This window comes from Lissotriton helveticus, chromosome 2_1 (assembly GCF_964261635.1).
Source record: "Lissotriton helveticus chromosome 2_1, aLisHel1.1, whole genome shotgun sequence".
Taxonomy (NCBI): domain Eukaryota; kingdom Metazoa; phylum Chordata; class Amphibia; order Caudata; family Salamandridae; genus Lissotriton; species Lissotriton helveticus.
In genome coordinates this window covers 15,957,027-16,029,115 of record NC_136059.1, presented here as the reverse complement: position 1 = coordinate 16,029,115, position 72,089 = coordinate 15,957,027, and positions in this window count along the sequence as shown.

Genomic DNA, 72,089 nt, shown 5'->3' with positions numbered 1-72,089 from the left:
CCAAGGGAAAAACCTGATATCGTACCCGATTCTGAGCACCTTGGGCTGGGTGGAAGAAGTGACTTTGCCCCCGTAAACCCAAAAACGTCAAAAAGTCACCCCTGGAGTCTAGAAATGGGTCATAGACACTCCTGCAATGTCATCTGAGGTACACTATGGGGTCCTTGGCTCCAGAACTAGAAATGTGATGTGACTCTGGGCTCTATGGCCTATAATGGAAAAAATGAGTTTGACACCAAACACCTCGAAATGTCAGAAATAGGAGTCAAACATGTACCTGGAGGCTGGAAATGAGCCCTAGACACTCTTGCTATATCACCGAGCTATATAATGGGGTCCTGGTGGCTACAGGGACCTGAAAACAGTCATTAGGGTTGATACTGAAAATTAGCAAAAATCGTCAAAAAATATTTTTGTGACAAGATTTACTAATTTTCCAAATAGCTCAGAATGGATATCACAGTCACTTTGTGAGTGCCCAGGACCTAAATATACTTGTTAGAAAGCTCAGATCTGATGTTTTCTTGTGATCTATGTACCTTTGGTATTATCTGAAGTTTTTTTCAAGCTTCCAGCCAAGGGAAAAACCTGATATTGTACCTGATTCTGAGCACCTTGGGCTGAGTGGAAGACGTGACTTTGCCCCCTTAAACCCAAAAACTTCAAAAAGTCCCCCCTGGAGTCTAGAAATGGGTCATAGACACTCCTGCAATGTCATCTGAGGTACACTATGGGGTCCTTGGCTCCAGAACTAGAAATGTGATGTGACTCTGGGCTCTATGGCCTATAATGGAAAAAATGAGTTTGACACCAAACACCTCGAAATGTCAGAAATAGGAGTCAAACATGTACCTGGAGGCTGGAAATGAGCCCTAGACACTCTTGCTATATCACCTGAGCTATATAATGGGGTCCTGGTGGCTACAGGGACCTGAAAACATTCATTAGGGTTGATACTGAAAATTATCAAAAATCGTCAAAAAATATTTTTTTGACAAGATTTGCTACTTTTCCAAATAGCTCAGAATGGATATCACAGTCACTTTGTGAGTGCCCAGGACCTAAATACACGTTTTTTTTTTCCAGCTTTCAACCACGGGAAAAACATGATATCGTATCCGATTTTGATCACCTTGGGCTGGGTGGAAGAAGTGACTTTGCCCCCAAAAACTTCAAAAAGTCTCCCCTAGAGTCTAGACATGGGTCTTAGACACTCCTGCAATATTATCTAATGTATACTATGGGATCCTTGGGTCCAGAACTAGAAATGTGATGTGACTCTGAGCTCTATGGCCCAACTCTGAGCTCTATGGCCCATAATGGAAAAAATGAGTTTGACACCAAATACCTCGAAATGTTAGAAATAGAAGTCAGACATGTACCTGGAGCCTGGAAATGAGCACTAGCCTCTCTTGCTATATCACCTGAGATATATTATGGGGTCCTGGTTCCCACATGGACCTGCAAACAGTCATTAGAGTTGATACCAAAAATTTGCAAAAATTGTCAAAAAAAGTTTTTTTGACAAGATTTGCTAATTTTCCAAATAGCTCAGAATGGATATCAGAGACACTGTTTGAGTGCACAAGATATAAATACACTTATACGAAAGGTCAGATCTGATGCTTTGATGTGATCTATATACCTTTGGTCTCTGATATCCAGTCTGAGCTAATTGACAAATTAGCAAATCTTGTCAAAAAAAGTTTTTTTGACGATTTTTGCTAATTTTCGGTATTGACTCTCATGACAGTTTGTGGGTCCTTGTGGACATTAGGAACCCAAATTATACCTCAGGTGATATATCAGCAATGTATGAGAGCCAATGCAAGCATCCATCTACCTGTTGTAGTGATATTTGTCACATTTTAGCTGTTCAGGGTACAGAGTCACTTCTTCTACAGAAAGCTATGGTGCTTCATGTGCTCCAAGAGGTCAAAAAAATATATAACACAAAATCATTTAAAAAGTGTACAGGTGCAACTGCAGTGTTTGGAATGCTATAAATGTGCAATTGTAGTGTCCTGTGCACCTCCAAAATGAATTTCTATCACCTTTGAAGTGTACCTGAAGCAAAAAATGGCTTTGTCTCAAGATGTATCAAAGTGTGAAAAAATGCAAAAAAATTGATTAAAATAAAAACAATTTTGGCTTACTTGCATTATAAACACATAATGAATGAAACAGAGTCAAAAAATAAAAATAAAGTTGAACATTTGCATTTTCAGTTTCAGGGGGACATGGTCACTTCTGTGTCCGAGGTCGTGGAACTCTGAGCTGTGTAAAAGTTTAGCTTGAGTGCCCTCCCCATGGAGGTCAAAAATGTTAATACATCAAAATCATTTAAAAACTATATAGGTGTAATTGCAGTGTCCTGAATGCTATATGACTGCATTTGAAGTGTTCTGTGTCCCTCCAAAATGAATTTATAACACTTTTGAAGTCTGCTGAAGCAAAAAATGACTAAGTCCAAAAACATCATAAAGTGTTAAAAAACGGTCAAAATTGGGTTAAAATGAAAAAAAACAAAGTGCTACAGTGGCCCAATAGCATGCTGAACATATAATGAATGATATAGAATGACTAGTTTTACAAAAACATTACAAATTGTTATTTTAAATTTCAGGGGACAAGGTCACGGAAGTCATGGAACTCCGAGCGCGGTAAAATTTCAGCTTTCCCCCTTATGGAGGTCAAAAATTTTAGTGCATCAAAATCATTAATAAACTATATAGGTGTAATTGCAGTGTCCTGAATGCTATATAACTGCATTTGCACTGTTCTGTGTACCTCAAAAATGAATTTCAAACACTTTTGAAGTCCCCTGAAGCAAAAAATGACTAAGTCCAAAAACATCAATGGTGCCTCAAAGTGTTCAAAAATGGATTGAAATGAAAACAAATGAGTGTTAAAGTGGCCTTAGAGCATTATAAACACACAATGAATGAAACAGAATGAATAGCTTTACAAATAAACATGAAAATTAGCATTTTAAATTTCAGGGGGACAAGGTCACTTATGTGTCCGAGGTCATGGAACTCAGAGTGGGGTAAAATTTCAGCTTGCCTCCCTTATGATGTTTAAAATTTTGAATACTTCAACATCATTTAAAAACTATATAGGTGTGATTGCAATGTCCTGAATAGTTCCCAAATGTATTTTCAGCACTTTTGAATCATCCCTCATCACAATTTTCATCAATTTCCCAATCATCACCAGCGCTTCAAAGTGACATAAAACGGTCAAAAATGGTGGAAAATGAAAAAAATAGCAAGGAACATGTGCCTAATAACATGCTAAACATAATGTATATTTCCATTAATTTTTAAATCAATTTAACCTTTTCATGCATCACTAGTGATGCACACTAAACCTGATATGCAGCACTGGTGATGCATGTGCATCACTAGTGATGCAAATAGATCACTGGTGAGACTAGAGTCAAGCTGGTAGCCTGACCTTTGACCAAGCCGGAAAAAAAAGGTGCTCAATCATAATATTTTGACGCCCTCTTTCATATGCACCCCCCTTTTTTCAGAAAAAAATATTGGGGTACCCTTTTTTCTAGAGAGCAGCACCAGTGATGCATTCACCCCAAAGGTATTTTTTCCCCTGGGCCCCTCCCCCAAACGAAAACACATTGACCTGAAGCCTAAGTGTATTCTGAGTCATAAAAAGTTTATTAGATGAAAAAATATTGTACGGGCACCTTTTTGCACAAAAAGTCACTTTTTGGCACTTTTTTGAGAGAAATAAAATAGTTCGCAGATTTTTTTTTAAATCGACCGAATAAATAAAATAAAATAAAATGGATAGGATATAATACATAGCAGAATGTGCCCTATAATTCTTGAAGCATATAAGTTAAAGACTTAATTGCAATTGCAGATTCTAGCTAGGATTCGTATGCATTATTGTACCAATTCTTATGCATGTGGCCCACATAGAAAGTGCACGTAATGGAAGTTGAATCCATACGAGGCGATTTTCGATTTCCGGCCATCTGGTCACCCAAATCTCAAAGATTATTGTTAATAATTCAGTGTGTTTTTATGCTATTTAGCTAATAATGCATGAACCTGTTTATTAACATGTGCATAATGAGATACCAAAGAGAAAATAATGAAAATGTATTGGTAAACCGTATTTTGGTAGACTTTAAAAAACCCCATTGAAAAACACATGCATCACCAATGCTGCTTTTTGCTTGTGCCTAAACGAAAATGTGTTATTAAAAAGTGAATATAACACATAGAGATGTTTTTTCTTTTGTTTATGAAGCCTAATGTGAAGGCAGGTCACACCTATGTTTTACTTTGAAAAAATCTCTTTTCTAAAATTTACGGCGTTACCTTGTTTTTTAATATAGCTAAAAAAAACATTGTTAAAGTCGCTTATAAAAAAGTGATCGTAAATGCAATTTTTTTTTTTTTCAGCTTGAGGTTCAGTTTAATATGAGTCTTAATTTGATGTATCACTTGCCCTAGTAAACAATCCCCAAAGTCTATTTTTTTTCATTTTTCCCAAGCTCAATGTTAAACACATGCATCACCAATGATGCAAAAAGTCAAGTCAGAAATTTCAAACAGCAATAAAAAAGTGAGAAAAACAGATATTTGAAAAATTCCTTTTGTTTATGCGGCCTTATGCCCAAAGCCATCCAACAAGAGCATTTTTTTTAAATTCGGTTGTTGGACTTGGGCCTTCTGGCAGGGTCACCCCTGAACTTTTTGCCTTGAAATTATAGTGATTTCTGGTCTTTGCGCACTTTGACACTGTGGCGCAGTGTAAAGTGTGTGCTCTCCCTGAGTGCGTGTGTGAGATTGGCCTGCCCTCCCATAGGAATGCATGGGGAATGTCTGTGTCCCTGGTAGTTCCTGCTGCGTGAGGTGTGCATGGTCAAGTTTGGTATGTGTGAACTCGGGGGAGTGAATGCTGCGAGATGGTGTATGCAGCATGTATGTGTCTAGAAGGGAAGCGCCATTTCTAGACATGGCTGTACGTGTGCTGTGAGGGTGCTGGCGTGTGATTGGCTGGAGCTGGCTGGGATGCCAGGCTCCAGGAAGTCTGTGTGGGTCTGCCCCGGTGGTGAGTGGGAGATTAGCATGAGTGATGTGTGGGAGGAGTGTACCTGTGTCCTGGATGGGCTGGGTTTTCCCCACACAATGCTGGCTCCGCCCCCCTGTGGTGTGACTGATGACCCAAGCCCTGCCAGTGAATAGAATGGGTGGTTGGGCCATCAAGAGTGCTCCAGAACCAGCTGCGACTGGTTCTGCCCCCACCCTGCACCTAAAGACAAAGGAAAAAGGTGTATAAAAGAGGGGCTGTGACCCCATGAAAATGTTCTTGTTTGCCAACTTGAAACTACCAGGGGCGTGTTGCTGCTTGGGCCCAGGGGAAGGCTTGCCTCCCTGGGCCCTGCCCAGCCCCTGGATGCCTTCTCCCTCTGGGGTCTCTCTGCCTTGCCTTGATGCCCTGGAGGACTTTTCTCTGCTGTGCTTGTCCCTGGACTCGTGGGGCCTCTTTGCCCTGCCCAGCTCCTGGATGCCAGAGGGACTGTTGCCTAGCGCAAGGAGCGCTTTATTTGCTTTATAGCGCATGGGAGCGCTTTTATTCTGCCCCTAGCGCTTGAAAGCGCTGTGTTGTTCCCTAGCGCTCGGAGCGCTTTATTTTTACTTTTGCCCCTGTTATTTACTTAAAGCGAGCGAGTGCCCACCTCGCTGTTTATTTTTAATCTCGAGGGTGCCACCCCTCTGAAATGCCCCCGAGATTCACCGCCGCAGCCCGAGCGCCGCAAAACAGGAAGTCAGGCACTACAGTGCCTGATGCGGGGCGGGACTTCCGGTTTGCCGGAGGAAGTCCCGCCCGCCACCGCGCTGGGATTGGCCAGCGCCGCCAGGGAGACTGAGCCTGGGGCTGAGTCCCGGTCCCGAGATGGGGGACCGGGTGAAGACCCCTGTGTCAAGAAAGCGGGGCTCTCATGAGGTGAGAGAGCCCCGCCCGCTGCCCTGCTGACACCCGCCGAGGCCCCCGTGAGCGAGGGAGGGCCCCGGCAGACTGCTGCAAGAAGATGGTGTCCCCCGCCGCCTCCGGAGAGCAGCCGGTGAGTAGAGCTGCCCGGGGGGAGGGCGGGGGGTGGTGAGTGTGCGCGAGGGATCTCCCTCGCAACGCTGAGCGGCCCCGCTTGGCAGAGGGCCGCTCCAACGGCCCCCAGTAGTTCTTTGAGCCTAGAGGGCTCGGTGGGGGCATAACGTTTTCTTCTGTCCGTGGCCCCACAAGGTGAGAGGTGCCTTCAGGGCGGCCCCGAATGGTAGAGGGCCGCCCCAACGTTTCCCCAGGGCACAGTATCAAGTTAAAGGGCCCGAGGAGCCCGTGCTGAGCCCCGTGGCTCCAACGTGTGGGACATTGTAATTACGGCAGAGCCAGTGGGCTCAGTTGGGCACAGTCCTCGTCCTGAGGGGCCAGTGAGGGCCCCTGTCGCAATTCTGTTTTCAGTTGCCCAGCAAGTAGTGGGCAGCTGCACCGTGTAGGTCTTTTCTTTCCCTAGGGACATGTTCTGGACTTTAGGAGTGAGGCGCACTCCTTCATCCCTGGCCTTTCCCCAGCTGCGCAGCACTTAGTGCCAGCTGCAGCGTTTAGGCCCCATGTCCTGTCCCTCAGCTGCCCAGCAAGTAGTGGGCAGCTGCTACGTTTAGGTCTTGGCGCAGTGGCGCAACCTGGACTTTGTGAGTTCTACGCTAAAGGTTTAGATGCTGTTATGATTTATGTCCTATTGCTTTTGGGTGTTAGGAAATGTACAATGTGTAGTATGTTTTGCGCACCCTGTGTTCTGCACCTCTGAATGTGTTGTTGATACATTATGTGCCCTGTTCCTTACACCGCTGAACGTGTGTTAATGCGTCATGTGTTCCTTACACCGCTGAATGTAGGTTCTGCATCATGTGTTTTGTCCCCAGGTCTATGCCCCTACTTGTATTGTGATACTGAGGTGGTTGTTCTTGCTAGTGCAGGTGGTGCTAGTAAGGTCCTGGTTCCCTACGTGACCTGTTCCTAGGGTGGTTAGGATTGCGTAGGGGGGACTTACCAGTTACCAGTGGGTACTGGTTGTGTGCTTTATGTCTTATTTTGTATTACAGTGATCTTATGTTATAAGTGATCCCAAGGGCTTGATACTAAGCTTGCCCCCTGACCAGAGTCCCAGGACCAGTGGACTCTATGGTGCCTTCCCTGCCAAATTGATGGGACTTGCCTGATCTCCCTGGGCCCCTGGGGCCTCGCTGAAGTGTGCCTCGCTCGTTCCCCTCGGCAGCTCGTGCCAGCAGCCCGTCCAAGCCTCGAGCAGCGCCGCTCTCCCCTGAGCCGCGCCGCTTCGCTGGGTCGCCCGCATCCTGCCCCCCCCCTCCTCTTCTGAGCCGCACACATTGGTCGCCCCAGAGAAACGCTTGTACCGTGCCGGCAGCCCGTCCAAGCCTCGAGCAGCGCCGCTCTCCCCTGAGCCGCGCCGCTTCGCTGGGTCGCCCGCTCAAGCTTACTAAGGAGGTCACTCGCATTATCCCGTGCAACCAGGACGGAAGGTACTGTCTGATAGGCTATGTTCTAAGTTCTAGGCCTACAAGTATTGTATTGTTACTTCTAAAAGTGCTGATTCCTGACAGTGGTCCAGGTGGCCCTGTCTTGTAAATAATCCCTTGTAAATTCTGCCCGTGCCTCTGGCACATTGTAAAGTGTGTGTTTTATCTAATGTGTTTTGGTGTAATACAAAGGCTATTTTTATATAACCTTGTGTGGAGTTTCCTTTGTGGTGGGCCTTTGGTTGTTGTTGCTGGGGTGCGTGCGCAAATACTTAGCCTACATCGCCTCCAAGTTTAGCCTTGCTGCTCGCGCCACGTTACCTAGAGGGTGAGTAGGGGTTATCTTGGCGTGTAACTCCCTTGCCCTGCCTTGGGAGTGGTGGTCTCTGACTGACTTTGGCGAAAGCCCTGGCCAGCCAGGGATCCCATTTCCAACATTGGCGGCAAGCGGTGAGGATAAGGATTTGTGTTTGCGTTGTACCTTAGTAGCAGCTGGCTGCACCACAAAACTCTGCATTTTAGATAAAAACATTGTGGGGATTATTGTTTTAAGTTTGCTGAAAATGTCATTTCTGTGGAAATGTGTTTCTTGTGCACTTTGAGTTAGGTGTCCCTAGCTCGGGAGGGTAGATCATCCCCCTAAGTGCAGTGTGTTTTCTGGATTCACCAGAAGGGTGGGATCCAGTGGTGGCAGCATAAGTGTGTCCAGTGCATGTGTCCCCCGTCCCTGCCCTGGAGTAATGGTACCTGTGTCAAGTGTGGTCAGGTTGAGAAGTCAGGGGTGGTAGAAACTGCCTTACCAGTCTGGGGAGGGGTGGGTGTGGATGAATGGTGTGTGGCACTGGATGTGTTTGTGAGTTCTCTGGATGGGGAGCTTGCTGAATGCTTGTGTACTGTTGTTTTGCTCAGATACCTAAGTCCTGTGTGTTGAACTTTTCCCAAGAACGTCTGCAGATAGTGGAGCCTGCTTTTTGATTTCTGTGGTCTGTTGAGAGACAGAATTTTGGAGTTGGTAATGTTCTGGGAGTAGGGAGACATAGGGGATGGAGTGATTCCAAAAGGAGTGTCTGAGGTGTCTTCCAGCCCAGCGTGGTGGAAGAGGTTCAGTGTAGCCCAGCTAGGTCTCGGTGTAGGGGCTCACGTCCTGTCTCAAGAGGAGAAGGAGTGGGTGGGACTGCATGTCTCCAGGTGCCCGAAACCCAGTCTCAGGGCCTGGATTGTTCTTGAAGGGAACATCAGGTCGGGGGCCTAGGCTGTACCAATAGGTCATTTGAGGAGGATCTTCCAGAGTGTCTGGAGAACGTGGAACCTCTGTGACCAGGGTTCCAGTAGTTCTGGTGTCTGGCAGTACCGCTCCAGTTGGGAGGGTGCAGAAGTCCAGATGGAGGGGTGCGAGGGGGATAGGTTCCCCAGTGGAAGAGCCAGAGGGTCAGGGGCCAGCCAGAAGGGTTGTGTCGCCAGTGAGTGACCATGGTGGTGCCACTTCTGTCCTGAGTGTCAGGCAGACTTGTACACGACACATTAGTTGTGTCACCCTCAAGGAAGTCCTGGTGCGCCAGGCATCTGACCAAAGAGGTACGTCCCTTGGTTGGGGAGCCAGTAGCCGGTGTTTCCGGATCTGGACGTCAGGGCAACTGTATGTAGTGTCCTGAAGTTACAAGAGGGAACTCCTGCCTGAAGAGAAGGAACCGGGTAAGCTGTATGGGGTATTGACCTGCAGTGGTTGCCTTGCTGCTGAAGGAGGAGAGAAAGTCTTAGATTTTTGTTTCCAACTTGTGGAAGTCCTGGTGCGCCAGGCATCTAACCAAAGGGTAGCGTCCCTAGGTTGGGGAGCCAGGGTCAGGTGTTGCCTGTCCTGGACGGCAGGGCGACTGTAGCCAGTGTCCTGGCCGGTTTGTCTTCTAGGGGTACCCCTGTGAACACAGGTGGGGCTCATCTTAAGTGAAGAGACCCTGTGTTTCCCAGAAGGGGTGGTACAGGCCTAGCAGGGATCTTTAGGGTTCTTGGCTGAGTGTTGTGGTACTACCCTGAGAGCAGGTGGGGCCTACCTTAAGTGGAGGGACCCTGTTCTACAGTGGGAGGGTGCAGAACTCTGGAAGGGGGTCAGAGGAAGTCTGACCCCTGTGCATCCGGTGAATGTGGACTCCCGGTGGGAGAGGTGTGTTCTGGAAGGTGCTTCAGAAGTAGAGGTAGGGTGGGGCATTCTTGCCCGTGACCTCTGGTCAGCCTGAGGGTGCGGACCCTAGGTTGAAGGATCAGTGGTAGTTGGGAACTACACTGAGAAAGGGAGTGGAGAATGGCTATTGTAGGCCAGGGGTTACTACCCCCCACTCTGTGGATTTGCAAGGACCAGTGGTATCTGGGTGGCCTAGGGCCTGGTCCTAGCCGTGGACAACTAAGGAGTACCAGTGGGGTAGCCTAGTTGGGCCTGTTTTTTTTAAGTATGTGCTTGTCTTATGGATCAACATGGCGTAGAACCGGAGGGTGTCCCTGCAGTGCGGGCCTGCGTCCGTGTTCTATCGCCCCAAGCAGGGAAGTCCATCACGGTGGTGATTGGCCTACCCTGCGTTTTGGCTGGAAGGGGGTCGTGTTGGACTTGGGCCTTCTGGCAGGGTCACCCCTGAACTTTTTGCCTTGAAATTATAGTGATTTCTGGTCTTTGCGCACTTTGACACTGTGGCGCAGTGTAAAGTGTGTGCTCTCCCTGAGTGCGTGTGTGAGATTGGCCTGCCCTCCCATAGGAATGCATGGGGAATGTCTGTGTCCCTGGTAGTTCCTGGTGCGTGAGGTGTGCATGGTCAAGTTTGGTATGTGTGAACTCGGGGGAGTGAATGCTGCGAGATGGTGTATGCAGCATGTATGTGTCTAGAAGGGAAGCGCCATTTCTAGACATGGCTGTACGTGTGCTGTGAGGGTGCTGGCGTGTGATTGGCTGGAGCTGGCTGGGATGCCAGGCTCCAGGAAGTCTGTGTGGGTCTGCCCCGGTGGTGAGTGGGAGATTAGCATGAGTGATGTGTGGGAGGAGTGTACCTGTGTCCTGGATGGGCTGGGTTTTCCCCACACAATGCTGGCTCCGCACCCCTGTGGTGTGACTGATGACCCAAGCCCTGCCAGTGAATAGAATGGGTGGTTGGGCCATCAAGAGTGCTCCAGAACCAGCTGCGACTGGTTCTGCCCCCACCCTGCACCTAAAGACAAAGGAAAAAGGTGTATAAAAGAGGGGCTGTGACCCCATGAAAATGTTCTTGTTTGCCAACTTGAAACTACCAGGGGCGTGTTGCTGCTTGGGCCCAGGGGAAGGCTTGCCTCCCTGGGCCCTGCCCAGCCCCTGGATGCCTTCTCCCTCTGGGGTCTCTCTGCCTTGCCTTGATGCCCTGGAGGACTTTTCTCTGCTGTGCTTGTCAGTGGACTCGTGGGGCCTCTTTGCCCTGCCCAGCTCCTGGATGCCAGAGGGACTGTTGCCTAGCGCAAGGAGCGCTTTATTTGCTTTATAGCGCATGGGAGCGCTTTTATTCTGCCCCTAGTGCTTGAAAGCGCTGTGTTGTTCCCTAGCGCTCGGAGCGCTTTATTTTTACTTTTGCCCCTGTTATTTACTTAAAGCGAGCGAGTGCCCACCTCGCTGTTTATTTTTAATCTCGAGGGTGCCACCCCTCTGAAATGCCCCCGAGATTCACCGCCGCGGCCCGAGCGCCGCAAAACAGGAAGTCAGGCACTACAGTGCCTGATGCGGGGCGGGACTTCCGGTTTGCCGGAGGAAGTCCCGCCCGCCGCCGCGCTGGGATTGGCCAGCGCCGCCAGGGAGACTGAGCCTGGGGCTGAGTCCCGGTCCCGAGATGGGGGACCGGGTGAAGACCCCTGTGTCAAGAAAGCGGGGCTCTCATGAGGTGAGAGAGCCCCGCCCGCTGCCCTGCTGACACCCGCCGAGGCCCCCGTGAGCGAGGGAGGGCCCCGGCAGACTGCTGCAAGAAGATGGTGTCCCCCGCCGCCTCCGGAGAGCAGCCGGTGAGTAGAGCTGCCCGGGGGGAGGGCGGGGGGTGGTGAGTGTGCGCGAGGGATCTCCCTTGCAACGCTGAGCGGCCCCGCTTGGCAGAGGGCCGCTCCAACGGCCCCCAGTAGTTCTTTGAGCCTAGAGGGCTCGGTGGGGGCATAACGTTTTCTTCTGTCCGTGGCCCCACAAGGTGAGAGGTGCCTTCAGGGCGGCCCCGAATGGTAGAGGGCCGCCCCAACGTTTCCCCAGGGCACAGTATCAAGTTAAAGGGCCCGAGGAGCCCGTGCTGAGCCCCGTGGCTCCAACGTGTGGGACATTGTAATTACGGCAGAGCCAGAGGGCTCAGTTGGGCACAGTCCTCGTCCTGAGGGGCCAGTGAGGGCCCCTGTCGCAATTCTGTTTTCAGTTGCCCAGCAAGTAGTGGGCAGCTGCACCGTGTAGGTCTTTTCTTTCCCTAGGGACATGTTCTGGACTTTAGGAGTGAGGCGCACTCCTTCATCCCTGGCCTTTCCCCAGCTGTGCAGCACTTAGTGCCAGCTGCAGCGTTTAGGCCCCATGTCCTGTCCCTCAGCTGCCCAGCAAGTAGTGGGCAGCTGCTACGTTTAGGTCTTGGCGCAGTGGCGCAACCTGGACTTTGTGAGTTCTACGCTAAAGGTTTAGATGCTGTTATGATTTATGTCCTATTGCTTTTGGGTGTTAGGAAATGTACAATGTGTAGTATGTTTTGCGCACCCTGTGTTCTGCACCACTGAATGTGTTGTTGATACATTATGTGCCCTGTTCCTAACACCGCTGAACGTGTGTTAATGCGTCATGTGTTCCTTACACCGCTGAATGTAGGTTCTGCATCATGTGTTTTGTCCCCAGGTCTATGCCCCTACTTGTATTGTGATACTGAGGTGGTTGTTCTTGCTAGTGCAGGTGGTGCTAGTAAGGTCCTGGTTCCCTGCGTGACCTGTTCCTAGGGTGGTTAGGATTGCGTAGGGGGGACTTACCAGTTACCAGTGGGTACTGGTTGTGTGCTTTATGTCTTATTTTGTATTACAGTGATCTTATGTTATAAGTGATCCCAAGGGCTTGATACTAAGCTTGCCCCCTGACCAGAGTCCCAGGACCAGTGGACTCTATGGTGCCTTCCCTGCCAAATTGATGGGACTTGCCTGATCTCCCTGGGCCCCTGGGGCCTCGCTGAAGTGTGCCTCGCTCGTTCCCCTCGGCAGCTCGTGCCGGCAGCCCGTCCAAGCCTCGAGCAGCGCCGCTCTCCCCTGAGCCGCGCCGCTTCGCTGGGTCGCCCGCATCCTGCCCCCCCCCTCCTCTTCTGAGCCGCACACATTGGTCGCCCCAGAGAAACGCTTGTACCGTGCCGGCAGCCCGTCCAAGCCTCGAGCAGCGCCGCTCTCCCCTGAGCCGCGCCGCTTCGCTGGGTCGCCCGCTCAAGCTTACTAAGGAGGTCACTCGCATTATCCCGTGCAACCAGGACGGAAGGTACTGTCTGATAGGCTATGTTCTAAGTTCTAGGCCTACAAGTATTGTATTGTTACTTCTAAAAGTGCTGATTCCTGACAGTGGTCCAGGTGGCCCTGTCTTGTAAATAATCCCTTGTAAATTCTGCCCGTGCCTCTGGCACATTGTAAAGTGTGTGTTTTATCTAATGTGTTTTGGTGTAATACAAAGGCTATTTTTATATAACCTTGTGTGGAGTTTCCTTTGTGGTGGGCCTTTGGTTGTTGTTGCTGGGGTGCGTGCGCAAATACTTAGCCTACATCGCCTCCAAGTTTAGCCTTGCTGCTCGCGCCACGTTACCTAGAGGGTGAGTAGGGGTTATCTTGGCGTGTAACTCCCTTGCCCTGACTTGGGAGTGGTGGTCTCTGACTGACTTTGGCGAAAGCCCTGGCCAGCCAGGGATCCCATTTCCAACATCGGTCGATTTAAAAAAAAATCTGCGAACTATTTTATTTCTCTCAAAAAAGTGCCAAAAAGTGACTTTTTGTGCAAAAAAGTGGCCGTACAATATTTTTTCATCTAATAAACTTTTTATGACTCAGAATACACTTAGGCTTCAGGTCAATGTGTTTTCGTTTGGGGGAGGGGCCCAGGGGAAAAAACACCTTTGGGGTGAATGCATCACTGGTGCTGCTCTCTAGAAAAAAGGGTACCCAAATATTTTTTCTGAAAAAAGGGGGGTGCATATGAAAGAGTGCATCAAAATATTATGATTGAGCACCTTTTTTTTCCGGCTTGGTCAAAGGTCAGGCTACCAGCTTGACTCTAGTCTCACCAGTGATGCATTTGCATCACTAGTGATGCACATGCATCACCAGTGCTGCATATCAGGTTTAGTGTGCATCACTAGTGATGCATGAAAAGGTTAAATTGATTTAAAAATTAATGGAGATATACATTATGTTTAGCATGTTATTAGGCACATGTTCCTTGCTGTTTTTTTCATTTTCCACCATTTTTGACCGTTTTATGTCACTTTGAAGCGCTGGTGATGATTGGGAAATTGATGAAAATTGTGATGAGGGATGATTCAAAAGTGCTGAAAATACATTTGGGAACTATTCAGGACATTGCAATCACACCTATATAGTTTTTAAATGATTTTGAAGTATTAAAAATTGTAAACATCATAAGGGAGGCAAGCTGAAATTTTACCCCACTCGGAGTTCCATGACCTCGGACACAAAAGTGACCTTGTCCCCCTGAAATTTAAAATGCTAATTTTCATGTTTATTTGTAAAGCTATTCATTCTGTTTCATTAATTGTGTGTTTATAATGCTCTAAGGCCACTTTAACACTCATTTGTTTTCATTTCAATCCATTTTTGAACACTTTGAGGCACCATTGATGTTTTTGGACTTAGTCATTTTTTGCTTCAGGGGACTTCAAAAGTGTTTGAAATTCATTTTGGAGGTACACAGAACAGTGCAAATGCAGTTGTATAGCATTCAGGACACTGCAATTACACCTATATAGTTTATTAATGATTTTGATGCACTAAAATTTTTGACCTCCATAAGGGGGAAAGCTGAAATTTTACAACGCTCGGAGTTCCATGACTTCGGTGACCTTGTCCCCCTGAAATTTAAAATAACAATTTTTAATGTTTTTGTAAAACTAGTCATTCTATATCATTCATTATATGTTCAGCATGCTATTGGGCCACTGTAGCACTTTGTTTTTTTTCATTTTAACCCAATTTTGACCGTTTTTTAACACTTTATGATGTTTTTGGACTTAGTCATTTTTTGCTTCAGCAAACTTCAAAAGTGTTATAAATTCATTTTGGAGGGACACAGAACACTTCAAATGCAGTCATATAGCATTCAGGACACTGCAATCACACCTATATAGTTTTTAAATGATTTTGATGTATTAACATTTTTGACCTCCATGGGGAGGGCACTCAAGCTAAACTTTTACACAGCTCAGAGTTCCACGACCTCGGACACAGAAGTGGCCATGTCCCCCTGAAACTGAAAATGCAAATGTTCAACTTTATTTTTATTTTTTTTACTCTGTTTCATTCATCGTGTGTTTATAATGCAAGTAAGCCACAATTGTTTTTATTTTAATCAATTTTTTTGCATTTTTTCACACTTTGATGCATCTTGAGACAAAGCCATTTTTTGCTTCAGGTACACTTCAATGGTGATAGAAATTCATTTTGGAGGTGCACAGGACACTACAACTGCACATTTATAGCATTCCAAACACTGCAGTTGCACCTGTACACTTTTTAAATGATTTTGTGTTATATATTTTTTTGACCTCTTGGAGCACATGAAGCACCATAGCTTTCTGTAGAAGAAGTGACTCTGTACCCTGAACAGCTAAAATGTGACAAATATCACTACAACAGGTGGATGGATGCTTGAATTGGGTCTCATAGATTGCTGATATATCACCTGAGGTATAATTTGGGTTCCTAATGTCCACAAGGACCCACAAACTGTCATGAGAGTCGATATCGAAAATTAGCAAAAATCGTCAAAAAAACTTTTTTTGACAAGATTTGCTAATTGGTCAAATAGCTCAGACTGGATATCAGAGACACCGTTTGAGTGTTCAAAACATAAATACACTTGTTAGAAAGGTCAGATCTGATGTTTTCATTTGGTCTGTCTACCTTTGGTATTATCTGAAGTTTTTTTTCCAGCTTCCAGCCAAGGGAAAAACCTGAGATTGTACACGATTTTGAGCACCTTGGGCTGGGTGGAAGAAGTAACTTTGCCCCCTTAAACACAAAAACTTTAAAAAGTCACACAAAAACTTCAAAAAGTCACCCCTGGAGGCCAGGAAAGGGTCTTAGACACTCCTGGTATGTCATCTGAGGTACGCTATGGGTTCCCTGGGTCCAGAACTGCAAATGTGATGTGACTCTGAGCTCTATGGCCTATAATGGGAAAAAATGAGTTTGACACCAAACACCTCGAAATGTCACAAATAGGAGTCAGACATGTACCTGGAGCCTGGAAATGAGCACTAGCCACTCTTGTTATAGCACCTGAGATTATATAATGGGGTCCTGGTGGCTACAGGGACCTGAAAACAGTCATGAGGGTTGATACTGAAAATTAGCAAAAATCGTCAAAAAAAGTTTTTTTGACAAGATTTGCTAATTTGTCAAATAGCTCAGACTGGATATCAGAGACACCGTTTGAGTGTTCGAGATATAAATGCACTTTTTAGAAAGGTCAGATCTGATGCTTTCATTTGATCTGTCTAACTCCGGTATTATTTGAAGATTTTTTTCCAGCTTCCAGCCAAGGGAAAAACCTAATATCGTACCCGATTTTGAGCACCTTGGGCTGGGTGGAAGAAGTGACTTTGCCCCCTTAAACCCAAAAACTTCAAAAAGTCACCCCTGGAGTCTAGAAATGGGTCATAGACACTCCTGCAATGTCATCTGAGGTACACTATGGGGTCCTTGGCTCCAGAACTACAAATGTGATGTGACTCTGGGCTCTATGGCCTATAATGGAAAAAATGAGTTTGACACCAAACACCTCGAAATGTCAGAAATAGGAGTCAAACATGTACCTGGAGGCTGGAAATCAGCCCTAGACACTCTTGCTATATCACCTGAGCTATATAATGGGGTCCTGGTGGCTACAGGGACCTGAAAACAGTCATTAGGGTTGATACTGAAAATTAGCAAAAATCGTCAAAAAATATTTTTGGGAAAAGATTTACTAATTTTCCAAATAGCTCAGAATGGATATCACAGTCACTTTGTGAGTGCCCAGGACCTAAATATACTTGTTAGAAAGCTCAGATCTGATGTTTTCATGTGATCTATGTACATTTGGTATTATCTGAAGTTTTTTTCAAGCTTCCAGCCAAGGGAAAAACCTGATATTGTACCCGATTCTGAGCACCTTGGGCTGGGTGGAAGAAGTGACTTTGCCCCCTTAAACCCAAAAACTTCAAAAAGTCACCCCTGGAGTCTAGAAATGGGTCATAGACACTCCTGCAATGTCATCTGAGGTACACTATGGGGTCCTTGGCTCCAGAACTAGAAATGTGATGTGACTCTGGGCTCTATGGCCTATAATGGAAAAAATGAGTTTGACACCAAACACCTCGAAATGTCAGAAATAGGAGTCAAACATGTACCTGGAGGCTGGAAATCAGCCCTAGACACTCTTGCTATATCACCTGAGCTATATAATGGGGTCCTGGTGGCTACAGGGACCTGAAAACAGTCATTAGGGTTGATACTGAAAATTAGCAAAAATCGTCAAAAAATATTTTTTGGACAAGATTTGCTAATTTTCCAAATAGCTCAGAATGGATATCACAGTAACTTTGTGAGTGCCCAGGACCTAAATACACGTTTTTTTTTCCAGCTTCCAGCCACGGGAAAAACTTGATATCGTACCCGATTTTGATCACCTTGGGCTGGGTGGAAGAAGTGACTTTGCCCCCAAAAACTTCAAAAAGTCTCCCCTAGAGTCTAGACATGGGTCTTAGACACTCCTGCAATATTATCTAATGTATACTATGGGATCCTTGGGTCCAGAACTAGAAATGTGATGTGACTCTGAGCTCTATGGCCCAACTCTGAGCTCTATGGCCCATAATGGAAAAAATGAGTTTGACACCAAATACCTCGAAATGTTAGAAATAGAAGTCATACATGTACCTGGAGCCTGGAAATGAGCACTAGCCTCTCTTGCTATATCACCTGAGATATATTATGGGGTCCTGGTTCCCACATGGACCTGCAACCAGTCATTAGAGTTGATACCAAAAATTAGCAAAAATTGTCAAAAAAAGTTTTTTTGACAAGATTTGCTAATTTTCCAAATAGCTCAGAATGGATATCAGAGACACTGTTTGAGTGCACAAGATATAAATACACTTATACAAAAGGTCAGATCTGATGTTTTCATTTGGTCTTTCTACCTTTGGTATTATCTGAAGTTTTTTTTCCAGCTTCCAGCCAAGGGAAAAACCTGAGATTGTACACGATTTTGAGCACCTTGGGCTGGGTGGAAGAAGTGACTTTGCCCCCTTAAACACAAAAACTTCAAAAAGTCACACAAAAACTTCAAAAAGTCACCCCTGGAGGCCAGGAAAGGGTCTTAGACACTCCTGGTATGTCATCTGAGGTACGCTATGGGTTCCCTGGGTCCAGAACTGCAAATGTGATGTGACTCTGAGCTCTATGGCCTATAATGGGAAAAAATGAGTTTGACACCAAACACCTCGAAATGTCACAAATAGGAGTCAGACATGTACCTGGAGCCTGGAAATGAGCACTAGCCACTCTTGTTATATCACCTGAGATTATATAATGGGGTCCTGGTGGCTACAGGGACCTGAAAACAGTCATGAGGGTTGATACTGAAAATTAGCAAAAATCGTCCCAAAAAGTTTTTTTGACAAGATTTGCTAATTTGTCAAAAAGCTCAGACTGGATATCAGAGACACCATTTGAGTGTTCGAGATATGAATGCACTTTTTAGAAAGGTCAGATCTGATGCTTTCATTTGTTCTGTCTAACTCCAGTATTATTTGAAGTTTTTTTTCCAGCTTCCAGCCAAGGGAAAAACCTAATATCGTACGCGATTTTGAGCACCTTGGGCTGGGTGGAAGAAGTGACTTTGCCCCCTTAAACCCAAAAACTTCAAAAAGTCACCCCTGGAGTCTAGAAATGGGTCATAGACACTCCTGCAATGTCATCTGAGGTACACTATGGGGTCCTTGGCTCCAGAACTAGAAATGTGATGTGACTCTGGGCTCTATGGCCTATAATGGAAAAAATGAGTTTGACACCAAACACCTCGAAATGTCAGAAATAGGAGTCAAACATGTACCTGGAGGCTGGAAATGAGCCCTAGACACTCTTGCTATATCACCTGAGCTATATAATGGGGTCCTGGTGGCTACAGGGACCTGAAAACAGTCATTAGGGTTGATACTGAAAATTAGGAAAAATCGTCAAAAAATATTTTTTTGACAAGATTTGCTAATTTTCCAAATAGCTCAGAATGGATATCACAGTCACTTTGTGAGTGCCCAGGACCTAAATACACGTTTTTTTTTCCAGCTTCCAGCCACGGGAAAAACCTGATATCGTACCCGATTTTGATCACCTTGGGCTGGGTGGAAGAAGTGACTTTGCCCCCAAAAACTTCAAAAAGTCTCCCCTAGAGTCTAGACATGGGTCTTAGACACTCCTGCAATATTATCTAATGTATACTATGGGATCCTTGGGTCCAGAACTAGAAATGTGATGTGACTCTGAGCTCTATGGTCCAACTCTGAGCTCTATGGCCCATAATGGAAAAAATGAGTTTGACACCAAATACCTAGAAATGTTAGAAATAGAAGTCAGACATGTACCTGGAGCCTGGAAATGAGCACTAGCCTCTCTTGCTATATCACCTGAGATATATTATGGGGTCCTGGTTCCCACATGGACCTGCAAACAGTCATTAGATTTGATACCAAAAATTTGCAAAAATTGTCAAAAAAAGTTTTTTTGACAAGATTTGCTAATTTTCCAAATAGCTCAGAATGGATATCAGAGACACTGTTTGAGTGCACAAGATATAAATACACTTATACGAAAGGTCAGATCTGATGCTTTGATGTGATCTATATACCTTTGGTATTATATTACGGGTTTTTTTCAGCTTCCAGCCAAGGGAAAAACCTTGCTATGCACTATAATTCTGGAAGCGTATGAGGTACTGACTTAATTTAAATTGCAGAATGTAGCTAGTACAAGTACACTATATAGTGGCAACTCTGATGTTTGTGGCCTCTAGGGACAAGGTACAAATCAAATGTAACCTTCAGGTAGGTTTTTCTTTTTCCCTTTCAATTATGTTGTAAGAACACTTTACGCTTTCTGCTATAAATCACAATCGTTATATGATAGAGACATAATGTAAAATGCAGATTGTTCCCCCCCTGTTCTACATACCCATGTGAAGTATCATGTATGTGGCATATAGGGAACTAGTCAAAATGTGAAGTTGAATGTATGATGTTTTTCAATTACGTCACATGTTTGAAAAAGTATGCCTTACGCTTTGGCCCATAATTCTTAAACCATACAATCTGGATCCATAATTCCACATGCAGCATACAGCTAACATCAAGCCACTGCCTTGTGGTCATTTTCATGCCTCTGCCATGCTTAGAAGTGGTAAGGATTGTTCATTGATTAAACGCATGTTTTATAAAATTTGCCTCCATTTTTTGCAAAATGAGTCACGTATATTGTGTCATCAGTCATGATCCATACTAGATAGAGCTTGATTTCCAACTGCAACACATTCTATAGCATACCCTACTACATTGTGCCATTTTAAATGCATGTGGCTTACACGTAAGGTACATACAACGCAATATGAATCCATACGACGCGATTTTCAATTTGCGGCCATCTGGTCGTCCCATTGAAATGGATAGGATATAATACATAGCAGAATGTGCCCTATAATTCTTGAAGCATATAAGTTAAAGACTTAATTTCAATTGCAGATTCTAGCTAAGATTCGTATGCATTATTGTACCAATTCTTATGCATGTGGCCCACATAGAAAGTGCACGAAATGGAAGTTGAATCCATACGAGGCGATTTTCGATTTCCGGCCATCTGGTCACCCAAATCTCAAAGATTATTGTTAATAATTCAGTGTGTTTTTATGCTATTTAGCTAATAATGCATGAACCTGTTTATTAACATGTGCATAATGAGATACCAAAGAGAAAATAATGAAAATGTATTGGTAAACCGTATTTTGGGAGACTTTAAAAAACCCCATTGAAAAACACATGCATCACCAATGCTGCTTTTTGCTTGTGCCTAAAACGAAAATGTGTTATTAAAAAGTGAATATAACACATAGAGATGTTTTTTCTTTTGTTTATGAAGCCTAATGTGAAGGCAGGTCACACCTATGTTTTACTTTGAAAAAATCTCTTTTCTAAAATTTACGGCGTTACCTTGTTTTTTAATATAGCTAAAAAAACAATTGTTAAAGTCGCTTATAAAAAAGTGATCGTAAATTCTATTTTGTTTTTTTTTCAGCTTGAGGTTCAGTTTATTATGAGTCTTAGTTTGATGTATCACCCGCCCTAGTAAACAATCCCCAAAGTCTATTTTTTTTCATTTTTCCCAAGCTCAATGTTAAACACATGCATCACCAATGATGCAAAAAGTCAAGTCAGAAATTTCAAACAGCAATAAAAAAGTGAGAAAAACAGATATTTGAAAAATTCCTTTTGTTTATGCGGCCTTATGCCCAAAGCCATCCAACAAGAGCATTTTTTTTAAATTCGGTCGATTTAAAAAAAAATCTGCGAACTATTTTATTTCTCTCAAAAACGTGCCAAAAAGTGACTTTTTGTGCAATAAGTGCCCGTAAAATATATTTTCATCTAATAAACTTTTTATGACTCAGAATACACTTAGGCTTCAGGTCAATGTGTTTTCGTTTGGGGGAGGGGCCCAGGGGAAAAAACACCTTTGGGGTGAATGCATCACTGGTGCTGCTCTCTAGAAAAAAGGGTACCCCAATATATTTTTTTCTGAAAAAAGGGGGGTGCATATAAAAGAGGGCGTCAAAATATTATGATTGAGCACCTTTTTTTTTTTCGGCTTGGTCAAAGGTCAGGCTACCAGCTTGACTCTAGTCTCACCAGTGATGCATTTGCATCACTAGTGATGCACATGCATCACCAGTGCTGCATATCAGGTTTAGTGTGCATCACTAGTGATGCATGAAAAGGTTAAATTGATTTAAAAATTAATAGAGATATACATTATGTTTAGCATGTTATTAGGCACATGTTCCTTGCTGTTTTTTTCATTTTCCACCATTTTTGACCGTTTTATGTCACTTTGAAGCGCTGGTGATGATTGGGAAATTGATGAAAATTGTGATGAGGGATGATTCAAAAGTGCTGAAAATACATTTGGGAACTATTCAGGACATTGCAATCACACCTATATAGTTTTTAAATGATTTTGAAGTATTACAAATTTTAAACATCATAAGGGAGGCAAGCTGAAATTTTACACCACTTGGAGTTCCATGACCTCGGACACAAAAGTGACCTTGTCCCCCTGAAATTTAAAATGCTAATTTTCATGTTTATTTGTAAAGCTATTCATTCTGTTTCATTCATTGTGTGTTTATAATGCTCTAAGGCCACTTTAACACTCATTTGTTTTCATTTCAATCCATTTTTGAACACTTTGAGGCACCATTGATGTTTTTGGACTTAGTCATTTTTTGCTTCAGGGGACTTCAAAAGTGTTTGAAATTCATTTTGGAGGTACACAGAACAGTGCAAATGCAGTTATATAGCATTCAGGACACTGCAATTACACCTATATAGTTTATTAATGATTTTGATGCACTAAAATGTTTGACCTCCATAAGGGGGAAAGCTGAAATTTTACCACGCTCGGAGTTCCATGACTTCCGTGACCTTGTCCCCCTGAAATTTAAAATAACAATTTTTAATGTTTTTGTAAAACTATTCATTCTATATCATTCATTATATGTTCAGCATGCTATTGGGCCACTGTAGCACTTTGTTTTTTTTCATTTTAACCCAATTTTGACCGTTTTTTAACACTTTATGATGTTTTTGGACTTAGTCATTTTTTGCTTCAGCAAACTTCAAAAGTGTTATAAATTCATTTTGGAGGGACACAGAACACTTCAAATGCAGTCATATAGCATTCAGGACACTGCAATTACACCTATATAGTTTTTAAATGATTTTGATGTATTAACATTTTTGACCTCCATGGGGAGGGCACTCAAGCTAAACTTTTACACAGCTCAGAGTTCCACGACCTCGGACACAGAAGTGACCATGTCCCCCTGAAACTGAAAATGCAAATGTTCAACTTTATTTTTATTTTTTGACTCTGTTTCATTCATTGTGTGTTTATAATGCAAGTAAGCCACAATTGTTTTTATTTTAATCAATTTTTTTGCATTTTTTCTCACTTTGATGCATCTTGAGACAAAGCCATTTTTTGCTTCAGGTACACTTCAAAGGTGATAGAAATTCATTTTGGAGGTGCACAGGACACTACAATTGCACATTTATAGCATCCCAAACACTGCAGTTGCACCTGTACACTTTTTAAATGATTTTGTGTTTTATATTTTTTTGACCTCTTGGAGCACATGAAGCACCATAGCTTTCTGTAGAAGAAGTGACTCTGTACCCTGAACAGCTAAAATGTGACAAATATCACTACAACAGGTGGATGGATGCTTGAATTGGGTCTCATACATTGCTGATATATCACCTGAGGTATAATTTGGGTTCCTAATGTCCACGAGGACCCACAAACTGTCATGAGAGTCGATACCGAAAATTAGCAAAAATCGTCAAAAAAACTTTTTTTGACAAGATTTGCTAATTTGTCAAATAGCTCAAACTGGATATCAGCGGCACCGTTTGAGTGTTCAAAACATAAATACACTTGTCAGAAAGGTCAGATCTGATGTTTTCATTTGGTCTGTCTACCTTTGGTATTATCTGAAGTTTTTTTTCCAGCTTCCAGCCAAGGGAAAAACCTGAGATTGTACACGATTTTGAGCACCTTGGGCTGGGTGGAAGAAGTGACTCTGCCCCCTTAAACACAAAAACTTCAAAAAGTCACACAAAAACTTCAAAAAGTCACCCCTGGAGGCCAGGAAAGGGTCTTAGACACTCCTGGTATGTCATCTGAGGTACGCTATGGGTTCCCTGGGTCCAGAACTGCAAATGTGATGTGACTCTGAGCTCCATGGCCTATAATGGGAAAAAATGAGTTTGACACCAAACACCTCGAAATGTCACAAATAGGAGTCAGACATGTACCTGGAGCCTGGAAATGAGCACTAGCCACTCTTGTTATATCACCTGAGATTATATAATGGGGTCCTGGTGGCTACAGGGACCTGAAAACAGTCATGAGGGTTGATACTGAAAATTAGCAAAAATCGTCAAAAAAAGTTTTTTTGACAAGATTTGCTAATTTGTCAAATAGCTCAGACTGGATATCAGAGACACCGTTTGAGTGTTCGAGATATAAATGCACTTTTTAGAAAGGTCAGATCTGATGCTTTCATTTGATCTGTCTAACTCCGGTATTATTTGAAGTTTTTTTTCTAGCTTCCAGCCAAGGGAAAAACCTAATATCGTACCCGATTTTGAGCACCTTGGGCTGGGTGGAAGAAGTGACTTTGCCCCCTTAAACCCAAAAACTTCAAAAAGTCACCCCTGGAGTCTAGAAATGGGTCATTTATTTTATTTATTTTGGGCATTTGTTAAGCGCCTGGTTACGCCACTGGCGTGTCCCCGCGCTGTGATAAGTGAAGTAGCTGTCCCCCCTCCTCCCGCAAAAGGCTATCTGCTAAAAAGATGCGTTTTCGTTTTTTTTCTGAATAGGACTTCAGAAGGTTCAAGTCGCAGTTCCAGCGGGAGAGCATTCCGACGTTTGGGAGCAAGATATCTAAAAGACCTGCCCCCCATGCGTGCTCTTAATGCTCTGGGGACTTTTAACAGCCCAGTCTAAGAAGACCGTAAACTGCGAGTGGGCTCGTAGTGGGTTATTAGGCTCTATAGCGGTCTGGGCGCTTTGCCGCTCAAGATGCGATGACAAGTGGCTAGGGCCTTAAACTCCACTCTCCTCTCAATTGGAAGCCAATGGAGGGCCCGCAGAGCTGGTTTAGCGGAAGACCTCCTAGGGAGCCTAAGTACCAGCCGCGCTGCCGCATTTTGAAGGACCTGTAAACGGCCCATGACCTTACCTGTGGCCCCTAGAAAAAGCAGGTTCCCGTAATCAAGTCGGGAGGTGACGAGGGCATGCACCAGCGTCTTTCGAGCAGGGATGGGAAGCAGATCTAGCACTTTCCTAAGGGCTCTCAGAACACTGAAGCATACCCCCGCCACCCGACCGACCTGTGGGCCGAAGGTAAGGTCCCTGTCTAGCCACACCCCAAGGTTCCTGGCTTCACGGCAGGGAACTGGGACTTCACCCAGGCAGGGCGGCCACCACGCCGATGACCACACAGACGGCCCACTCCCCACCACGAGCACCTCAGTCTTGCTGCCGTTCAGTTTAAAGCAGTTTGCGGACATCCAGGCCCCAAGATCTTGCATGCAGTTCCTGAAGATGTCCGCCGCAAGATCGGGCGCGCGCGATAGGGAGATGACCAGCTGCGTGTCATCGGCGTATGACACCAGACGGAGACCATATCCTTCAACGATGGCCGCCAGGGGGGAGACGTAGATATTAAATAGGGTTGGGCTCAGTGACGAGCCCTGAGGCACGCCCTGGCCCAACTCAATCTCCCTGGAGTAGCATTCCCCTAGCCTGACTTGAAAACGCCTGTCAGACAGGAAGGACGTGATCCAGCCAAGCGCAGCTCCTGTCACCCCTCCTCCGATCAGACACTGTAGCAGGATGGAATGAGCTACAGTGTCGAATGCTGCGCTTAGGTCTAAAAGGATCAATGCCATAGTTTGGCCCTCGTCCACACCCTGTCTTAGTGCTTCCACCGCCACGAGAAGAGCAGACTCCGTCGAATGACGGGGGCGGAAGCCAAATTGCGAGTCGTGGAGTAGCGAAGCCATCTCCACGTGCTGCATAAGCTGGATATTGGCAATTTTTTCCGCCACCTTAGCCATATAGGGCAGGAGGGAGATGGGACGGAGGTTGTCTAGTTTTTCGAAACTGACGTTGGTCTTTTTCTGCAGAGGAAGTACCACTGCCTGCTTCCAGGCGTTCGGGACCACCTGGGACTCAAAGGAGGTGTCCAGTAGATGACGCACATAAGGCTCAAGTACTGGCAAGCTACCCTTTAACCGACTAGGAGTGGTCGGGTCTCTAGGGGAACCGGATTTTATTGATCCACAAACACGGAGGAGTTCCTCGGTGGGGGGGGGTAACAAACGTGGATAACCGTTGTTCTCCATTTATTCTAGTGGGTTCCGAGTAAGTAGGGCCACTATCTGTCCTCTGGGAGAAGGAGTTATAGATATTGGTAACCTTAGTTGCAAAGGACTCAGCAATCCGGTTACAGCCCTCCGTAGTGCATAATTTCTTAGGCACCACGGCTGGTTTCCCTATTGCAATAGACTTATAAATAGAGAAAAGCTCCTTGGTGGACTGCTCTGCTTCCTCTATATTATTGCAATAGTACAGTGATTTGGCCTTCCTGATCAAAGTGTGGTAAACGCGCCTGCAGTCAATGTATTCTGTTTTGGCCCGAGTTGAATAGGCAATCCTCCATTGCCTTTCCGCACGTTTACATGCTGCTTTAGCCGTACGCAGGTCTGCGTTATACCAAGGTGCCGATCTTTGCACTCGGCCCCCCAATTTCGCCATGCCCAATGGTGCCACTGAATTCAGGGCTTCCAGTATACGTTGGTCAAAGTTAGCATTAATTTCCTCTACCCCATCGCCCCCAGAAGGGCCCTTCTCAGTTAATGCCCGATCGAATTTAGCTTGGGAGAACGCTGCCCATCTCCGCCTAGGGTGTTTGTCGGCGGGGGGGTCACTGGGGCGAGGTCCCTGCATTTCGATGGTAAAAGGGACGAGGAAATGATCAGACCATGGGATGGAAATCGGGGTTTGGGCGTTTACTTGATTCCAGTTTGCAAAGACTGGATCCAAAAGGTGGCCCAGCTTGTGAGTGGGGTGCGACACCTTCTGCTCGAACTGTAAGCTTGCCATCGTATTGCAAAAATCACTTGCCACCCTATCCGTGGGGGTATCTAAATGTAGATTCAGATCCCCTAAGACCAGGAATTTATCCGTGCGTAGCGCGGCTTCTGTGACGGCTTCCGCCAGCTTCTCAATGAAGGCTACAGTGGAGCCCGGAGGGCGGTAGATGAGAAGGCCTTTCAGGGTGATATAGCCGTTGATAGAGATGGAAAAGGCACCAGCCTCGCTGTCATCAATCATGGTGCTTTCTAGCTGACATTGATAGTCTTGTCTAGCAACTATGGCTATGCCACCCCCTCTCCCCCGTATTCTGTCTAATCTTAGCAGAGAGTAGCCCTCTGGAATGGCTTCAATGATCTCCGGCATGGAGTCTTGGTCAAGCCAGGTTTCCGTCAGGAAAAACAGATCCCATTGTTTTCCACTGAGGAGGTCGTGGATGTCCAGAGAGTGTTTACGTAGGGAGCGTACATTCAACAGGCCGCATATCAAAGTATGCTTACCCGTGATTTGAGCCTTACTGATGTCAAAGGTATAAGTACAATGGCTGCAGCCCACGTAGTTTCCAGCCTCGATGCTGTGTGGACATAGTCCACCTAGCTCTCCACGGAGGAGAAGAAGTTCCTCTCGACTCCAAGTAGTGCGGCATGAAAAAGGGACATGGGGACTGGCCCTGGACCGCTGTCGGCAGCGGACGGGCGCAGACGGGCTTAACTCAGGCGCAACTCCGGCGCGCCTTCGCCGTGCCCGCTGCGCTCGTCCGCTGCGCTGGCGACAGCACATCCGCCTTAAATCCCCCCCAGCGTCCCAACAACTAGAGCGCTGCTGTTTCCTGCCGGAAGTGTCTGGCTCGGACCCTCCACGCCCTCTGCTCAAACGGTGCTAGTCACCGGTGTCAGACCGAGGCGGGAGGGAGGGGCGAGTCCAGCACTCCGTTGCCAGGCAGCAGCACCTGCTTGTCCGCCTACGGAGGCTCTAGCGAGCAAAATGCGGAGGTCGGAGAAATCTCGCTGCGCCAAGCAGCTTACACAGCCAGGTGACACTCCTGCAATGTCATCTGAGGTACACTATGGGCTCTATGGCCTATAATGGTGTGATGTATTCCTATAGGTTCTGTATCGATCCCCCTATTCCTGACCCTATTCTGGTTAACAAGTTAACTAGCAGCCAGCCCATGATGCAGAAAACCCCCATGATGCAGAAACCGTTATCTGATTAAGCCACACTACGGCACAGGAACGTGTTATCTGATTAGGTCATAACGCTTGCCATCTAATTAGACAAGCGATATTCCTCCAGCCCCTGATAAGGCATACGGAGTTCTCAAAACAAATCAAACCTATGACAACCTGGGAAAAACCCTGCGGCCATTGTTTTGATTTCACCGAGAACTTCAGCAAAAGAATGTGCCAACGACCAAGTCGTATGACATCCCTATTGACGTATCTATGTCCATCCTTACGTCAATCTCGGCACTTTAAAGGTATAAATATTACCAATATTGCCCCATGCAAACACACGCGGTGGTGACGAGATTGGAGCAGCCAGACTTGCCGAAGCCCAGAGCAGAGCAGACCCCGCTGGCGCAGCCCCGCCTTCCTGACGCGCTGAGAACGAGAAGCTGCCTTTTCTCCTGCCGAGAAATCCAGCTCCGGCGCTTCCGGGTAGCCCTCTCAGGCAGCCTGGAATATCGAGACCAGAGACGAGAGATACCATCCCTCATTCATCCTAAATTCCAGGTACAGAACTGAATAACCCCTCGCAGAGAATTCTTTAGTCAGTCACTTGGCAGAAACAAACTTAACTTAAACTGTAACTTTCTATCCCCGCCCACGTATTAGGCTTAGGTCAGGTACACTGGGGTAGGCTTAGCTAGAAACACCAGTTGAGTACGTTTAGTCAAATGTATATGTGTATATATCTATTTTATTCATTTTAAACCATCTTATGGCTTAGAAACCATATCAATGTTTTTACAGTATTATTTTATACTTCTGCTTTTAATGTATGCTCTTTACTTAACCATAAGTATTGCAATAATATCGATCCATTTCTCTTGTATGAGAAAAGAGACTGATCAATAAATACCATCTTTTATTGAACACGCCCGTCTCTTCCTTTTCTCTACAATCTGGTGAGACTAAGAATGCACGTACTGACTGAGTAAAATAAATTGCCTTTTGTTCACACGACTCTAGAGATATACTCTTGATTAGGGGAGAGCAAAGTTGTCATGTTCTATGGTTGTCAGAAACTAAATCCCTTCTTGTCTATCCAGGGAGGTTCAACTCCTCCTTGCCTATTCGAGAAAGTTTCTAGTGAACTCTGAGCTAGCTGGCAAACCCAAAACTTTAAGTCTAATATCGACAGTAGTAGACCTAGTTAACGTCTGGTCTAGGCCTATACTATTGAAGGTATTATTCCAATGCGCAGAGCCTATTGGGATAATAGGAACTACACTACAATGGAAAAAATGAGTTTGACACCAAACACCTCGAAATGTCAGAAATAGGAGTCAAACATGTACCTGGAGGCTGGAAATGAGCCCTAGACACTCTTGCTATATCACCTGAGCTATTTAATGGGGTCCTGGTGGCTACAGGGACCTGAAAACAGTCATTAGGGTTGATACTGAAAATTAGCAAAAATTGTCAAAAAATATTTTTTTGACAAGATTTGCTAATTTTCCAAATAGCTCAGAATGGATATCACAGTAACTTTGTGAGTGCCCAGGACCTAAATATACTTGTTAGAAAGCTCAGATCTGATGTTTTCGTGTGATCTATGTACCTTTGGTGTTATCTGAAGTTTTTTTCCAGTTTCCAGCCAAGGGAAAAACCTGATATCGTACCCGATTCTGAGCACCTTGGGCTGGGTGGAAGAGGTGACTTTGCCCCCTTAAACCCAAAAACTTCAAAAAGTCACCCCTGGAGTCTAGAAATGGGTCATAGACACTCCTGCAATGTCATCTGAGGTACACTATGGGGTCCTTGGCTCCAGAACTAGAAATGTGATGTGACTCTGGGCTCTATGGCCTATAATGGAAAAAATGAGTTTGACACCAAACACCTCGAAATGTCAGAAATAGGAGTCAAACATGTACCTGGAGGCTGGAAATGAGCCCTAAACACTCTTGCTATATCACCTGAGCTATATAATGGGGTCCTGGTGGCTACAGGGACCTGAAAACAGTCATTAGGGTTGATACTGAAAATTAGCAAAAATCGTCAAAAAATATTTTTGGGACAAGATTTACTAATTTTCCAAATAGCTCAGAATGGATATCACAGTCACTTTGTGAGTGCCCAGGACCTAAATATACTTGTTAGAAAGCTCAGATCTGATGTTTTCATGTGATCTATGTACCTTTGGTATTATCTGAAGTATTTTTTCAAGCTTCCAGCCAAGGGAAAAACCTGATATTGTACCCGATTCTGAGCACCTTGGGCTGGGTGGAAGAAGTGACTTTGCCCCCTTAAACCTAAAAAACTTCAAAAAGTCACCCCTGGAGTCTAGAAATGGGTCACAGACACTCCTGCAATGTCATCTGAGGTACACTATGGGGTCCTTGGCTCCAGAACTAGAAATGTGATGTGACTCTGGGCTCTATGGCCTATAATGGAAAAAATGAGTTTGACATCAAACACCTCAAAATGTCAGAAATAGGAGTCAAACATGTACCTGGAGGCTGGAAATCAGCCCTAGACACTCTTGCTATATCACCTGAGCTATATAATGGGGTCCTGGTGGCTACAGGGACCTGAAAACAGTCATTAGGGTTGTGTTCTGCTCGATTTTTGGGCTCTATTTATGAGTGATGGTGACTTTAAGCTTGCTACCATCCTGAATCCTTATTCTTGCCTTGTGTTGGTCATTTTAAGGCCTTTTTGCCATTCCTAGAAGCATAAACTAGAGGATAGCTGCTTAATATGATGATAGATCCCTGATTATTGACTCTAATCCATCTATTGCCTATCGGCTTTGACATAATTATGTGTCCTTTCATGATTCTACCTATAGTAGAGGGTGGATCCTGTTGTCTTGACTTCATATTACATATTGGTATGGTTTGTGTAGGTACTCTGATAGAGCTAAGTGTTATTTCATCCTTCTCAGGCCTGCAAGGCCCAGAGCTAGAGAGACTCCATTTTGCTTTCTGTCCCTGCAGACTGAGATGCTTGCAGGGTAAAGGTAATGTTTTAGTTATGAGGTGTTGTTCGCTTGGAGAGAACCGGTTCAGGCCGGCCCTTGTCGAAGGATTGTATTTCTCTTCGTGCTGAAGACACAACATCGGGCCGGCCGGCTGGGGATGTGTCCTTGGTACGGGGAGGTGCAAGAATTTGGAGGGCGGCAGGCTGATGCCTGGAACTTTCCATGAGGAGACAGCATTCCATATTAGTGAAGTGCAGAGGCGGAGTCAGGGAGAAGGACTTTGGGCTGGAAAGAGTGCAGTCGTGGATTGGAACGGAGAGCGTTAGAGTGCAGCAGGAGAGGAGATGGAGCAGGGGAGAAGAGACAGTGGATGCTTGGAACAGAGGGAAGACAGACAGCCAGTGAGCTGGAACCAGAGAGAGAGAAACTAGAAGCAGTTGTGAGTAGATGGTGTTCTGAACAGAGAGAGATGAAGCAATGTTTGGAGCTGAAGACAGCAGTTAGAAGTAGTTACTTATCCGGAGGAGTTGTGATCAGCTGGAGTCTGAGGTGGTGCCTTTTGGAAGAGACTGAAGTCATACTAATCTGTGAGAGCAGCTGGAAGGCGGAGACAGTTCGTGAGGGAGAGGTGTCCAGTGCAGAGTGATCAGCGCAGATACACGTCCAAGAGTGCAGAGGAGAATCACAGACGAGGGAGGAATCCAGATGACAGCTAGAACAAGACTCCATTCTAATCAGGTGATACCTGTCCTGTTATGTTAGTGTAAACATTATTATTAATCCTTTTCCTTTCAGCAGTGTGCAGTCTATTTACAGTTTCTGTTAGGTAGATGTGGATGTGGTCTTTACAGAGACCCTGCAGATCTGTGTATGTGTCTATTATGTGTTATCAATGTTGTTTGTTAAATAAAGACCCCATTGTGTAATTGTTGTTATTAGTGAGGCTAACCTTTCTTCTAGTCAGGTGCAGGTGAACGGATGCATCTCCCGTCCATGCGGGTCTGAACAAGGGGGAAGGGAGGGTTTACATTCGATAATAACCTTTGCATAGTGTGCTCCTTATTCTTGCATGAAAAGATAGCCTCTTCTTCTAGTCAGATGCTGCTATGTGAACAGATGCTAACCCTGATCAGGTAAGTGGTAACTGAATAAGGGAGAGAGGAACTCTTGAATTGAAGGATAGGTGGTACATCACCTAATTTGGCAACTATCCAAAATAATGTAGTACTATACCCCTGATGGATAGTGAGATCGATCCCTTTATGTAATGGTAATCATAGGATATGCTGCCGTCTGGGTAGGAAGTCTGGGTCTAAGTGACCGCGAGATAGCTGCCGTCTGGGTAGGGAGTCTGGGTCTAAGTGACCGCGAGATCACTGATTGCTAATATTATAGAAGGTACATGGTATGTATCTTAGGAATTCCCTGTCCTTAGGGGGTAGATACCTGTTCTGAATAGGTCCTAGGGAGGGGAAAGAGTAACGTTCTGGCTGGGTTAGTGAGGCTCTGATGAGCTGGTCCCGAAAACCCAAGCAGAACAGGTTGATACTGAAAATTAGCAAAAATCGTCAAAAAATATTTTTTTGACAAGATTTGCTAATTTTCCAAATAGCTCAGAATGGATATCACAGTCACTTTGTGAGTGCCCAGGACCTAAATACACGTTTTTTTTTTCCAGCTTCCAGCCACGGGAAAAACTTGATATCGTACCCGATTTTGATCACCTTGGGCTGGGTGAAAGAAGTGACTTTGCCCCCAAAAACTTCAAAAAGTCTCCCCTAGAGTCTAGACATGGGTCTTAGACACTCCTGCAATATTATCTAATGTATACTATGGGATCCTTGGGTCCAGAACTAGAAATGTGATGTGACTCTGAGCTCTATGGCCCAACTATGAGCTCTATGGCCCATAATGGAAAAAATGAGTTTGACACCAAATACCTCGAAATGTTAGAAATAGAAGTCAGACATGTACCTGGAGCCTGGAAATGAGCACTAGCCTCTCTTGCTATATCATCTGAGATATATTATGGGGTCCTGGTTCCCACATGGACCTGCAAACAGTCATTAGAGTTGATACCAAAAATTAGCAAAAATTGTCAAAAAAAGTTTTTTTGACAAGATTGTCTAATTTTCCAAATAGCTCAGAATGGATATCAGAGACACTGTTTGAGTGCACAAGATATAAATACACTTATACAAAAGGTCAGATCTGATGTTTTCATTTGGTCTTTCTACCTTTGGTATTATCTGAAGTTTTTTTTCCAGCTTCCAGCCAAGGGAAAAACCTGAGATTGTACACGATTTTGAGCACCTTGGGCTGGGTGGAAGAAGTGACTTTGCCCCCTTAAACACAAAAACTTCAAAAAGTCACACAAAAACTTCAAAAAGTCACCCCTGGAGGCCAGGAAAGGGTCTTAGACACTCCTGGTATGTCATCTGAGGTACGCTATGGGTTCCCTGGGTCCAGAACTGCAAATGTGATGTGACTCTGAGCTCTATGGCCTATAATGGGAAAAAATTAGTTTGACACCAAACACCTCGAAATGTCACAAATAGGAGTCAGACATGTACCTGGAGCCTGGAAATGAGCACTAGCCACTCTTGTTATATCACCTGAGATTATATAATGGGGTCCTGGTGGCTACAGGGACCTGAAAACAGTCATGAGGGTTGATACTGAAAATTAGCAAAAATCGTCAAAAAAAGTTTTTTTGACAAGATTTGCTAATTTGTCAAATAGCTCAGACTGGATATCAGAGACACCATTTGAGTGTTCGAGATATGAATGCACTTTTTAGAAAGGTCAGATCTGATGCTTTCATTTGTTCTGTCTAACTCCAGTATTATTTGAAGTTTTTTTTCCAGCTTCCAGCCAAGGGAAAAACCTAATATCGTACGCGATTTTGAGCACCTTGGGCTGGGTGGAAGAAGTGACTTTGCCCCCTTAAACCCAAAAACTTCAAAAAGTCACCCCTGGAGTCTAGAAATGGGTCATAGACACTCCTGCAATGTCATCTGAGGTACACTATGGGGTCCTTGGCTCCAGAACTAGAAATGTGATGTGACTCTGGGCTCTATGGCCTATAATGGAAAAAATGAGTTTGACACCAAACACCTCAAAATGTCAGAAATAGGAGTCAAACATGTACCTGGAGGCTGGAAATGAGCCCTAGACACTCTTGCTATATCACCTGAGCTATATAATGGGGTCCTGGTGGCTACAGGGACCTGAAAACAGTCATTAGGGTTGATACTGAAAATTAGCAAAAATCGTCAAAAAATATTTTTTTGACAAGATTTGCTAATTTTCCAAATAGCTCAGAATGGATATCACAGTAACTTTGTGAGTGCCCAGGACCTAAATATACTTGTTAGAAAGCTCAGATCTGATGTTTTCATGTGATCTATGTACCTTTGGTATTATCTGAAGTTTTTTTCAAGCTTCCAGCCAAGGGAAAAACCTGATATTGTACCCGATTCTGAGCACCTTGGGCTGGGTGGAAGACGTGACTTTGCCCCCTTAAACCCAAAAACTTCAACAAGTCACCCCTGGAGTCTAGAAATGGGTCATAGACACTCCTGCAATGTCATCCTAGGTACACTATGGGGTCCTTGGCTCCAGAACTAGAAATGTGATGTGACTCTGGGCTCTATGGCCTATAATGGAAAAAATGAGTTTGACACCAAACACCTCGAAATGTCAGAAATAGGAGTCAAACATGTACCTGGAGGCTGGAAATGAGCCCTAGACACTCTTGCTATATCACCTGAGCTATATAATGGGGTCCTGGTGGCTACAGGGACCTGAAAACAGTCATTAGGGTTGATACTGAAAATTAGCAAAAATCGTCAAAAAATATTATTTTGACAAGATTTGCTAATTTTCCAAATAGCTCAGAATGGATATCACAGTCACTTTGTGAGTGCCCAGGACCTAAATACACGTTTTTTTTTCCAGCTTCCAGCCACGGGAAAAACTTGATATCGTACCCGATTTTGATCACCTTGGGCTGGGTGGAAGAAGTGACTTTGCCCCCAAAAACTTCAAAAAGTCTCCCCTAGAGTCTAGACATGGGTCTTAGACACTCCTGCAATATTATCTAATGTATACTATGGGATCCTTGGGTCCAGAACTAGAAATGTGATGTGACTCTGAGCTCTATGGCCCAACTCTGAGCTCTATGGCCCATAATGGAAAAAATGAGTTTGACACCAAATACCTCGAAATGTTAGAAATAGAAGTCAGACATGTACCTGGAGCCTGGAAATGAGCACTAGCCTCTCTTGCTATATCACCTGAGATATATTATGGGGTCCTGGTTCCCACATGGACCTGCAAACAGTTATTAGAGTTGATACCAAAAATTAGCAAAAATTGTCAAAAAAAGTTTTTTTGACAAGATTTGCTAATTTTCCAAATAGCTCAGAATGGATATCAGAGACACTGTTTGAGTGCACAAGATATAAATACACTTATACGAAAGGTCAGATCTGATGCTTTGATGTGATCTATATACCTTTGGTATTATATTACGTTTTTTTTTCAGCTTCCAGCCAAGGGAAAAACCTTGCTATGCACTATAATTCTGGAAGCGTATGAGGTACTGACTTAATTTAAATTGCAGAATGTAGCTAGTACATGTACACTATATAGTGGCAACTCTGATGTTTGTGGCCTCTAGGGACAAGGTACAAATCAAATGTAACCTTCAGGTAGGTTTTTCTTTTTCCCTTTCAGTTATGTTGTAAGAACACTTTACGCTTTCTGCTATAAATCACAATCGTTATATCATAGAGACATAATGTAAAATGCAGATTGTTCCCAGTCCTGTTCTACATACCCATGTGAAGTATCATGTATGTGGCATATAGGGAACTAGTCAAAATGTGAAGTTGAATGTATGATGTTTTTCAATTACGTCACATGTTTGAAAAAGTATGCCTTACGCTTTGGCCCATAATTCTAAAACCATACAATCTGGATCCATAATTCCACGTGCAGCATACAGCTAACATCAAGCCACTGCCTTGTGGTCATTTTCATGCCTCTGCCATGCTTAGAAGTGGTAAGGATCGTTCATTGATTAAACACATGTTTTATAAAATATGCCTCCATTTTTTGCAAAATGAGTCACGTATATTGTGTCATCAGTCATGATCCATACTAGATAGAGCTTGATTTCCAACTGCAACACATTCTATAGCACACCCTACTACATTGTGCCATTTTAAATGCATGTGGCTTACACGTAAGGTACATACAACGCAATATGAATCCATACGACGAGGAGGTCTGACTATAGCTACCAAAACTACCTTTTCTCCCTTTGGTCAATCCATGACAATTTCTGGCGGTCAATCCTTTTCAGGCAAAACAATGTCATATCCTTAAGTCGGGTTCTCCCAAAAGAGACCTTTAATTTTTCTTGGTTTGTCTCCCTCAATTTGGTGTTATTTCATGTAACCTATGTAGGACACTTGTATCAGGTGCCTCTACCGTGATATGTTCATTCAACTCCCCTGTCACCAGAAATTCCATCAGGTTCTGGCGAGGTATTGTTACTTCTGCCGCACTGTCTAGCATCATCAGAGCTCATTCCCCATTCATAAGTTGAGTCCTCAGAAATCTGGGCATGTTCGATCTTTGAGACCTGCTACCTTCTTCTTTTTATATTGATGTTTTGAATTTGGTTTCTCTTCTTTTTTGGAAGTATAGTCTGAAGCACGTTGTGTGTCCCTGGACTTTGTACGCTCTTCTTGTCTGTGTTCTTACCGTCCTTCCCTCTCAGAGTTTTTGATGTACCTCGAAAGGAACAATAGTAACAAGAGGAAAGTGTATCAGTATCCTGATACCTGTCATGTTTTTTAATGTTATCTCTATTCCTAAGGTTGTACCTCCTTTTTGAGGGCTCCTGTTGAGGAGATACACTCCTGGATTGTGACCTATTTTGTCTATTTTTTGTTTTTTAGTATTATTATTCCATTTCTTCCTAGACAAATCCAGTGTTTTCTTGGTGTTATCTTTATCAAGACCACCCAGGAGTTGAGGTGTTGTCGCTCTACTTCCCAACCTATCTCTACCTAATTCGGGATAGGTGTCTTCAATAATTTTATTTAAATCATGCTCATGTTGTAAAGGAGTGAAATCCCTCAGGCATTGGCGTATTGCCATTGCTGCTGCCGCCCCTTTTATATTTTCTAATATAAGAGTTGATACCTGGGTCAAGTCTTTTGACAATTTCATCCCTAAGTTCAGAGCAGGCTCTGCTCCATACTCATTCTGTATTTGTCTTAATACATCTGGTGTCACTGCTATTGAAGGGATACCATGAGTTCTTGTATACATGGCAGTGAAAACTGTACCCCAAGAGGTACAATCCTCTATTTGGGGAGCTACCCCCATTGGCAAGCATGCTGTTTTTTTCTTGAGGGCATCTGTGTGGAAACACTGCCTCTAGCTGTGTTATTTTTTAGCTATCTAGAGGAGCATTTGCTCATGTCTAGTGGGTATTTTACTCATAACTGTGTTTAGAGTTTGTGGAGATATTTTAGCTGTAGACCCCTGAATTTGTCCTATAAGTGTAGCCGTTGTTGGCTGAGGTGTGAGTGTTCTCATCATGAACTGTGTCAGATGTCTGTAAAGTGTTATTATTTCTTTATGAAGTGGATATACGTCAGCTACTGGCATTGAGTCAAAGTCTTGATGTGGTGGATAAGCCTCGAGGACTGGCCAAGTTGCTCCATCTCTTCCCAGCGGACCGAGTCCAAGTGTACAATATTCATCTGGTGTTTCATCTCCAGTGTAAGAATAAACGTATTTGTGCATGCATCAGCAGGTAGAAACTTAACCCATGAATAGAATACCTCTGTTCTGTATGATTCATGTGCGTCAACCACAGAAGTTACCGTCCCACCGCTAGCTATGACTCCATATTCTGCTAGTTTTAAGTAAAGTTAGTTCGGACATTTCCTGAAATGCTTATTTCACCTTCCTGCTCTTCCTCCCTTGCTGCAGTTGCATGTTATGCTAGTACAGCAGTCTTTGTCAACGTTTATTGAAAAAGGAGAAGTTTCATAGAAACTGAGGTATGGTTTTATGCACAGCAGAGAACTATTTGTCCTTCAAGATTGATAAACCCACAGCCAATACATATGATATGTCTGCTCAGCTGTGGCAAAATGTTCCCTTCCTACTCCAGACGTCTGGAAAAATGTGAGTAGGGGTCTGTGAGAACAGCACGACTGAACTACTCAGATTTGACTGTTAAATAAGAACCAAATCAAGTGCTATGTTGTGTTGTTCCTATAAATCTCTATAGGATTTGTGCTGTTAGATAATGCAGGATTGGTGTCCAGACTGATTCCTGACACCCCCACAGGGTATGTTAGCCTGTTTACCAGCTAGCTCACAGTGCCACTATAAACCCTTCTTACCAAGGAGACAAATGTTCATGGCAACTATCGAACATGACAACTCTGTCCCATCAGGGATCATGGACACAGTATGGTGCTTTTTGCTCAGTCACTCGTGCTCACTTCGTCTCAGAGAAATACACAGACCAAACGGTGGGGACATTTTCAATAAGCCTTTATTGAAGCATCGTAATTCTAATGAAATATAGGTTTGCTGAAACAACCATATGACTGAAACTGGTAAAAATGATTGTAAACACCAATAGAGTAAAAGGATGGTAGAGTCCTACCATAGTGCTAAAACAATTAATACAGGCAAGTATAAAAATACATGACAGTAACAATGCACACTCCCACGATGCAACCCTATCTAGATATATCTACGTGTACCTAACATGTATGTAGGTGTTGGACCAAGAATCCCCTATGATAAAGCTAACCCCATTACCTGAATTGGGCAGACTGTGGAACCCCATCTTGGTCTTGAGATGGACACCCCGCAATGGATGTCAGACCACTGCGATGTGGAGTGTCTGTGTACAGGAACCTCTGCGTCTCTCTTCAGTGTGTCAGCATGGAAGTCCTTCTCTCCTCTCCCTGCCGCAGCAAAGATATGGTGTATATATACCCAAAGTGGTACCCTCAGGGGATCTACCTACCTGTGTCATGTCAGGCTAGCATGGCGGAAAGAAAGACCCTAAACATAGTTATTATGCAGGAAATGGTAGTCCTACTGAGATTCCAAATGTATAATGAATAAGACTAGGTTTCAGAGAAAACACCAAGTCCTTTAGACAGTACCATAACTAGGTAAAAGGTCAGTACCATGATCCGTTAGTTGGTGTAATGGCAGGGGAAAGAAGGATGAAATGTTTAGTTGCTTCCTGTATTCGAGTACCTGTATGAAATGTAGCACATGTGTATATATCGATCTTCACAACATATGTCTGGCTCATCGAAGCATTTTGAATCAGATCTATTGCCGTTGCACGGTTCAATGGTACTCTGTCAACTGACTATGGACTGGGGCTTAGTTAGGCCTGCAGGGTCTTCGTGGACTGGAGTACCTTCTGATCTCTGCATATGTCAGCAGGAGTCATTCCACTCTTGCTGCTATTACGGCGCCTTTGGCATTGATGTTGTTACATCCTCACAATATGTGGCATCCACTCACTTCAGGCAAGTTGATCCTGATGTTGTTGTAAATAATATGACCTTTTTTTCCTTTCTATGATCTTCCCTTCTTGCTTACTGTGAATGCCGTGTGATAATCAAGTTATTCAAAAAGTGGATATGTATGATCCCATCAAGCCCACAGCCTTTTCATGGCAGGATTCTTATGTAAATATGATAAACAAGGTAGCAGGAATATGTTCATAGCATCCAATCATTAAAGGTGACCATGTCATTGTTTAGATGATTATCATGGAATAGCAGCATTTGCAGAAGGTTGATGAATGTGTTTTTCATTTTTGTGTCTTTACAAAAGATCATCACATAATAGTGTGAACATATCTAAAGGGCGTGACTACATTCTCTGCTGATTGTTTATTCTAAAAGTATTCAACAAGCCATTAATATTCTTTTTAAACTATGGAGGGAGAGCTGGGATTTTAAAGAGTGTTCACACCTGGGACAACAAGGCAAACATAATCACAGCACCGACTATAACTGAAGGCTTCTGGGAGGCAACTGGCCTGAGGTCGCTCTCTGACTGGCTGTCTATACTTATCTCACACACACTCAGCTGCCTTTTTTGGATGAGAATAGCAGGGTTGCTAGTAAACTGAAGAGTAAGCTGCATTAGTATGTGTCAGTGAATCCTCTTTGAAACTCAGAATAGGATATTTTACTTGCAAATATATGGGAATTCGTATAGAGCTTAGAAGTTGCAAATTAGGGGTTTAGTGCTATAAAATATATACAGTATTACCTGTTGTTTAAACTTTTATTAAAATTTCTTGTTGCCCTAATGTTTATCTTCCTTTTGATTACCGTTCATATCTTCTGCACTAAATTATGATTTAAATTTTAAAAGTATACATTTTAAAATGTACTTTTTGCTTTCTATTGATTTTTGGATGTATTGTTCATTTATAAAAAAGGATTTTGTGCTCCACTAACTGTCCTTAAAATCATGCCAACCCTAAACTATGCCTCATTGATATTCAAAGACGGTATCGCAGCATGGCTGTACAAAGCTGAAAGCCAATGTGGTGGGCTCTTGTTCCATCTGCCAGATGCCCCTCCGTCATCCCAAATGCAATTGCAAGGCACAGACCTATGCCAAACTCAAGTCGGCGCCTCAAGGATCCAACTGATTTGGCTAGGTATCCAAGTTCACAAGCTCCAATGAGAATCCTACATGAGGAGCTCAATAGAATTATAGGACACGCAGTGCATTATGAACCAAAACCTTTCATCAAAGGTAACCTAAACATATTCAGCTAAAGATGCTCAAATATTATTGGGAGATGAGGACAGGTACAAATTAGCACAAATGGCTTGTGTGGATCTACGCAAAGCTCTCTACGAAGATCTGGGGAAAGTATCATATCTTTTCAGCCATACGAAACTGGTCTTCAAAAAATAACTTGTGAGGCTCAGATGCATACTGAAACCATTAAAAGCGTACAAATGTGGGCGCCTAAGAGGCTCCTCTGATCATAATTGTTGACTATGTAACTTTTTGTCTTTGCCCTTGTCTAAAAAAGCCTAAGGTGTTACTGGGTAAAGCCAATACCCCATCATATGGGCATGTATGAATGTAACAAGGCTATCACTGCTTGCTTGAGTGGTGTTGATGTACAGCTTTCAGCTAGGTGTGTGACATTCTATATGGAAGTACTTAAGTCACTGAATTCGAGCCCATTGGATAGCTAAAGGGGTGGTCTGAATGCCATCACCGGACTTTAGCCCAAGAACAGCCCTTTAAGCCTGATGTTATTGCACTATGCACTTTATTCACCAGCCTGCAGCCTTAGTTTGACACCTTGTCCGAATGAGGATTAGGTGCGTTTAGCCTAGGCTGAGGACAAGGGAGACTTGATAGGGCCCTCGGACTGGGCAGAATGTGTGTAGTCGCTCCGCAAAGCTCCTCAAAACTTTAAAAAAACCTCTGCGAGCGTGCAGAGGTCACAAACTTGCGGAATTGCTTTTACGGCCGGTTCATGATGCTTTTTTCTTGTTCGCAAGCGCTGTTTCCGTGCTATCTCTCGAGCACACATTTTGAAAGCACAAACAAGCAAAAAATTCTGCGAAGCCGCGGATCATGGAATTTTTGGCAATTCAGTGTTCTCTGCAGAAAAAGCAAAATTACCCAAATTCCTTAAGCAGAACGGAATTTACCGCCCAGGCCTACCCTTGACATTTCATGGGCACTACCCTGGGACCGCCAAAGAACCGCTCACCAGAGACTGTAAAAGTTGTAACCTGGTGAGCTGTGTCCACACAGGTTTGGCAGGTTTGGCAGTGTGGGAGTGCGGCAGTGACGTGTCAATACAGCATCCACAGATTTTTGGAGGTGTTGCTGTATACTTTGATTTAAGAGCTAGGAACTGCCTTGTGTGGTTGTGTGGGGGTATACTTAATATGTGTTTGCTGTTTTTAAATGGGTTAGGAGTTCATAATAGATACTGCTTTGTTTGTTTGGGAGTGGAGCAAATATGAAAGGGATACTGGTGTTTTGATAATCACCATCTATGGTGTATATCTTTCCATATTTTGAAGGTACCTTTGCTATCCAGGTCTGGAATTTGGTATGTTTTATTGAGGTGTTTCCAGTGGAGAGGATTAGCATTCTTTTTGCTATCGTCATGCAAAAGGAAGGGTTCTTTTTTATGTGTGATTGTTAAATGGTCTAGTATGTCTATGTCCTGATATGTTCTACAAGCAGGTCAGGTGTTGCTTCAGCCTTTTCTAGTGAAAGTACTTAGACATTTTAAAGTGTGGATAGTTAGTAGTTGGCCAGTTATGTGTTCAGGAACTTTGGGTAGTATGTCTTTAAGGTTTTTTGTTGTGAGTTCAGCAGTACTAATGTGTGCCTCTCTTATGTCTTTGGAAATTTCTCTCACTTTATTCTGTATCATTTGAGGGGAGACTGTGCTCTTTCAAGTTAATTACAGAATTTATTTTCTAGTTGCCCTCTCATAGCATGCATTAGAATAATATTTAGTACATTTCCAGTTCACAGGTTCTAGTGATTAAGTATGGGCGAAATTTGCGAATTCGCAGTCCGCAAATTCGTGCAAAATTGCAAAAAAATTTCAGCGAACCCACAGATTTTTGTGCCATTTACACAAATATGTGACCACGTGTGCCTGTAACTTTGCCAGCGTGCCAAAAGGCACCGGAGTCCCTTGAGTGAGCTGGCCATTATAATGGGGACGGGCGGGAAGACGTTTCATACCGCTAGTGTGTGGTGGAAGGGGCCAAATGGGCGGAGCTTCTATGAGAGTTCACATGCATCTTGTTTATAAAGGGTCAGAGACCGAGCAGAGCAGCGGATGAGGAGAAAGCAGCCTCCTGGACACAGGAGCTACATGGGGATGGCGCTCGGGAAACTCATGGATGCAAAAATCTGTTTGACACAGGACCCCAGAATCCTTCAGATGTCCAAGATAGCTCTGCTCCGTGTGTTGGTACAAAGCCATTCTGATTCTGCTCAGTGGGTTCAGGGGCACGCAGCTGCTGCTGCTGGACAATGTCCCATCTCATACTAAACTGCCCTGTACAGGCATATGCTGGCGCTGGGCAGTAGGGTGCCGTGGCATGCGGGTGCTCCACGCCTCGTACATGTGCATACCGTTGCCAGGGGGGACACGTGTTTATTGGTGCTGTGTTTTAAGTTCTGACTTTACATTTTGACTGCACCAGACGATGATACCACCTACACGGATCAGGAGCATCGAGGCACCAGACTTCATGGTGCAAGAGCATAATGGTGCAGTGCGGTATGGGTATATATATACTGGAGCCAGGGGAACACTTAGCACAATGTGTGCTCACACCCAGAGGGCTCCCAGGCAATTTATCACGAATGATTTTCACACTGAGAGGGTTCTGGGTCAGTTCAGCAGCACGGAGGCTCACACTCACTGGGCCCCGGGGCAGTTCATTAGCGCGTGGGCTCACAAACCCTGGGCAGCTCAGCAGCGCAGGGGCTCACACCCACAGGGCTCCTGGGCAGTTTAGCAGTGCCACCCTCTGGTTCATCACTGCCACCTTCTGGTTCATCACTACCACCCTCTGGTTCACCACTGCCAACCTCTGGTTCATCACTGCCAAACTCTGGTTCACCACTGCCACCCCCTGGTTCACCACTGTCACCCTCTGGTTCACCACTGTCACCCTCTGGTTCATCACTGTCACCCTCTGGTTCATCACTGCCACCCTCTTGTTCACAACTACCACCCCCTGGTTCACCGCGGTCACCCTCTGGTTCATCACTGCCACCCTCTGGTTCACCACTGCCACATTCTGGTTCATCACTGCCACCCTCTGGTTCATCACTTCCACCCTCTGGTTCACCACTGCCTTCCTCCAGTTCACCACTGCCACCCTTGGGTTCACCACTGCCACCCTCTGGTTCATCACAGCCACCCTCTGGTTCACCACTGCTACCCCCTGGTTCATCACTACCACCCTCTGGTTCATCACTGCCACCCTCTGGTTCACCAATGCCACCCCCTGGTTCATCACTGCCACCCTCTGGTTAATCACTGTCACCATCTGGTTCATCACAGCACCCTCTGGTTCACCATTGCCACCCTCTGGTTCACCACTGCCACCCTCTGGTTCACCACTGTCACCCTCTGGTTCATCACTGCCACTCTCTGGTTCACCACTGCCACCCTCTGGTGCATCACTGCCACACTCTAGTTCATCACTGCCACCCTCTGGTTCACCACTGCCACCCTCTGGTTCACCACTGCCACCCTCGGGATCACCACTGCCACCGTCTGGTTCATCACTGCCACCCTCTGGTTCACCACTTCCAGCCTCTGGTTCATCACTGTTACCCTCTGGTTCATCACTGCCACCCTCAGGTTCACCACTGCCACCCTCTGGTTCATCACTGTCACCACCCTCTGGTTCATCAATGCCACCCTCTGGTTAATCACTGTCACCCTCTGGTTCATCACAGCACCCTGTGGTTCACCAATGCTACCCTCTGGTTTATCATTGCCACCCTCTGTTTCATCACTGCCACCCTCTGGTTCATTACTGCCACCCTCTGGTTTACCACTGCCACCCTCTGGATAATCACTGCCACTCTCTGGTTCATCACTGCCACCTTCTGGTTCAATACTGCCACCCTCTGGTTCACCACTGCCAACCTCTCGTTCATCACTGCAAACCTCTGGTTCACCACTGCAACCCTCTGGTTCACCACTGTCAACCTCTGGTTCACCACTGTCACCCTCTGGTTCATCAATGTCACCCTCTGGTTCATCACTGCCACCCTCTTGTTCACCACTACCACCCTCTGGTTCACCACTGTCACCCTCTGGTTCATCACTGCCACCCTCTGGTTCACCACTGCCACATTCTGGTTCATCACTGCCACCCTCTGGTTCATCACTGCTACCCTCTGGTTCACCACTGCCTTCCTCCGGTTCACCACTGCCACCCTTGGGTTCACCACTGCCACCCTCTGGTTCATCACAGCCACCCTCTGGTTCACCACTGCCACCCTCTGGTTCATCACTACCACCCTTTGGTTCATCACTGCTACCCTCTGGCTCACCAATGCCACCCTCTGGTTCATCACTGTCACCCTCTGGTTCATCACTGCCACCCTCTGGTTAATCACTGTCACCCTCTGGTTCATCACAGCACCCTCTGGTTCACCACTGCCACCCTCTGGTTCATCACTGCCACCCTCTGGTTCACCGCTGTCCCCCTCTGGTTCATCACTGCCACTCTCTGGTTCACCACTGCCACCTTCCCGTTCATCACTGCCACCCTTTGGTTCATCACTGCCACCCTCTGGTTCACCACTGCAACCCCCCGGTTCACCACTGCCACCCTCGGGTTCACCACTTCCACCATCTGGTTCATCACTGCCACCCTCTGGTTCACCACTGCCAGCCTCTGGTTCATCACTGTTACCCTCTGGTTCATCACTGCCACCCTCTGGTTCACCACTGCCACCCTCTGGTTCATCACTGTCACCACCCTCTGGTTCATCACTGCCACCCTCTGGTTAATCACTGTCACCCTCTGGTTCATCACAGCACCCTCTGGTTCACCACAGCCACCCTCTGGTGTATCATTTCCACCCTATGTTTCATCACTGCGACCCTCTGGCTCATTACTGCCACCCTCTGGTTTACCACTGCCACCCTCTGGATCATCACTGCCGCCCTCTTGTTCATCACTGCCACCCTCTGGTTTGCCACTGCCACGCTCTGGATCATCACTGTCACCCTCTGGTTCATCACTGCCACCCTCTGGTTCATCACAGCACACTCTGGTTCACCAGTGCCACCCTCTGGTTCATCACTGCCACCCTCTGGTTCATTACTGCCACACTCTGGTTCACCACTGCCACTCTCTGGTTCATCACAGCACCCTCTTGTTCACCACAGCCACCCTCTGGTTCACCCCTGCCACTATCTGGTTCATCAAAGCACCCTCTGGTTCACCACTGTCACCCTCTGGTTAACCACTGTCACCCTCTGGTTCATCACTGCCACCCTCTGGTTCACCACTGCCATCCTCTGGTTCACCACTGCCACCCTTGGGCTCATAAGTGCCACCCTCTGGTTCACCGGTGCCACCCTCAGGTTCACCACTGGCACTCTCTGGATCACCCCTGCCACCATCTGGTTAATCACTGCCACCCTCTGGTTCACCAATGCCACTCTCTGGTTAATCACTGTCACCCTCTGGTTCACGACTGCAACCCTCTGGTTGATCTCTGACATCCTCTGGCTCATCACAGCACCCTCTGTTTCATCACTGCCACCCTCTGGTTCACCACTGCCACCCTCTGGTTCACCACTGCCACCCTCTGGTTCATCACAGCACCCTCTTGTTCACCACAGCCACCCTCTGGTTCACCCCTGCCACTATCTGGTTCATCAAAGCACCCTCTGGTTCACCACTGTCACCCTCTGGTTAACCACTGTCACCCTCTGGTTCATCACTGCCACCCTCTGGTTCACCACTGCCATCCTCTGGTTCACCACTGCCACCCTTGGGCTCATAAGTGCCCCCCTCTGGTTCACCGGTGCCACCCTCAGGTTCACCACTGGCACTCTCTGGATCACCCCTGCCACCATCTGGTTAATCACTGCCACCCTCTGGTTCACCAATGCCACTCTCTGGTTCATCACTGTCACCCTCTGGTTCATCACTGCCACCCTCTGGTTAATCACTGTCACCCTCTGGTTCATCACAGCACCCTCTGGTTCAGCACTGCCACCCTCTGGTTCATCACTGCCACCCTCTGGTTCACCACTGTCACCCTCTGGTTCATCACTGCCGCTCTCTGGTTCACCACTGCCACCCTCTGGTTCATCACTGCCACCCTCTAGTTCATCACTGCCACCCTCTGGTTCACCACTGCCACCCTCTGGTTCACCACTGCCACCCTCTGGTTCACCACTGCCACCCTCAGGTTCACCACTGCCACCGTCTGGTTCATCACTGCCACCCTCTGGTTCACCACTGCCACCCTCTGATTCATCACTGTTACCCTCTGGTTCACCACTGTCACCCTCTGGTTCATCACTGCCGCTCTCTGGTTCACCACTGCCACCCTCTGGTTCATCACTGCCACCCTCTAGTTCATCACTGCCACCCTCTGGTTCACCACTGCCACCCTCTGGTTCACCACTGCCACCCTCCGGTTCACCACTGCCACCGTCTGGTTCATCACTGCCACCCTCTGGTTCACCACTGCCACCCTCTGATTCATCACTGTCACCCGCTGGTTCATCCCAGCACCCTCTGGTTCACAACTGCCACTCTCTGGTTCATCATTTCCACCCTGTTTCATCACTGCCACCCTCTGGTTCATTACTGCCACCCTCTGGTTTACCACTGCCACCCTCTGGATCATCACTGCCACCCTCTGGTTCATCACTGTCACCCTCTGCTTTGCCACTGCCACGCTCTGGATCATCACTGTCACCCTCTGTTTCATCACTGCCACCCTCTGGTTCATCACAGCACACTCTGGTTCACCAGTGCCACCCTCTGGTTCATCACTGCCACCCTCTGGTTCATCACAGCACACTCTGGTTCACCAGTGCCACCCTCTGGTTGATCTCTACCATCCTCTGGTTCATCATAGCACCCTCTGGTTCATGACTGCCACCCTCTGGTTCACCACTGCCACCTTCTGGTTCATCACAGCACCCTCTTTTTCAACACAGCCACCCTCTGGTACACCCCTGCCACTATCTGGTTCATAAAAGCACCCTCTGGTTCACCACTGTCACCCTCTGGTTAACCACTGTCACCCTCTGGTTCATCACTGCCACCCTCTGGTTCACCACTGCCACCCTCTGGTTCATCACTGCCACCCTCTGGTTCACCCCTGCCACCATCTGGTTAATCACTGCCACCCTCTGGTTCACCACTGCCACCTTCTGGTTCATCACTGCCACCCTCTGGTTCACCACTGCCACCCTCTGGTTCACCACTGGCACTCTCTGGTTCACCCCTGCCACCATCTGGTTAATCACTGCCACCCTCTGGTTCACCACTGCCACCTTCTGGTTCACCCCTGCACCCTCTGGTTCATCACAGCATCCTCTGGTTCACCACTGCCACCATCTGGTTCATCACTGTCACCCTCTGGTTCACCACTGCCACCCTCTGGTTCATCACTGCCACCCTTTGGTTCACCAACCCCACCTTCTGGCTCATCACTGTCACCCTCTGGGTCATCACTGCCACCCTCTGGTTCACCACTGCCATCCTCTGGTTCACCACTGCCACCCTTGGGCTCATAAGTGCCACCCTCTGGTTCACCAGTGCCACCCTCAGGTTCACCACTGGCACTCTCTGGATACCCCTGCCACCATCTGGTTAATCACTGCCACCCTCTGGTTCACCAATGCCACTCTCTGGTTCATCACTGTCACCCTCTGGTCCATCACTGCCACCCTCTGGTTAATCACTGTCACCCTCTGGTTCATCACAGCACCCTCTGGTTCAGCACTGCCACCCTCTGGTTCATCACTGCCACCCTCTGGTTCACCACTGTCACCCTCTGGTTCATCACTGCCGCTCTCTGGTTCACCACTGCCACCCTCTGGTTCATCACTGCCATCCTCTGGTTCATCACTGCCACCCTCTGGTTCACCACTGCCACCCTCTGGTTCACCACTGCCACCCTCGGGTTCACCACTGCCACCGTCTGGTTCATCACTGCCACCCTCTGGTTCACCACTGCCACCCTCTGATTCATCACTGTTACCCTCTGGTTCATCACTGCCACCCTCTGGTTCACCACTGATACCCTCTGGTTCATCACTGTCACCCTCTGGTTCATCACTGCCACCCTCTGGTTAATCACTGTCACCCTCTGGTTCATCCCAGCACCCTCTGGTTCACAACTGCCACTCTCTGGTTCATCATTGCCACCCTCTGTTTCATCACTGCCACCCTCTGGTTCATTACTGCCACCCTCTGGTTTACCACTGCCACCCTCTGGATCATCGCTGCCACCCTCTGGTTCATCACTGCCACCCTCTGCTTTGCCACTGCCATGCTCTGGATCATCACTCTCACCCTCTGTTTCATCACTGCCACCCTCTGGTTCATCACAGCACACTCTGGTTCACCAGTGCCACCCTCTGGTTCATCACTGCCACCCTCTGGTTCATCACTGCCACCCTCTGGTTTACGACTGCCACCCTCTGGTTGATCTCTACCATCCTCTGGTTCATCACAGCACCCTCTGGTTCATGACTGCCACCCTCTGGTTCACCACTGCCACCCTCTGGTTCACCACTGCCACCTTCTGGTTCATCACAGCACCCTCTTTTTCAACACAGCCTCCCTCTGGATCACCCCTGCCACAATCTGGTTCATAAAAGCACCCTCTGGTTCACCACTGTCACCCTCTGGTTAACCACTGTCACCCTCTGGTTCATCACTGCCACCCTCTGGTTCACCACTGCCACCCTCTGGTTCATCACTGTCACCCTCTGGTTCACCCCTGCCACCATATTGTTAATCACTGCCACCCTCTGGTTCACCACTGCCACCTTCTGGTTCATCACTGCCACTCTCTGGTTCACCACTGCCACCCTCTGGTTCACCACTGGCACTCTCTGGTTCACCCCTGCCACCATCTGGTTAATCACTGCCACCCTCTGGTTCACCACTGCCACCTTCTGGTTCATCACTGCACCCTCTGGTTCATCACAGCATCCTCTGGTTCACCACTGCCACCATCTGGTTCATCACTGTCACCCTCTGGTTCACCACTGCCACCCTCTGGTTCATCACTGCCACCCTTTGTTTCACCAACGCCACCTTCTGGTTCATCACTGTCACCCTCTGGGTTATCACTGCCACCCTCTGGTTTACGACTTCCACCGTCTGGTTCACCACTGACACCCTCTGGTTCATCACAGCACCCTCGGGTTCAGCACTGTAGATTATGGGGAGAAAGCACGCCTTCCCAGCCTCAACCGGGGGCTGGTTAATGTGTTACTGAATTTGAGCTTCAAGTCAGGCACCTGCTTCCTTATCTGTAAGTGCTTCCTGTTATGGTTTAATTTTTGTGACAGCCTGGAGCATTGTGCCATACTTGTAACTATTCTCTGACCTGGCTTCGAGGGTCAGAGCAGGGTCAGAGAATAGTTGCAAGTAGGCAACAACTCTGGAAGTGCCGCTATGGAAGCACTTACAGGGTTACAGCAGGTGCCCAAGTTGCAGTTAATTTCTTTGTAACCATTTTGAAAATGGTTACAAAGAAATTGGCTTCAACTTGGGCACCTGCTGTTACCCTGTAAGTGCTTCATTTACTTCAGTTTTTGAAAATCCGTCCCGAATGCGATTTCGCAGATTTTTCTGCAATTTCGCGAGATTCGCGGACCGCGAAATTGCAGAAAATCCACAAATTCCGCGAACGGAACGGAACGGATTTTACGCCCATGCTTACTAATGATACACTTTCTCAGCTGTAGGTGTAATCCAGTGTTTCCTTTCAAAATTTGTTTTAGAAATTTCCCATACTTTTGGCACGGTTCAAATGTAATTGTAATCCATAAATACACGAGTTATCAGAAATGAACATTAGGCTGTAAATGAACTTGATCGATAAAAACAAATACGTGCTTCCAGGTGGATCTACAGCACTACATTTCCCATAATGCCTCTGATTGCATCTAAGGCATGGCAAGTACAACTACTGAAGATCAAAAAAACCTGAAGAAGACGGCAGTTGAAACACAGTTGTGGTGTTTTGGTTCAGTTCCGCTGCTGCTTAATAAATGGATTCTATGAGAGGAATCCTTTGGAAGTGCAAGGCTGTGATTTGGAGTCCTTTACCCCCAACGCTGCACCAAAAGTCATATATACATATGAATTTATGTGTTTTGACATCATGTTTCATTGCATTTGAATTTTAATGCTCATAGTTAATAAAATTGTTTTAGATGTGTTTATTGAGATTTTTTGTGTGCGCTCTTTCTATGGGGCAAATGTTTACATTTTGGGTGATGTAATATATGTTTTTTCAAGTAATTGGTTAATGTAAAAATAGGGTTATGATGTTTTTATTGATTTATGTTGTTTTTTTATGATGGGTTTGTAGCCAATATAGTGTTAATCAATATTTTTGACATGACATAAGTTTATTTATAGGTAACAATATTATTTTTTTCAATCGAAATATGTAGAAATCAATACTTTTTAAAACAATATCTGTGTGCTTGATATTAGTGATTTTTATAGTTATGTCAACAACGTCAATATTTTTTTTTCTCGCTATTTAATTTCTCATATTTGTGGTTCTCGATATTTGTTGGATTGATAATATGTCACTGATCAATAGGCCTATGTGCTGATCACTTTACTATGTTTGGGGTATAAATGAATGATCCTATTTGAAATACTAATACATTTTCTAATGGAAGAAGATAGAAAAGCAGATGGTCTTCACCATATTTCATGGTGATCCGGTTATACATTTGGTATTGTGACTACCAGTTATTTTTAGCTCTTAAATGCATCTTTTGTTGATATCTGGTCTGAACAGAATGATGTAAAACTTGGGAATGAATATGCAGCCGAGCAGCCCAGCACTGGAAGCCAAGATGGCAAAGATCTCCACGGCCACCATGTATCGACCCTTAGTGCTAAGGTAGGCTGGAAGGAAGGACACCCAGACGCTGCAGAACACCAGCATGCTGAATGTGATGAGCTTGGCCTCGTTGAATCTATCAGGAAGGTTCCTGGCGAGGAAAGCCACAGTAAAGCTGGCAAAGGCCAGCAGACCCATGTAAGCAAGCATCCCATAGAAGGCAATGACAGAACCGTTGTCACACTGTAGGATCACCTTTCCAATTTCAGACTGAGTGTCAGTGGCTGGATGAGGAGGATAAGTGAGCAGCCAAGTGAGACAAATTACTACTGCCCCCAGTGTGCACACGAGGACCATAGCAGCAGACACCTGAGATCCCAGCCATCTGCTTAACCTGCTACCTGGCTTGATGGCATTGAAGGCAATCACAACAGTGATGGTTTTCACTAATACACAAGATAAAGAAAGAGTGAAAATAATCCCAAATGCAGCTTGTTGGATCAAACATGTCAATAAGGCAGGGCGTCCAATGAATAGAAGAGAGGTGAGGAAGGCAAGCATCAGAGATAGAAGGAGAGCGTAGCTGAGATGCTTGTTATTGGCTTTCACGATTGGGGTGTCTCGATATCTGAGAAAGACTCCCAACACACCAGCTGTGGACAGGGATAGTACAATAGATACCAATGCCAACACTGCTCCAAGGAAATCACCATAAGAGAGATAAAGAATGGCTTTCTGGATACAACCATCCTTTCTGTCAATGGGCCACTGGTCCTCGGGGCACTTTATGCAAGTTTCCATGTCTAAAATATAAAACATAAGATTAAAATTAAATTAAAATATAACTATTGCAAATAGTTGATCAACATAACAGCACAAATGAAACTAAACCTGATATTTGATGAGAAATAGTCCAAAGGTTTGGCCCAGAAAGAGTTATAGCTGCTCTCGGACCTTAAAGCATGTTGCTACTATGGGATTAATGCATCATATATGTATGTTGCTGTGGACAACTTAGAACTATCACAGCACAATCCATTATTCCAATTTCCCTTTGCATTGCTCAATGTAGACATCATGATGTTCAGTTTAGACAATCCAGTTTGAGGTATAATCCGATGTTCACATATTTAACAATGCGTTGCTGTACGATAGCAATAAATCATTTAAAGCTGTGGAGTTACCACAAGTGAGAACCCCCCCTCTTATTTCATTTTTCTCAAGGTTTCATATTGAGTGAAAAATATTCTCCATCTATAGTCTTTTTGTTTTTAATGAGAGTACTAAAATAAATGTTCAGTAAATAACTTGGGGCCAGATATACAAAGAGTTTTTGAGGTTGCAAAATCAAAATATCTCATCTGTTTTCAACCTAAATGGCTTTTTTTATGTAGAACCACCAAACTACAATCCTACAGAATGTCAATTTGGGTTTTCAATTCTGTATTTAGAAGGAGTTAATACAGATGCTGAATCTCAGTGGAATGTATTAATGCTTTGGAACCGGCTTCCAGTTACAAAACATTTAATATGTACCCCCTCCTCAAAGGAGGAGACAACCCCTTCACAAATTAGAAGGGGTTCAAAGTGCTTCTTTTCCCCTTTGAGAAAGGTAAAAGAATATCTTTTGGAAGAGCAGGCTCTGACTCATCCCAAGGACCAATGCCTAAGTTTGAAAAATGAAAGGTAAATGCTTAATTGCTTTCTTTGGAAACCCATTCTAATTTCCTTTAAAGTAAACATTCTAAATTTGTTTTAAAAAGTTATTTTTTAAAAGCAATCACATATATGGTGGTCTGCTGACCCCAGCAGGCCAAACCCCTCTGATGGCTATAATTTCTAATTGGTTGCCACTGTGAACTACCTAATTACTATTCATGAGGTAAGTTGATATGTGGCCCCCTATGAATATCTAATGTAAAAATAAAAGTTTCAAACATTAGGAATGGGAATCACCGAATTGCGATTCTGCAAATACCTTTGTCCTTCTCCCTCAAAGCATTGCAACCGTTTTAAGTAAGTTATTGAAGTGAATAAGGGAAGGTTTTTTGAACATGTGAACGCCAAAGTGTTTTGGTGCCAGCAGATCCTCGGAAAATAGCCAAAATGAATAGAGTTATTTAGAGAAGGCATCAAAAATCTATGTCTTTAGTGACCTCCTAAAGAGAGTTTAACTGGGTTGAGATCTTAAAAACAGAGGCAGAGAGTTGTTTACTGGATAGAAAAGAAAAACTCCTGCCTCCCCAGGTGGCCCTTTTTATTTTTGAAATGACCACTAATTTAACAAGAGATAATCTAAGGTCTCCCAGTGGGGACCACCACTTGAACATATTCTGAGAGTATAAGGGGCCCGAGCCATGCAAAGCTTAGAGAGCGCCATAAATTTGTTGCAGTGTGCTCTACAAATGTAATAAATAAATAAATACATTTCACTCACTCACCCACCGGCAGCCAACGCAGATCCTGGATTGTTTTGGAGACAACAGCAGAGTGGACACTTTCTGTAGAGATTGCAACTTTGACTGAAATGGTTTGTTTGTCCCTAAATAAAGGGTGTTACTGTTATCTCCCCTAGATAGTATCAGACCTACCACAACAATTAAAGCAGTTCAATAGCAATGAAAAGGAACCTTTTTAGTATCTTAATTAAATAAAAACAAGAAGATGTAGTGCAATTGATCTGACCTAAAAAGTTTAGATGTTCTTCAAATAAGATACATACATGTTGAACCTTCGGGGCCAGAGAGGCCAATGGTTCAAGATTAGCCGGCCTCCATGGATTGTTCCAGAACAAATATTTCCTCCCAAATAGAATGACCTCTGTCTTCTCAGTGTTTAGTTTCAAACAGTTTTGCTGCATCCAGACTGAAACATGAGTCAAAAAGTGAATTATTAGCCATCATGACTACCTTATGCGGGATTGATATGATTAGTCGCATATCGTCTGCAAAGGAGACGACAGATAAACCAAAGGATTGATTAAGTTACACCAGGAGAGTGATATCAATCTTAAAAAGTGAGGGAGTTAAAGAAAAACCCAGAGGCACCCCACAGGGCAAAGAGAAAGCAGCAGATTCATAATTGCTAATCTTCACTTTAGCTAGGAAGGAGCTTAACAGGGCCTTGCTGCTGCACTGCAATGCATGTAAATTTGGTAAACAGACCCCTAGGTCTCTAAATTCTCAAACATTAGCAATGGGGTGTGCTGTAGAAGATGACAGTGATAGTTAACATTTCTGCTAGATATGCCAGTTATGTTATCATATTTTTTCTTACACTCTTGAGCCTCATTTGACATCAGTGCTCTTGCAGTACTCAGACATTAAACAGACAGTAGAATACATTTTAATTGCTTCTTTTACCTGTGCTATTTGAATACTCCCCTTCTGCACATGGCACACAGTAAAAGCAACAGATGGGCTCCCCTTCTATAGGAGCTTTACGGTACCCTGGAAGGCAACTCTTAGTGCAGACTGAGCGGGGAATCTGTAACAAAACAAGTGAAGGACAAGAAACAACATTTAGAAAGAGTGTGATACCTAAACACAATGACTGCAACATAGCAAGAAGAGAAACGCAGTCACCAACTGATCAAATAGTTCTTTGTTACAATCATCAGCTCACAGTGTGGATCTAACAGGACATATTAAGGACTTAAGGTTGTAGCGGTGTACCTAGGTCCACAAAGAAGCTGTATGGTGGGTCTTAAATGAGGCCGGAGGTTCCTTTCACATGGATGAGTTGACACTAAACAGAAAGTAGGTTACATGAGGATAACGGACACAAATATAAATGCTTACTTTAAAGGATACTTTTTGTATGAAACCTATGCTCAACACAAATCTGCATTAGTGTTGTTTTTGCAGCATTTTTTATCTAGCAGATGTAGTGTTCTAAGTAATACATGCTGAGTTATGGACTGACCAATCGATTGGGAACCAAGGTTCAGTTTAAGCAGGCGAAGGCTGGCCCCTGTATCTGATCCATGCTCCATCGCGGTTGGCCTGGACTTGTGGAGTTGACTAACCCTAGGCAGCCAGCTACGCTCGCGAAGTTTGCGCAGTTTGTGCTACTTTGCACTATGCAAATTGCACGTAGGACAGTGTAAAATCGTGTAGCGTAGAGTGGCATTTTTTGCTCGATTGCGGTCCTCAACATCAAGTAGGCAACCGCGAGTTTGCAAAATGACATCCCGGCGAGACTTTTTCCTCGTCGCGATCAGCAACATCAAGTTGGCGATCACGAACACGGAAAATAAATCTCCCGGCGAGATTCTCAACGTGGGGAGGTTAGGTTTCTCAATGCAAGTGGTCGCGTATGCTCATGTCCGCTCGCAATGAGAAACTTCCATTCCACGTAGAGAAAGCTGCTGCTCGAATGAAAATCTACTTGAGTGGCAGAAAACGACAGCTCGCACTGTGCGAGATGCCATTTTCAATGATTGCACAGTGCGGACAAGCATCCAGCACTGTGTAATCATCCCGAACAGCGTACTGCACAGTTTGCGTAGCGCTACGCGTTTCTCACATAGTGCGAAGTGCACTTCCTGTAGCTACACTTAGCACATAGCACAACTACGCAAACTACGCCCAGGGTTAGATTTGACCCTGTCTAGCATGACCAGATATCCCTGGTTGGCACTTTATGCTTTTAAGCAATATATTTCAAGATATTCTTAAACAAATCATAACTGCAGTTATACTTATTGTTTTTTTGTCTTGTTTTGTTCAATTCACTAAGCTATGTTTTTTAACCAGATGCGGTATCTTTTTGTGTGGTGTTTTCAGTGTTTTACTGTTGGAAGTGCTGCACAAATACTTTACACATTGCTTCTTAAGTTGAGCCTGCCTGCGCTGTGCCAGGCTACCGAAGTGTGAGCACAGGTTAATTTAGGGTATGGATCTGACTGACCCTGACTAGGATTGTGGTTCCTGCCTAGACAAAGGGCATACCTCTGCCAACCAGAAACCCATTCTCTAACAATTGTGAAAGACACCTATTAATAAAGGGGATGCATTTTTAGGTGTTTATTCCAGTATTAAAGACAGCTGTGCATCAGCCAAAGTGACTTTCTCTAATCTTACACAATTAGCCTTGCAGTTCAGTTCAGGAATCCAATTGTTAAGACTCCTGTGTATGATTTGGCCTCCAAATAACAGGACCTTCAACACTGTCAAAGACTCTGGCAGTTCTCGTGAGCACTGTTGAGAAAGTGTCTTTTGTCATGAAAAAGGCTATTGAACCATTGCCAAGTTACCTTAAACAAAAGGCTTGTTTAAGACCTATAAATAAAAAAATGTAAAATTGTAAATTGATACTTGTATAGTGCACTACTCACCCGCAAGGGTCTCAAGGCGCTTGTACGAATACCGCTGTGGAACCCATCCTGGCTTTCCCTGTGAGGCGTTCACTCCTGGGCACCCCCAAGGTGGAGGCCAGGCATCCTTGGCGTTGTGGGGGCCGTTGTGGAGATTATGCAAGCTATTGCCCAGAGTTGCAGAGTGGGACTCCATGATTGGAATAGGCACCGAGGGGGAAATTATCAGGTCCGTGGAATTTTGAGCACAAGACCCGCCGAGGCAGGGAATTGAACCCTGGTCCCGGGCTAGACCTCTCATCAGGGTCTGCCGCTCTAACCATTGAGCCACAAGCTAAAAGGTTTGTTCTCAAATGTATGTTTCAACTTTGTGAACGTTTTCCATGTCTCATATGGGCACATTCTGAGGATGTTTTTTCCCATTAAAAGGTGGTTATACCTCTGCCAATGTGTTTTGTTTCTACTAGCAAACTGACTGCTAGCCCCATTCTGAAATCCACATACAGAATTCAATCTAACATATGCATCAAATGTTTTAAGTTTGTTAAACAGGGTTTATGTACATATATACAGGTATGCATAGAGTGTAAGACTGGGTATCAAGAAAGAGCCCCAATAGTAGTTAGACGATATTTCCTAAGAGAATGAAGACGTTTGGGAGGAGGGGACCATTACATTCTTGAACTCTAGAGAAACAAGCATTTACAATGCAATAGGTCTCACATTTGCCAGAGTTTAAGTTATTTGCATTATAAATGGCAATGCCTTTTATTTGTTTTGAAAACCAGCACATAAATAAAAGGCATTATCATTTACAATGTCAATAGCTAAAACTCACGCAAATGCGAGGCCTCTTGCATTTCAAATGCTTGTGATCATTAATAAAGAAACAGGACTCCTCAAATTCTAGTTGTCCCTTTGATTTCCTGCTGGAACATATATTCATGAACAGCCTATGATGTTCCAGCACCAATAGTTTTCCCCTACAGTGCACACAATAACGTTACTTCTACAGTGTAGTTTTGGGTTGTTCTCACCTGAACTTCAATCTTACCACTGCAAAAATAAATTCACTTTTTTTTATAATAGTTTAATAAAAATTTCCATAGGACATATACATGTCCAAATACTCCACAACTGGAAGATACATTAACATGAGCAGATCCAAAGTCTACAATCCAGGTACAAATATAATCAGTTGAATGCTTTTACAAGGCCCGCAGGCCCTATCGTGTAACTGTGCTACCTCCAGAATGCAAAATTGACAAAACTTGCAAAAAGCACTAAGAAAAACAAGCAAATCCCAGCAGACCATCAGACTACACAAACTTCATTGAAAATGAATCTTCCTTTAAACCCCCTCATCCCCTTTGCAAAATGTAAGCACCTAACTTCTTAATGGCAAGGCTTGGAACACAATGATTCCTGTTTTGCTACACGTCTGTAGATGGTGTATACCCCCAAAATGTTCAATCACAACTTTCGACTTTTTCAGGAAATAAACAAAATTCGATATGCAATAATAAATGGGCCTTCAGCCCCTTCTGTAGCCAGCCACAGTATCTTCAGGTTAATCAAACATCAAAGAGGGTGATGAGAACGTGAGGGACACCAAAAACCTGAATTCTGCAAATTCACTTTTTAGTTAATCTGCCCTGTTTACCAATGAAGGATGCACCCATTTCAAGCAATGGGGCATAGCCTTTAAAGCTTCTTGACACAATATTCTATCCATCAATATTTCAAATTACACTAAAGGAGGAGATGTGAATAGTAGCCCACAAACCAGATGTCCTTCAGTTACACAGGTCACACCTCCAGAAAATAAGGTATGGTCCCAAGCTTACTCCTGTGGCCCTGCTACCCAGAAGCCCCGGCTAGTGAATATAGAACTGTTCCCTTACCTGATCGATGTTAAGTTAAAATGTTCCTCTAAGTCCTGTCATTTTGTTATCCCTCGCAACTGTAATCGAGAAACCACACTTGGCTTATCGCCGTTTTCGGTCAACCTGCGAAGCACTACCCTCGCTCTCCATTTATTATCTTTTCTTTGATCTGGTCCAGTTCTATTTCGTCCATGTTGACAATGATCTCTATAAATGGTGACAATGTACTACTAGTTAAGTATACACATCAGGAATACTTTTTAATAAAGAAATGTGCTCTCAACTATGGACAAGATAACCACATAGATGACTCTGATGGACCGCAACATCTTATGGGAGGTACGTGACAATTGTTATAAGGTGCAGGTTGAGGCAAGTAGAACATTTTAGGTAAACCTTAACCATATGGCAGATCCTTCTCCCACCTCTCTGCCGAGACCTGGAACAACCGCCCCACCCACTTACGGTAGAGCCAAGACCTACTGGCCTTCAGAAGACTCCTCAAGACCTGACTCTTAGAGCAGTGGCAGCACCCCCTCCCCCCAGCGCCTTGAGACCCTCGCGGGTATGTAGTGCACTATGTAAGCGACCTGATTGATTGATTGATTGATGGTGCATGGCAGACACCGGGCCTGGCTGTAAACCCCGGAAACAGAAATATGATGAGGCAAGAAACGCAATACAACAGTAGAGGGTTGCAGTGAGGTAACTGCTTGACTATAGAAAATACAGAATTATAATGAGAGAAGTGTTCCTAGACTGTAAGGACAGCAGGCTCCCACACTGAAAGCATAGGGCTTTCATGAGGTAGGTAGTCATATTTAGAAAGAGACGCATTATAGTAAACAGTGGTGCTGCTCTTTCAATCTCTGTCTGCTTTTCCCTTCACTCCATCGGTCTACTTTCTATTTGTTGGGTTCCCTCCCAGACCCACTGTTTCCACTTGCTTCCTCTATGAAACCTCGAATTTGATCCGTTTCAACACATCTGTCTAATCCTTCTTTATCACTTGGTTTTGCTCCTATTGTTTTGCTCCATCTGCAACATATTTTGCCTTCCATGTGGCCTGCAGTGCTGTTTTCATCTTCTTGTAACCCAGTTCTCTGCCATTTTGCTCCATTTGTGACCCACTTTTTAGGTTTATTTGGTGCATCTTTGACTTCTATTCAGCTCAATGACTTCTGTTCTATCTGTGACTCTGAGGGACTTGTTTTGCTCACTCTGTTCTGCTCCTCTCAAACTACTTTCACCTGTGGGCCATGAACATCGACTTTTGCTTCATCTGCCCGGGTCCATCTATGACTTCGTTTTGCTTCCTCGGTGTTGTTTGCTACACAAATGTTTGTTTCACTCTAAAGTCTCCCTCAGTTGATTTCCAACATCTGAGGGCCCAGACTATTTTAAGGATTCCAGGAAATCCCTCCCTACCAACTACTCCGCCCTTTCCTTGAGTGAAAGAGGTGATATTATACCATTTTCATTGCATGCCTGCTGTGTGAACTATATACGATGAGAAAGCGTGCATTGTTATAATATATACCAAACTACAACCGCCAAAATCCAAGACATCATATACAAACGCACTCAACCAAGTGCCTTTTAGAGACATTGGGGCATATTATCAAGGAACGGCGTTAAAATTATCGCCTCTTTAGCGGCAGGAAACTGCTGCTAAAACGGCGATAATGGTCTTGATAATATGCCCGTACAGAATTCCAATAGAAGCCAATGTTCTGGTGTTAACATCGGCTTCTATTGGAATTCTCTATGGCATATTAACAAGCCCGTTATTGCCATTTTAGCTGCAGTTTCCTGCCACTTAAGCGGCGATAATTTTAATGCTGTTCCTTGATAATTTTCCCCGTGATTATGTACATGCAACAATTCCATATTGCTATATTACAACAGCACTTGCTAGACTATTATATTCCATCTACATATCTTCTTACTCCAGTCCGAACAAAAACAAAACAACACATTAGACACCTCTGTGAGAAACAAAGGTATGTAGAAGAGTGCAGCCCACACAAATGTGCATATCGGGCCCAATGACTAAAAGATGCCTCAAAAAGTACCAGCCACAAATGAACACCTTTCCATGGAAGCTAGACAAATGGCTAGTGACACTTAGCAACCAAAGAGTATCCAGAGGCCGAGAAACCGAGGGAAATAAAAAGAAACGCATGGTTCTTGAATACACAGAACTACACTACAAAGGCCCCACAGGATCAGACACTTCGTATTCATACCATCCACTGATAAAAAACGTTGCAAAATAATATGTAGGCCATTTTGGGGCAACTTCTATCCAGTCGGTGATAATCACAGATCGGTAAAGGGCGCTTAGTCTCCAAAAGGGCTACTGGAACTTACAAATGTTAACAATGTGCTATACAAAAGGTGGTGCAAGTAACAGAAGAAAACCAGCTATGAAGACAAGGGCTCGTCTGTCACCTGTTAAAGACTCAAGACAGTATAACAGTTTTCTGCTGGTGATCGGACTGGAATATGCACAGAAAACCGACTAGAGAGGAAATCGCTATTTTTGTATTTGCATCTCCGAATTTAGATGTAAAACGCAGGAAATGTTTCAACTATCAGTAATTGCTCCTTAGGGTTAGTGCAGTGCCATTCGGAGAGGGAGAAAAGCGGAGCTCAACCACCTCTTTGCCTCAAATTCTGAAAATGAAACAGGCGAGGAATTGTTCACCTACTCCGATTCCTAGTGTAATTATCTGGCTGACAAATGAACCTGTCATGAAATCGGCATATGGTCCACTTATGGCCAGAACCATATTTTGTTTATTTTAAATTTGATGAATGAGCCATAGATTGTTAGCGGGTTAGCATTGAGCAAACAAATGCACAAATCACTTGTGTAACTAGGCACGGCCTCGCCAGTCATTCTCGCCAGCCAGTCTTTCATTTGAGGGAATACTTTGTGTGTGTCACCTTGTTTATCTCCACAGCACAGGCACAAATGGCGCTAAGGGCACGAGCGCAGGATGACACTCAAGGCCAGCAAACGCCCCTTACATGCACGGCCTTAAGTGCTTGGCACCGGCAGTTCTAACAAGCAATGTCTGCAAAGGTATGTGAGGTGTAAATTTCTCACGTATTTCCTCGTTATTTGTGGAGTGGTTATCAGCCTGTCTGCAGTGATAAAGAGAGACGTAGGTACAGTTTTGGTAGGTATGAAACCACTGAAAAGAGGAAAGAAGGAAAACGAGTGGTGCACGCGCGCCACACCAAGACATCTGTTTCCTATTATCGCCCATGCCTTTGAGCACGATAATTGCAAACAGATGTCGGGTCTGCGGGTAAACTACACCAATACGCCATGGGCGGAGCAATGCACCCGCCTTTGGCCAATTGCGTGCTGTCTTTGTTAAAAAGACACACACAACGGCCAATAGGCTGTCAGCTAAAAAAACACACACGCATGAGCATGTGAAAAGTTGTGGTCAGCTCCAAGAGGTTGTTTTCCTATTGCAGCGCAAGCGTGCTGCTATAGGCTTGACCTACAAATAGCAAAGGTTTCCCGGTCCTTAGCTTTATTTCCTCTTTTTTTCCAATGGAATAATACAAAAGTGTCAGAAAGAATCAGCATGGGAAGTTTGCTGCAATCAGAAATAGTGTTTTCTTCCTTATGGAGACAAATTCATAAGGTGGTGGCTATAAAAGAGAGTGAGAACTCAGATATGTGGATGTTTAAGGAAGTCTGGACCTTTCTGGATGAACACAGTTTAAATCAGTTATTGCTACATTTAAATGGCATCATTAGATCAATGTGATAATTCCCTCCGTGAGAGTCAGTGATTGTGAGAGTCGCTGTATAGATGAGTGTATATGCATAATGATGTAATATGTGACATCATCAGCAGTACATTGCAGGGGCACGAGTTATAGTTATCTGAACTAACTATAACAGCAGAATTTCTCTGCTTTTGTACAAGCAAAATATCAAACTAACTATAATGTCCCTGAAACTTATGTTTTTTTCAGTGAATATCTAAGGTTTTATAAATGCTAATTTTGAACTATAACGTGTCTGAAACCTATGTTTTTTTCAGTGAATTTCAATGGTTTTTAAATGCTAATTTCAAACTATAACGTCCATGAAAATTATGTTTTTTTCAGTGAATTTCAAAGGTTTTTTAAATGCTAATTTCTAACTATACTGTCACTGAAACCTGTGGATTTTTCAGTAAATATATTACCTACTGGCGGTCGCCAGTAGGTATATATAGTTAGGATTTTTTCTCTATGGGTTTTTTGAAAATTCTATGTCTAATAACTTTGGCGTTTGTGGACGGAATTGGCTGAAATTTTCAGGAAAATGGCACATTTTGTTTCTGAGCAGCCCTTGAAAATTTGGGGGGGGTTCGTCCAGTGGGGGCCGAGAAAAAAGGGGGGTCCCAAAACGTGTTTTTAACATTGAGTTTTCCATAGGGCGGTTGGCCTCACTTTTAGCCCGAACGGCTGAATGGATTTGCACGAAACTTGGCAAAATTGTAGGGACTGGTAGCCCGATGTGCCTTTTGTAGGTCTCAATATATGTGCTCCAGTGGATTTTGAGAAATTAACGTTTAAAAAAAGATATATATCTGTAAGCGCGGACCAGGCAGCGCTCTGGTTCGCAGACTTTTCGCGCAACGGAGCTTTGTGAAGCGAAGCTGATTGGTTCTCCGGCGTCTGTCAACATTCCAAACAGTCCGTAGCGGCCGCCATCTTGTCTCTCGGTAGGATCGAGAGACAAGAGGAGGTCAAAACAAAGGGGGAAATAACTATAAGGGGGCATAGTAGATCCTCGCTGACCCCCTAGGTTTGATGTGGAGGTTTTAAAAGGGCCCCGCGGGGCAAAAAAAAATAATAAAAATAATAATTGAACGGCTGAATGGATTTGCACGAAACTTGGCAAAATATTAGGGACTGGTAGCCCGATGTGCCTTTGCTAGGTCTCAATATATGTGCTCCAGTGGATTTTGAGAAATTAACGTTCAAAAAAAGATATATATCTGTAACAGCGCTCCGCTTCGCGTAACGGAGGTTTGCGAAGCTGATTGGTCATTCTGTCACTGGGCTATAGTTGGGCTACATCTGGCTGATATTTGGGCTACATTTGTTTTTTTGTGTGTCTGGCGGCCATCTTTGGGCTACATTGGGCTACATTGGGCTTCATTGGGCTACATTCGGCTAATTAGCAAATAGCTCATCGCAAACTAGGAATGGTAAAGAATCGCTATTTATTCCTTAAAGTTCGCTATTTAGGAAATGCAAATAACTTTGATGATACATATGGCGGTTCATCTCTAACAAGATAAGAAGCATAGGGATACATTTATGATGACTGGCGCATCACCAGGGATGTGTTAGTCATTCTGTGCCGCTGTTCCGTCACCTATGGTGTGCTGCATTTACAATGCGGCGCATCATGGGGCAAAAACAGCACAGATGCGTGATGTATCTGTGCCGTAAAGGTGGCGCATTGCTGGAGTTGTATCGCAAGTGTGATGAAGCTCCAGCAAGGGTCGGGGGTGCCCCTGTCGCAGGGTTTCTGTTCTCACACAGAACTGTGGACAGAGGATTGGAACCTCGGCGAATGCATTGCTGGAGTTGTATCGCAAGTGTGATGAAGCTCCAGCAAGGGTCGGGGGTGCCCCTGTCGCAGGGTTTCTGTTCTCACACAGAACTGTGGACAGAGGATTGGAACCTCGGCGAATTAGGGTGTCCCAAAACTCACGTTAGTAATCAAAAACTATTTAGCAAGCTAGGTACAGTGTCACATTGGATATAACAAACTCTCAATGTTTAGACAATCCAGAATATGAACTTATAGTACCTCAGGATACGTGGAACTCATGAACAGTCGGTCGTTATAGATTTCTTAGGAACCAGAACATGGAGTTAAGAAGAACAGATGTGTATTTGAAATGTTTATTTACTAATGCCGTCTTCTCAGGCGTAGTACCTTAGATAATAAAAGTACACATATTATCAGTAGCAAAATTACCAGCATAGTTACTAGTACATAAAAAGTGAATGGTGATAGTATGTTAACATGCTGTAAATGAATAAGAGTTAGCAACACTTATAAGCAGCCGCGGGCCGTGGAGGGAGTTACGGTGAGGCAGGGAGGCGGGGAGGGGGAGAAGCAGGGTGGAGAATACAAGTACACATATTATCAGTAGCAAAATTACCAGCATAGTTACTAGTACATAAAAAGCGAATGGTGACAGTATGTTAACATGCTGTAAATGAATAAGAGTTAGCAACACTTATAAGCAGCCGCGGGCCGTGGAGGGAGTTACGGTGGGGCAGGGAGGCGGGGAGGGGGAGGGGCAAGGTAGAGAGGGCTCCACCCTGCTTCTCCCCCTCCCCGCCTCCCTGCCCCATCGTAACTCCCTCCACGGCCCGCGGCTGCTTATATCTCACCCTCCCTAATACACATATTATATTATTTGCTAAGAAGGTCTCTTTGTGTTGGTTTAGGGCGTGCCCATACTTTAGTGTCTTAGATTTGAAGGAATCACATCAGCATACACCAGCTCTCTCTTCATGTGAACCGCATCAACTGTTGTGTATGTGTGTTCGGCAAAGCAATATAAAACCCGCCTCATGCCCAGAATTGGCAGAAGTTGCACTTATGTTATGAGTATGAAGTCGTGGAGATCAGACCTCATAACAATTCTGTATCGTGTTGTTCTTGAAACTTTAGCACTCGCTGTACAGATATAGTTTAACAAGTAAAGCAGATAGTAGACCAATAACATATTATTCTCAAGTAAACCACGATGAACTACTAGGTGGAAAGCTAAAGCAACAACTAAGTGTCGTGTGCAGAAGTTGCAAAAAAGGAAAAATGGCGTTTAAACCGGTAATGAGCCCATGCTAACTTAACACGGTGTAAAGATATCCAGGACCTAGATGACACCTCCTCATGATCCGGAAACAAACTGAATAAGATAATAGAAGTGCCATCTCATGAGAGCAGATTGCAAGTTTATATGTGGACGGTCCGCAAGGTAAAGCATTAAAAACTAGGAAAATTCAATGCTAAAGAAAAATAAAACAGCCAAGTACTTTATCGAGTCTTAAGCCAATAGGCAAGGTAAATAATAAAAACTTGACAAATAAGTCAATGAATTGTCAATGAAATGCTAGTACTCAGCATATCAAACATGAAAAAGGTCTATGACATAACTGTGTATGCAAAATAAGCTGCAACAGCCTCCAATAGGAAGTCACCGTCTTCATCCGAAAACAGTTCAGCCATCCAATTTAAAAGCGGAAAAGAACATACGTGCTCTCCCAGCACCGGATCCTCTATCACCATCAGAGGACAGCTCGGTGGGTTTTCAAGAAAGCTCTGTTCCAAGAAAGACTGTGCTGCCGCCAGTAAATTCCAGGGACCAAGTAGTCCATGCATCAATGCCACAGCCATAATCCTTTCGCCAGGACAAACCAACTCGTGAGTAATGATAGGAGTCATCAGCTGATTAAAGTCGACGTCAGGAGAAACCGGTCCGCAGAGACACAAATCAATGGCCCAATCGAAATCACAGGTCAGGCAGTGAAATACAGGCTGGACACAGGTGAAGTAGGAGAACCGAAAAGATAATCCATATGCCGTGCTTAATATCGCCAACGGCATTGTGCCATAATATTCTAGCATGCGATTGCGGAACAGTGTCAGCAGCTGCAGGGTCGGAGGTTGCATAGGAGGGACATCCATATTTAAAAATGTAAAAAAGCACAAGAGCGTCCGCTGGTAATGCAAGTAAAAATGCCAATCCACGAACCAGAGTGCAGAAAATACAATGAAAGGAAGCAGGGATGACTCCAAAGATTTTCTCAAATGAAGTCACGAGACCACTGGTAACAACTTTAAAAAAGTGTGCCAGGGATTTTGTGGAGGATGCGTTAAAGATAGTCGGAAACATGTTGCTGAAATTGAAAGGCAAACCTGTGTACGGGTGTTCGCTATGTGAAGTACGAAAGTTTCACGGGCCGAACTCAAGGCCACCTCTCTCTGAGACAAAAGAGCTCTTATTCTTGCCATGCCGTTGAAACGTGTCCCAAGGTTGGTATTTGTGGCCAGATTGAAAACTCCCTATGTTCATGTGTGGGAGGAAATAGAACATTTCTGCAGCAAATAACCCGTTCACTTACTGTTACGATAAAAGGAATACTTTTAATTAACTCAGAACAATCTTCATTATTGAGCATCAAATAACTACCATTTTCCAACAACTTGAACGTGGGGATGATAGCAGGAACTGGCGTGCCTTGCAACACGCAAGCCATATTTGGTCGGTGTTTGTTGCACGAATCGTGTAACTGTATGTGCCTACACATTAGTGAATGATCTGGCGTCTCAGTGCATTCCTCTCCATTCAGATAAACTTCTTGATCATCTTTGAAACATCTGTATGTGTATGGAAGCGACCAGACCTCATGAACAAAAGCACTACCTAAAGGTTCATAACGACCTATTGGTATATATTTCATACAATTTGAAAACTTATATAAAGCAAAAGGCAGCGTTATTAAACCGTGGATAAGGCATGTTGCCAAAAAACCCGCAATCCTCTGCTGATGATGTCACTGAGCATGTCATGAATGATGTAATATGTGACATCATCAGCAGTGGATTATGGGTAATGGTATCTCTAGTTTACTCCCCTATAGCTGTCTTTCTTTTAACATAAGTGTGTGTTTCCTTCCCTTATACTTACTGTTTTTGGTTCGCTTCCAGTTCGCGTACCAGCGAGCGAACTAGGAAGCGAACTAAGAGAAATAGAGGTTGGCACAGTTCCAAATATTGTACCAATTTTTTAATAACGGGGAGGTAGTTCTGAAAAGAACTTTTTTTTTTATTTTTCTGAACATTTTTTTACTGTTTTTGAATTTTTCGGAACAGTTTTATATTTTTTTGGGTTTTTCTTGGAGGGGGCAATGAAAACGATTCATTGTAAAGGGCTCAACAAGAGCAACAAAACAAAAAAAAGAAGTATTTATTATTTTGGGCGTTTCGGACAAACTTGCATATGATAGTCAATAGCTCTGTTGATCAGAGTGATGCTTTTTTCTCCGTAGGAAATGAATCCATCGCAAAATGCGCAGGTGTGTTTTACATCACCAAATCTCATTTGTATATTTGGCACCATCTCCCTGCCCTCTGGTCCCGTTACTTCCGGTACAACAGATCTTCTGGCCATAATAGGGAGATTATCTAGGTCGTTCCGAAACTGTGCAGCACTGTAGTTGTTAGGATGCCACCTAGTCATATGGCGATGCATTGTGTAGTTTCCGAAACTGTATTTTTTGTCGGTCCCTCTGGACAGTCTATCTTGACATATAAGGCAAGTTACGTATCTTGCATTTACTTTTTTCTGACCTTTGGGAATTTTAAAAAATTGCCAAATGAAGTTTTCTTTCCGGTGAGACGTCTTGGGCTGCTCAGGCAAAAACTGCCTCTCTTCGTGCTCGTCCTTCTGTTCCTCTTCTTCTTCTTCTTGTTGAATTACAACTTGAGCAGGTGGTCCACTCTTCCTTGGATGTGGTGGAGGTGGTGGGGAAGCACCAGCTGAAGCTACTAAAGAAGCCATTGCTCAGTGATCACAAAGGGTCTTTCTCTCACAATGATGAAAGTCAGAGTGAGGAAAGAAGGAGGGATTTTCATCATTTGGGAAAAACAAGAGTTCTCAACCAATCAAAAGTGTTCATTTTAGATTATATGACCTAGTCTTACATCATTAGGAAACCAAAAGTGAAATGAACCAATGAAAAGTGTTATTACCAAGTCACATGACTTGCTGTGTTTACGTTAAGCGCTTTGCAGGGCCTCCCGGTTTGCTTCCAGAAACCTGCGCTTTGCGACTCGCTTCGCGTACCAGTTCGCTAACGTAGCACGTCATATGACGTATCACGCGACAACGTGAAACGTCATGCGGACGGGAGGCGTCACGATGTTGTTTTCTAACGCGGCACTTGCGGTAAAGAAACGTTTACCGGCTCGCGGTCTATTTCGCGGCATCAAGGTCAGCTAACGGGAAGCTTCCCGATTCGCGAAGCGGGAACGAAGAAAAAAAAATATTTTAAAAAAAAATTATTCATAAACATATAAAATATATTTTTGGATTTAAAGAAGAATACATTTTACAGCTACAGATATTAGCTGTTAAAAAACCAATGAAATTCACAGAAAAAACCATAGGTTATAGACCATATATAGTTAGGAATTAGCATTTACAAAACCTTGAAAATTCACTGAAAAAACCATAGGTTATAGACCATATATAGTTAGGAATTAGCATTTAGAAAACCTTATTTGACTCACACAAAACCATTGAAATTCCATATATAGTTAGTTGCACTAACTATATATCGCGCACCCGCAATCCACTGCTGATGATGTCACATATTACATCATTCATGACATGGTCAGTGACATCACTGATGACATCACTGATGACATCTCAAATGACATCACTGATGACAACATCCAGTGACTGTATGTTTCTGTAAAGTTAAAATATGTCTTAGATATTGAAGAATGAGTGGATGTATAAGTGTCTGGATGAAGGATTTAGTAGGTGCGTGACTGACTGTATGAGTGAGTGATTAAATGTGTCTCACTGAATGCATGGGTTAGTGACTAAACTGTCTTAATTTGTGCATCATTATGTCTGTTGTGATGTAAACTGCTGCATGTGTTGATCATTAGCTATACGAGAGGCTATATGTGTTATTAATTGGTTGCCCAAGTATTTCTATGGGAGATTGAGTTTGTGTGGGGGTGGCTGGGAGGTGTGTGACTCTGTGCATAGATGTGTGAGCAGTTGATTCACTAGGTGTATGAGTTCAAGAGTGCATGTGGAAAAAGCTACATGGGCGGTTGACTGTGTGCATGAGTGTATTGATGAGTGAATGGATATCTCAATGCTACATGTCATAGTAAGTACATATGTAAAACACAGTACATGTGAGAGTTGGCATATATAAATAACTGTGCATGAGAGCCACTGAATGTGTGAGTGGCTGTATGGATCATTGTGAACTTGTATCAGGGATTGTATAAGAGAGTAAATATGTGTTAGTATATGTTTGAATAAGTAAGGTGTGTATAACTGTATAGTTGAGGAAATGGAGGTGAGATTGTTTCTTTGCATGACTGACTAGGTGTGTGAGTAACTCCATGGATGAGTGACAGTGTGTGAGTGTCTGTATACACTGAGTGTATCTAAGGTTATATTAGAGTCTGAAGAGGTTTATCGTATTAGCACAAGAATGATGTCAAATGAGATGTCATCAGTGATGTCATCAGTGATGTCATTTGAGATGTCATCAGTGATGTCATCAGTGATGTCACTGACCATATCATGAATGATGTAATATGTGACATCATCAGCAGTGGATTGCGGGTGCGCGATATATAGTTAGTGCAACTAACTATATATGGAATTTCAATGGTTTTGTGTGAGTAAAATAAGGTTTTCTAAATGCTAATTCCTAACTATATATGGTCTATAACCTATGGTTTTTTCAGTGAATATATATATATATATATATATATGTATATATATATATATACATATATATATATATATATATATATATTCAGAGCAACAGGTCAGCCTTTCGCTAGACAAGGGGTACATGGTCTGGCTTTGAAAGGGGGGCTGAGGTCCCCCTGTAAGCAGGTGCAATAAGTGACTAATCATCAAGCAAACCCACTGTATTGAAGTGCACACAGGGCACAGATTAGAAGGGATACCTGATGACTTGCAACAAGAGATATATGTAGGGGCCCAAATGAATTCCAGGCGAGGAAGCTCATGTTGATGGAAAGCTGATGACCTGGTGGAGCTGAGGGGTCAAAGGTTCCAACTTGGACGCTTGGTGTGGTTCCATCAGGAAATACATCCGTAGCCAAAACATCAAAGAGAGCTGGCACCTCCCCATTGTCATCCAAACCAATCTCAGCTCCTGCCGGTGTCTTGAAATGAATCTTCTGAAGGAATTTATTTACCTAAAAATAGGATGAAATGGATTTGATGTGCTGAAAGTTAAGGTATGATAGCATTCATATTTATATACTTCTGAGAGAAACATCAATTATTTAGTGCCTCTTTGAACTAACACATTTGTTAATGGATGAGATACGTTCAGAAACATTAGTATTTCACATTTTTAGAGCTCCAATTTACTGCTTTTGGAAGAATTAACAGAAATCGAGTAGGACAGGATACATATTGAATATTTGCACGTTATTCTATCTAACTACAGCTCCAGCATTACAATACTTTGGCAGGATACTGCTCTGCTTGAAGTCAAGTTGGAGTAGTGCAGTTTAACTGTTCGATGGAGCACAGTTTGGGTTGAAGAGGTACTCCTTTCTAAATAAGGTAAAGTCTGAGTGCACCTAACATGGGTTGCAGAGGTTGTTTGAAAATAGGCCCACAAACCACATGGGACAGTGTCACAGTTATTATCTGATGTCATCTGTAATCTGTCAGATGTCATCAATCATGTTATTTAACACCAGGGTGCAAGGGCACCTGCATTGTAAGCAGGACACCTTCCTGCATAACATCAATCCTCTGAGACATTTACCCCAGAATGCAGCACACAAAGAAGAGAAAATAATGAGGAAATAAAGATATTTCTCCTTGCTATGCCTCTCCTGGAAGGCGCATCATTTTTACTCATTCCCAGGTCTCTACTAATGGTAACGGCAAATCTGGGATATCGCTCTGCTTGAGGTCAAGGCAAGGCATTTTGAGACCTGAAAAGTGTGAAGAAAGCCTCAAACATATTCACTTTCTTGAATGTTTTATCGAACATATTTTGTGATAATCAATATTATTTAAATTGTAATGTATGAATTTATTAAATATACATTGGTTACTTGTGAATTTCTGATAAAGTCAATTGATCTAGTTTACATAGGTCGATATGTTGACCCCGTGTTCAAGCCAATAAGCCCACTGCTTTTTATATTTTGGCGCTCTGAGCCTTCGACAAAGCCGGTACGTCTGCCTTACCTTATTTTGTTACATGAGATAGGTCTTGGCACAATGGTTATTCCACCGCAATGGTGATGGATCTCCTGTCCGCTGAACTATAGATCCCATAGGACATAATGGGACTTATATCTCAGTGGATGGGATATCCGTCACCGTTGGTGATGGAGTAACCCATCCTCTGAGATCTAACTCAGCCCCATAGTCAGCCATGCACAGTGGGGGTGAGGCACCCAAGCGGATGTCGCAAACT